Genomic DNA, 57,770 nt, shown 5'->3' on the forward strand with positions numbered 1-57,770 from the left:
AGAATGGAGTTTTTAGCGATTGTGTATCCTGTTTCGGCGAAACCTTTGCTCCCCAAGCACAAGCACAAGCGTTTCAAAATAAGTTCGCGGAGGTCACCTGGGTCCCAAAAGGTTCCTTCTCGATTTATTTAACTAACTCATCACACAAGTATTTGGCTGATATGAACACGATACATACATGAATGCATACATGCATACATACATACATACATACATACATACACACATATATACATACATGTTTTACTCGCGTTAGAAAACGAGTAACAACGATGATAGGAATATAAGCACACCATGTTCAGGTTGTCCAGATTGTCAAAAGTATAAAGGGATACCAAGAAAGCCACTCGTGACATTAGATATGATGCTTCATTTACTTCTTGTTTACCTCAGGTATGAAAAAACGTTAATGGAAATTACAAAAATTGTTTCAGAAATTAAGCGTCTTTTTGGTTAAATTTTGGAAGATGTTTGATATGGGTGAGATACCTGCCATAGAAGGGCGAAATTTCAGCATGAAGGCAAACAATATCAACTAATTTCACGATCAACATATCTACCTCTTTTTTAATAGTTCTTCGTGGAAGGTATCAGTAAAAACGTTTGCCTTAACAAAGAGCCATTCTTGATTGAGTGACGGCAAACAGTCAGTCCGAGGTGGTTATGATCTCGTCAAAGAGGTCATAATTGCACGTGACATTCACCAAGCACTTTAATGCGGGGGAATTCCACACACTCGAGTTTGCACGTTTATGATTGTGCGTATAGTTTTATGACAGTCGTCCCAATATTTCATGTTGTTAGAGACCTTCAAGGTAAACTCTTGCGTAAACAAGTTTTACTCTGTCAATGATGATATCTAAAGCACGGCATCATTGCTTATCAAAAAAGAATACAAATTCAGTAGTCGAGTACATAATTTCACACTCTGTTCAGACATCTCCATTGAATCTCCTCAATAAACAGTTGTTGGTTGGCCCAAATAACTCAGAAAACAGAAGCAAACTCTGCGAGCATGATATCATATCTCACTAGTCATTATCAGGGACAACTCTATGATACAGGTGATTATGACCTGTTCCGCCATTAGCGGCAGATACCCAGCAAATTGTTCATGCTGACAAAGCGTAGCCTCAACGATAAGCAAAGGAGCTCCGGCGTAAGCGGGATTACATTTTATTATGGTAGTAAAAGAATGTACTGCCGGGTGAGCTGCTTCCGGTTACTCCAACGGAGCATATGTATCATGCAAAACAATAATTTCCGATTGGTGCACCGACGTTAATTCCTTATGGAAAAAGACTCGCTGAAGACCGAAGTGCAGATTCCAACGATACAACTGTACTTTATAAAATTACTTAATTGCTTATTTAATGCACTGACAGTCTTATAAAATACATTTCGTATTATTAATGCAAGAAAACCTGTTTAAGTGACATACCGCAAAATGGACTTGGTGATGTCGCTCGGGGAATACTCATATGAGCTCCAAAGATTCTCCAATGCTGCCCAAACACGCAGGGCCTATCGCTAAACAAGCAGCAATGCGAGTCGTTCATATGATCAAAAGGGTTGAAAATTTGGGATTAAAACTGGTTCATTCAATTCGATATCGTTACGACATATAAAAAGTATGTTTCCGCAGGAAGCAAAGGTTCCAGTTATACTTCATTCGACAACAGTAATACTAACTCATGTCAGTAAAATAATAAAGAAGCATCGCAGAATCTAAATGACTTGGCATGCACAATACCAATTCGATCAATAATAATCTGTGAACAAAAGACTACGGCATAGGACGGTTCTGAAAAGTTATTGGACGAACCAATAATATAGAAGTAGAAATTACAATTTAAAAATATCTCGGTTTAAAGATGTATTAGATCCTGAATGATGGCATGAATGCACCTCCGTTGCAAGATCAATAATTTTGAGATAACGTCAGTATTAAATATATTAATCCAGGCGCCATCAATAACATGACCAAATATAATTATGTTTCACATACCACCATGATGTTTTCATTTAATAGGCTTACTGGCGGGTATCACAACCCCTACTCAGATAGTCACATAACATGCATCCCTATTTTCAAACTGCTTCTAGACTCTATGTTGAACCATCTTGTTTCTACTCAATAAATTCCATGATAAAAATAATTTAACTAATTAAATTATATATATATATATATATATATATATATATATATATATATATATATATATATATATATATATACATGACACTAGGAAAAACAAGCACATAATTTGGCAATGGAATAAACGGGGACTTATTTAAACAAACCTGAATTGCTCATCTACCTTCAGAACAACCAGAAACCAGATATAATTGGTATCAAATACATGTTACTACATCAAACCGCTAAATGCCTACCAAAAATCCCCTTTTTTAACCAGTAAATTCGTTATGAGAGATAACGAAAACAAAGAACTGGCTATCTTTGTCAGCGACTCACTCCCAAATGCATCCCTTGGACGACAGTCAAATTCTCAGACTGGTCCAGAATACACTACAACCCTTGAGTACCATTTTATTCTCATTCACAATGTCAAACTTACAATTGATAATTGCAATATTTATTACCCTGGAAAACCAGATAATGTTTCCCCTCTAAACTATACCCAGATAACCAGCTCTGCAAATGAGTATATAATCTGTGGTACGTCAATGCACATAGCAAACGATGGGAAGGAACTCACCTACGTAGGAGAGGCTCAGTAATTGACAAATGGTATATAATAATAACTTAGTTATACTAAATGACGGGAGCAAATCTAAGATTAGCCCAGAGTACAGTTCGCTATCAAAACAAGACCCGACTATCTGCATCCACAAATTAACAACCATGACAAATTGGGAAGTAGATATAGAAACCACATTAGGAAGCGAGCATTTTTCAATGCACAATACCATCAATCTTATCAACCCAATCGCCAACTCCTGCCAAAATACCCAAATTGAGACTGGATAAAAGCGACTGGCATAATTTCAACTCCTCGCTTCCCGGCATAACTATAGCAAATTTCCAAAACGAAGATAGCAACATATACAGCAATAACATCCTAGAAGCCATTAATGCGTATCGAATACAAATCATTCCTAAAATAGGAAAAGGTAACGACTCAATTGCAAAATCATCCATAACATGGTGGAACGATGGTTACAAAACTGTGATCAAAGAAAAGACAAAATCGCTTAACAAATTCCGGCACACAGGCCAATCAACAGATGACATGGAATATAAATCCCAGGAAACACTGACAGGACTTTTCATCCGAAGAGCAAAGGAAACATTATGGTAAACATACTGCTCTACCCTTGAGCTTAAGCAATGCAATTTCAAACTGGTATGGAAACAAATAAAAGCCATGAGAGGCAACAGCAACTAACAATTGTAAAGGTGAACAAATGGCAAAATATTTTACCGGAATGAGCAGCAATAACAATCATTCAGCACAATTCCGGACAGAGTGAGAAACGCAAGTAATTATCCTCACCTTCTCACTGACTTGGGTCCCAAATATTCCCTTCTTAATGCTTACTTTTACATGGAAGAATAGACAACAACTATGAGAGACAAAAAATCCACCTCACAAGGAGAAAAAAAATAAGGATATGAAATATATAAAATTAACCTACCCAATATCGAGAGAATCCTGCAAGACCTGAGAAATAGATCTTGGAAAACAAGACAAATACCTAAAACATGGAAAAAAGCTATAGTCACGCCAATGCCAAAAGCCAGTAAACAATTTACATAAGTATCATCATACAGGCCAATCTCACTCAATGACACTTTATGTAAGGTGATGGAGACAATGAATAAGACAACAAACACCATCTTGAAAGTAACAACCTTATCTCAAAAATGCAATCGACATCTCATAGCGATTTTTCTCGTCCATGAGAAAGCCTTAATCTGTTTTGGACCGATGGCCTTATCGCTAAGCTGAGCCATTATGGGATTAATGGTCACATGCACAAATGATCGAAAACTTTCTAAAAGGAAGACGTATTATAACCATAATACGTGACCAATATTCACAAAATCACGAATTAGAGAATGTTAGCCGTCAAGGAAGTGTGTTAAGCCTAGCCCTCATTAACATTATGATCAACGACCTAGAACACGCTGTCGACCTTAGAAAAATCAACGTATCGCAATTGTTTGACGACAGTGGCATAAGAAAAGCGGACAACCCATGCAGCCAATAACTGACCACTGATTTACAAACCAATCTAACAAACATTGGTAAATGGACTGACATAGGGGTTTAAACTATCAAAAGGGAAAACAGCTGGAATCTTATTCTCCACTAATGGCATATGCATGATTTAGCCACCCACCCTATACACATAAGGCAAACCCATTATCTTTGAGACAATGTATATATTCTTGGGCATGTATTTCGATGAACATCTCATACGAAAATCCACATTACTGAACTAGTTAGCAAATGTATTGTGACCAAAACCTCCTCAAAAACATAAAGGGATAAAATGGGGAGCCGACCACCACACGCTCGTAAAGGCCATACAGGGCCCTAACTAGGTCAGAACTGGAGTATTGGCACCAGATCTACGACTCAGCCAAATCAGCCCTCCCCAAACGACTTAACATAATCCAATCCAAGGCGTTACGTATGTGTACAGGTTTCCTTAACAACATTTCCAAAGAATAACTGCAGATCCTCACCGGTGAAATACCGCTCGCACTGAGAAGAGATGAACTGGCCCTAAGATATGCAGCCAGAATCTTAGTACACTACCATAACCATCCTGCAAGAGATATCATCAACATATGCCAAATCCCTAATGGAAAAAGATCCATACAGTAAGGAAAGAACTAAATATTAATAACCTTCAAGCGGAGCCCATTCAACACCCTATACCATGGAAATGCAAAAATCAAAACATAAACTATCTAGCAACAGACCGATCAGGAGGCCTAGTGGTTAAATGCTTTATAAACAAATGTGGTACTAACAGCTGCCTCGCTTGACGCTCAGCATTGAGAGGTTAGTCTTAGGACTGGTCGGCCTGGTGTCAAGATGATGAGACTGGGTGGGATATCATGCTACATACCTGCGTCATGATGCCCCAGCGCTATAAATCACTATAAACTCTCACACTACAGACATCATAGCGATATGACTGAAAAAGTGTCAAAGCTCCGTTAAATTCCAAATCACACAAACACATACGCAGATTGCTATACTTATGAACCATATGAACTGGGACTGGGTTATTGACACCTACTTATATACTCACTGAAAAAATGGAAAAACACTCTTTACAAGGTTAGAACATACTCTAATCCTGCTTCTTATATCCTAATATTTTCTATACACACTAAACTGATAGAGTTATTGAGTTTCAAAATAGTGAAATTATGGACACTAAATTGTATTTCTGGACACCGTGCCCATAATGCTGTGTTTATATTATTCTGTAGCTAGTTGTGAACCATGTGTAAACAAACCTGATGATATCACAGTGTATAATAATAAATGTCATTGGCATAGCGTACTTTTTCGAGGCGAATATTCTTCATGAAAACGTTAGATCTCGGGACGAAAAAATTATTCTGTTAAAAACATATTATTTTATTTCATTAGGAAAGATACTTCAATTGCGAAAAATATTCAGCATATAAATTGGACCAGCGAGTGTAAGAGATAAAAGAACACATTTCTTTTTTGTGATGAAAATAACATTTTTTTCCTACTAAAATAAGCAACTCCAATTTCATTTTACTATTAACGTACATTTATTGTCAGATGTATAAAGTAATTAAAAAATACATTGCCGAGCGGATAATACAGTAGTGGTGAAGTTGTAGCGTTTTAATGGCCTCAGAGAGAGAGAGAGAGAGAGAGAGGGAGAAATGTATCGCCCTCTTCACTGCATCCTCCTTATATTTGTAATCACTAAAGTGCAACTAGTTTAAATTGGAATACCCTATTATTTCCTTCGCATAAACCCACTGTTCTGTATATTAAAATTTTATTACTATTACGAATATTAGTTTAGTACATGCTGGAAAATACTAGAGATGGCTAATAATTTACTATGAATTTCATCATGGCTATTAAAAGACAAAGTAGAACAAAGTCAATCTCTTGGGCTTGCAAAGACATCAACGGTAAAATGTAGCCACCATCTTCAGTTAAATTAAAACAATGAATAAACTATTTAGTTTCTTTTAATTAGAATATTTTCTTCGTGACCTTGTTTTTAAGCACAATGATGCGTTCCTGCCGATCTACAATAAATCATTAGGAAACAATTGATTACGAGACATTTCTCGAGTTTTCTGATGTCAGTTGTGTGAGCTAGTGTATATTTTTCTTATATCATTGATAAAAACTGCCCTTTGCTCAGTTTCATGTATCGACACCTAATATCACTAGATAAAATCAGCATTATTTCTTACGAAAAGAAATCAATAATTCTGAATCTAATTTATTTAGCATGTAAATACAGAAATAAAAATCACCAGAGGTTTTAGAAAAATGTGTCTAATGCTTAACTTAAAGAAATTATGAAATAATAATGGATCACATTAGATCGACCGTGTTCTGAAGTTAATTTGTTTAAATTTACAGACATTGCAGAACTATTAATGTGAATATGTGTAGAAATATTCCCAGTGTACTAATAAATATTTATTTTTTATTCGATAATTAGATCAATAAATATATTCTGAAGGGTACGTAGGTATGCGTTACGAAAAATCCATAACAGATGGCGGTTATGCAATTCATAAAAACGAGTGCTAGTTGATGATCAGAAAATATTGAGGTTAGATATTTCAAACAAAAACGAGAGGTAGCTGATAACTGAAAAAAATATTGGTATGTAACTGATACAAACACAAGGGCTAGCTGGTAATTGGAAAAGATCGATGTTATGTAATTCATGGAAATGCGACCGCTAGCTGATAACAGGAAAAGGTGTGAAACGTAATTCATAGACAGATGAGCCTAATTGATAATGGGAAAAGATGTTTGCCAAGTCATTTATCGAAACACTTGCTTAGCTGATGAACAGAAACGACGGCTGTCAGGGAATTCATAGAAAAACGTGGGCTAACTGACAATCTGAAAGGATGACTCGTCAAACTGGGTTAAAATGACGAACATAGCCCGCGAACGTAATTTCGTCAAGTGGGTTGGTGTATGTAATTTCTGTTAATCACAGTTCAAACCATTCAAAATCAATTTTCATTTTATTCAGGAGTCCTCTCACGATTCCTCAATTGTGTCAATATACTGTTCACTAGAATCAAGATCGTCACTTTATTCTCATTTGTCCGTTTGCAGTTTAATCATAAATGGGGTATTTTGCAAATGGAATTACAACATTAGGAAATGTAAACCTTTCAAAACAAGCTTAATAGAAGAAATGCGTGACTGTGAAATGACCCGAAATTCAAAGAGGTTAGAGGGAGTGTTTATTTGATATTGAACTCGACCCAATGTACAATAGGCAAGTGTTCTTGTAAGCGCATTATTTAGCTTAGCTTCAAGCTGATCCATCTTAAGGATAATGACATTATTAAAAGGTTTAGAAAACATGTGCAAATGTACAACATAAAGACCTGAAATATGTATATTCGTTTCGTACAAGAGGAGATTCGCAACAAAATAATAAAGAATCCTCAACACTAGGACGAACCGTTCTGCAAAATGCACAGGTGTATTGGCGAGAATAGACAACGCAACGAAACATCTATGTCATGATAGTCATCCAGGGCTGAATGGAATATTCGATATGGGTCGTATTTTAGGAACAAACATATCCTATGGCGAAACCGAAGATCAAAATCTAATAAGGTAATCTGAGTCTGGTTTTAAAAAAACCATACACAAGATAAACGAAGTTTCTTTTTTAATTGCCAAACCTTGGGAAAGGATGATTGCAGGTAACTAGATAGGGTTGTTAACGTTGCGAGCATTCCGTGTCGTGCTTGTGTGATTATAGACAGTACAAGCCCATAGAGGCAAATACGCGAAATGAATAATTTTCCCTTTATCAAGAGTGCAAACTTATATTCTAAGCCAAATATGTAATCTCCATTTTATGTACCATTTAAAACATACTCTCAAAGTTCACAATTATTCACCATAACACCCCCCCCCCCGTACTTGTGCCATCTTACTATATTGCCATTGTAACATTTTATATTACATCAGTTTAAGTCTGAATACTATCATGTTAGTTTAAAGTTGGATACTATAATGTCAGTTTAACTCCATGTGCTAAATGACAGTTTAACTCTATGTACTATAATGACAGTTTAACTCCATGTACTATAATGACAGTTTAACTATATGCACTATAATGACAGTTTAACTCTATGTACTATAATGACAGTTTAACTCTATGTACTATAATGACAGTTTAACTCCATGTACTATAATGACAGTTTAACTATATGTACTATAATGACAGTTTAACTCCATGTACTATAATGACAGTTTAACTCTGTGTACTATAATGACAGTTTAACTATATGTAATATAATGACAGTTTAACTCTATGTACTATAATGACAGTTTAACTCTATGTACTATAATGACAGTTTAACTCCATGTACTATAATGACAGTTTAACTCCATGTACTATAATGACAGTTTAACTCCATGTACTATAATGACAGTTTAACTCCACGTACTATAATGACAGTTTATCTCTATGTACTATAATGACAGTTTAATATATATATATATATATATATATATATATATATATATATATATATATATATATATATATATATATATATATTAAACTAATCAAATCATGGGAAAACTGACGAAAATTTGGACACTATAGCCAATGCATATACAGGACATAGGAGACCCATGACAGCGGTCACTTGAAAACAAAAAGCGTGCAGGGAAAATCGGATGAACAACCTTTCAGGATACAATATACCAACAATACCCCATCAAAAATGTGTATTTAAATACTTTTTAAATCAAACTTCTATTAAAAAGAGAAATACATACACACTCACCGTAGGTTGATACAGGAAAACATGAAAACACTTTTATTTTTAGGGAAAATTGGAGGATATGTCTGGTGCCTCCCTCCCAAAAAATTAAACTTAGAACAAATTCTACTGAAAAACAAAGCTTAGAAAATGTCAGAGAGTTATTTTCTCAATTTATTTGTAGAATAGTACGGCATCGTGGCTGTAATTATTTGTTGTAAGTATAATTAATTTCAAGCATCGTTTAGTATGTAGAATTACCCTTGTAGTGTTTTATTTACATACGTATTTGAGAAATTGGTTTAACCTTACATAGGGAATTATGTGGAGTGTTACCTTGTGGTCAGAATTAATTTTGTAATTCGTTATTAGGTTACTTCTTAGCAAACTAGTGCCTTGATTAAAGTATTATGTTAGAATTGACTCATACTAGAATTGTGAGTTTGGAAAATTGTTGAAGTAAGTACGATTAGTAACTATGGACGTATGTATATCGGAGCATCGATAATTGAATAGTTGTGATTTATACCGTGATTTTATTACGATGTTGTTTTACCATACAAGAACTTATGAGTATTTCGATGTGAATGAATGCGTGAGAGAAGAAATATAATAGCCGTTATACGACGGTACACAGGATGTAGCGTGAGATGAGAGGGATAAAGGAAAATATTGTACAGTCCTTGTATTTTCACAGGAAGCTTTTTGAGGGACAGAGCTTCCGGTTCAGTTGAGTCCCAAGTCCCCAAGAGGTGGATACGGAACAGCCGCAGTCGACCAACGTCTAGTCGGTGGAGAGAAAGTGTATAAAAGGTGGTGGAGGAGGAGGAAAAGACGTCGAGGAAGAAAATAAATTTGTAGAAAGTCGGGAGGAAGAGGATAATGAATTGTGAGGAATAGGAGAGAAGAATACACAGATGAGCAGAATACAAGGGCAGATATAAATCTATCTCACACTACTACCCAAGTGATGTAATAGTCTGTTTCAGGGTCGAACTGAAGGAGAATACATAGGAAAATTTGAATCACGTGAATATTGAATTGTTATTAGATTGTTAGTCATTGAATTTCACTTTATATTCAAACATTTAACCGTCGGTATTGCTGACTGGGGGCTCTGAGCTTTACATCAATTTTTCACTAATTTAACTTCCAACCAAAATCGATAAAATATAGAGAGCACCACACCCCAACCATAACAACCCCCATAGGCTAAATCTTGACATGTAAACCCATATTACAGATCATGGGATAAATGTTGGTAGCTAAACAAACATCATGAACGACATACTCAATATCATAAAAGCAGCAACTTGATGACACGTTTTAACTCGTAATCAGATATAACCTGGTGAATTTGAAACATGCATCTGTCACAATTGGCCTGGTGATTTTGTAACATATATCTATCAGAATCGGCCTGGGGAATGTGTAACATATATATATCAGAATCGGCCTGGGGAATGTGAAACCTGGATTCAGAATCGGCCTGGGGAATGTGAAACCTGGATTCAGAATCTGCCTGTTGAATTCGAAACAACAGGCACACAACTAATTCTCATCTATCTATAGAGTCACTCCGGATTGCTACAAAACCTTTTTATCAAATCAAGGTATATAGACTAATTTTAGAGAAGTAAAAATGTAAACCAGATAGAATGGAAAGTCCTATCACTTGATTATATAGGAGAATCTTTGAGTTCTTACTAATGTGTATCAATGTATTCAATGACCAGAATCTGCGATCGCTGTCACTATGATACATTATAGGCATATGCGGTAAGACACATTCATAATTTTCCTTAAGTTGAATTCACTAATCAGTATAGGGTTACCTATATAAAAGGACAGTTACTGTATGTAAGCATATATTAATTTTATCGACATTTTAAGCCTAAAGAGAAAAATAAATTTTATTACTTTTAACTTTGTATACCCTTTAAGATGAGGTACACCTGCCTCAATATCGTGATGTCTAGACATGAATCATAAAGTTAGGACGGAGTTTCAGAAAAGATATAACAAACTATACTAAACCTGATATTTAAGGACATAAAAGGTCGCCCAAACATGTGTTTTGCTCGAGAAATATGATGAAGATTTGCATTCGTGACATTGTTACACAACGGTTTCAAGTTTTACCGAGTCATGGTGATACGCAAAATATCCAACTAACTTTCTAACTCTTTACCAGTAGCATGCATTTTATGAATAATGTAAAGTACAAAATGTTTCTGTGCTGAAACTTTAAGTGACCATCATTTGAACGCAGCATTTAGTGTTATCATTTTATAAATGAACTCACACTACATTTTCTTTAAATCCACGATTGTCCTCGCGAATAAGGGACCAACAAATCATTTTCGGGTCGATAGGCATGTGACATTTAGAAAAAAGTTCCTACTCCCGAATAACTTGAAAATTCGTTCTCGTTTTGATTTCAGTTAGATATTAATTTCGTAAAAAAAGTCCATGCACACAAATAGTGTAATGTTTACAAGCCACATACCAGTCTTCCTATTTTATCTAGTAGTGTCTTGGAATCTGCTGTGTAAATTGCAAGTGAAAATTGACCAGAGGTCTTCAAAATGCATGCGCAAATGTAATATATAGGACCATTACATAACAATAATTAGCAATAGGTTTTATTACCAAAAATCAAAAGCACGTCTGTTAGTCTGGCTTGATGTCACTGTTTCCGTTATTTCCATGCTGTAGGGTTCATAGCCGCACAAGTGCAGCATACAAATTTCTCCAATCAGCCAACATCCAAACACTCATTTGATCCTCACTTTAAGTGACCATCATTTGAACACAGCATTAGTGTTATCATTTTATAAATGAACTGACACAAGATTTTCTTTACATCCACGATTGTCCCTGCGAATAAGGGACCAACAAATCATTTTCTGGTCGATAGGCATGGTACATGTAGAAAAAACTTCCTACCCTCGAATAACTTGAAAATCTGTTTTTGTTTTCATTTCAGTAAGATATTAATTTCGTAAAAAAGCAAATGCACACAAATAGTGTAATGTTTAGAAGATACATACCAGAGTTCCTATTTTATCTAGTAGTGTCTTGGAATCTGCTGTGTAAATTGCAAGTGAAAACTGACCAGAGTTTTTATTTAAATGCATGCGCAAATGTAATATATACGATCATTACATAACAATAACTAGCAGTGTGTCTCACTACCGAGTGATTCAAGCAACACTTCTGTTAGTCTGGCTTGATGTAACTGTTTCCGTTATTTCCATCTTTTAGGGTTCTTAACCGCACACCTGCAGCATACAAATTTATCCAATAAACCAACATCCAAACACTCACTAGACCCTAATTTCATATTGGTTTGGTCTCTCTTGCTTTACAAATTGCATGAACCGTCAGTCAGCTTTACCATACCGAATATTAATAAATACCGGTACCTGAAAATATCAAGGGACTTCCTTATGCTAAGAAATTAGGGAGAGTTCATTTTATGAAATCAGTCTATGCTACCATCAAGTTTTGCCACGAATATACATTATAAAGTCTGCTCCTAACAAAAATGAAAAGCTACTAGTTTTGAGAAATATTTTCACCCCACCGATAATCTGTAATCAAAGTAATAATCGTTAAGATCTAAGAAGACCATAAATAGAGATATATTTACAAATTACCCCACTAAAATGAACTCTTATTCATTGTTAGGTCAGGGTCATAGATAGAGGCCATACCTTCGGGCGTAAATTTATATGTAATGTTAATTCTAACTCTTGGCAGAGGTTGTGGTTGAACTTCAGGTGGTGGTTGAGGAGGTTGTTGGGGTGGTGGTTGAGCTGCCTGAAGATTGCCAACAATATCAACAGGTAATATCTCTAGAGCTTTTTGAGCTGCCTCAGTTGCTGTACAAAGAAAAATGTTGGTTCGACAGTTGCTTTAAATAACAATGCTGTACCTTCTGCAAATTCCACCTGAGACTCTTGAAGATCTCGTTGTTTTTCTTTTACAGCATCACGAACAGGGATATATTTCTTAATTGCCTCAAGTCTAGCTTTGCGAGATTCCATTATTGGCGTACAATGATTTAATTACTCATACATTGATAGCAGCAGGGAGGGTGCGAACGAAATTGAGTATCCGAAAAGTAAAAACAAAAGCACACATACAAATCTGAAAACATACCACAATGATAAAGTAACAAATAAACTCATCCAATTAGAGAAACTCTCGGTCTGTTAGAAGCTTCGCTTTGACGTTATTGACCTTATAATTTTCATTTTGGTAGGAAGCTTTATTATTCGAAAATGGATCATCCAGCTGCCTGGGGGAGAAAATGTCCTTTCACATGGAGAAATGGTGCGTCCCATGGACGTTTGCACATGGGGGAGGAAGGAGGGAAATAGTCGCCTCCCCATATTTCACCTTTAAACATGTTTTGTTTGCTGATCACTACGTGTCCTTACCCCAAAACCGAAACGGTTCTGCGGGCGCCTCTGAAACGTCCATTGAAAATTTCACCTTTTTTGGACCTGGACGGTCAGTCAACATTAATGAAACCGGCACTTAGAAAATGCCGCGTAAAAACCTCCCCATTTTAGGTCAAAATCTAGATATTTTATTTGATATTCTCCCTATTAGGCTTTTAAAAGGTTGACAGGTATGCCGCAACACAATTTCCACAAGCCAAACATTTCCCCATTTTTAATAATGTCACACAACGTTGCTACAGATAGAAGACGAATACAAATGTGCACACGAAATGTATTGCACTTTAACAAAGCTACGATAACTGAAATGATCAAGCTTTTCATTCTCTCTCTCTCTCTCTCTCTCTCTCTCTCTCTCTCTCTCTATATATATTCATATATATATATATATATATATATATATATGCTCTACAATCCGACTTCAAGGAAACGTTGCCTCTGTTCACAAACTTGTAAATATATAATAGATAGCTTCCTAAACATTCTTATTCATGGTAATAATATGTAATAATTTTGTGTACTTTCTTACGCATCAACCATTTCTTTCATCTACCTATAATGGTTTGTTTCACTTCCTGATCCTACCTATGCAAAATTGCATAATGGATTCACCCACTAAAACCTTCAACACATCTCCCTAGTTATTGTGAGCCAGTTAATCTGAAACTTTGATTTTATACCTGACGCATTGTGCTTTAATTGCCGATATTTAAACTGCCAGCGGTATAGTTTGATATCGGTTCCAGTCATTATACATTACCGTTTATACATAAAACACGTGACAGGTATGTTTTTTGTTTCTTTACGATTACTGAAAATTGTGTTTCCTTAAAACATCAATATGTCGGGGTTTGGGAATATAAACATATCTGAATTTCACGTACGACAGTGATAATATGATTTAGGTTATTGAATGTATGCCAACATCTTGAATGTACATCAACTCATTTCATTACCGCGATCAAAGTTTCATGAGGCAATATTTTTTTTTATCTTTTGAAAAGCCCGACGGGCACCTCACTTTGAAAACAGGATTGACTCGAACTAAAATTAAGAGGGACCCCGGACGTCTGATTATCGGAGTTTTTAAGTAATGAATACAGTGAAGAATGTTGTAAAACAATTATGCAGAGTAAGATTAATTAAAGACATGAATTGTTTGCAACCTATAGAGTACCAGAAGGAAACCTGGAACTTTTAATACGAGAATGTGAGTAAATATATCATACAATGGCAATTTGAATAATTGCTTTAAATGTAAAATAATCGTGTATCTAAGCTAATTTGATGATGAATATACTTACTCTCAGAAGAAAGTTACCAAAATATCGTGAAATTATTACGTATCAAATGCCGTTTTTGTTTGTGTCTTTTGTAGTCCTATAGTTGGAGAACTTTATGCAGCTTGTATGTCATTTATCATACTAATTTGCCCGAACCAGACAGTACCTTAAACGTGTTTATCATCTGCTCTGACTTGTACCACTATACTCATATTAAAATAAAACCCATATGCAAGTGTTTATTTATACGAAACACGATATATGGTATAACGGTACCAATTGCGCAAGTCCAGGTGGGCGGAGCTTAAGGTGTATGGAACATTGTATTCAGAATTAAAGAACAACACTAGCTGTGATTGGTGCATTATGTAAGAGTTGTACTTTCTGTTTGGCTTAAAAAAATGTTGAGCCTCTTGGCAACATGTGAGTTTGTGTTAATTTCTATCTAGATCATATTTTGTATTTTTTATGATTTTTTTAAAATATGGTACACATGGCTGAAAATGTGCTTGTTGTGACTAGATAACTCTTACCCCTGTCTAGTTCCAGTAGAGTTATCTCTCTTAAATGCAATGGAGTACCTGGTTATGTCATTGTCAAATTGACAATCTAGCATTGTTCTATATGACAGTGTGTGACATGCATGCCCAAGTAGGACAGAAAGTATATTTATTTCACAAAACATTAGCATTGAGGTATATGGAAAAACAATTGGTACCGTGATACCTAAAGGAAAGAATAGCCTCACAGTGTATCCATAGAAACGCATACATGTGGGCGGCATTTATGAACTATACTAGTTTGATGTAGGAAAACAAATGTGTACTGAACAGTTTTGGCCAAATATTGAAAGTTCTTTAAGAATAAAATGTATGAAATCTTCAGAAAATAGCACAAGTTGGCTTTGGATGGGGACTTTTGATAACTATAGCTATGATAGATATAGGCTTGTGTTACCTGATGCCTTTATGTATGTGCTGTTACCTCCTAGATTGGAATGCATGCAACAAAATAAGTTATGTAAACATAATATAATTGATTTTGGCCAAATATTGGCTATTTTACCTGCAAAAGATGAAAAATCATGTGTACAAAAACAGCTATCTTGTTCTTGTAAGGCATGCCATAAACCAGGATAGAGAACACTCTAAGTACACTTGTAGATAGATCACTTGTACCATGTGGGATGTTCTGGCATGAGTAATTTTTAGGTAATTTATTAAGGATATGGTATTTCTTCCCACTTTGATTTGAATTGTCCTGCTCTAATTGTCCTTTTTTTTACACTTTCCTGCTTTGAAATTGTTCATGTAGTTAGTTCAGTTCTCTTGCATTCCCTTTTGTTGAAGTAGCAGTGAATACCAACAAACAAGAACAGTTTCCTTAAGTCAGCATTTCCCATTGGCACTTGTATAAGCCCAATTATAATCTACTATTGACTTTCAATTAATCCTATTTCTTTGTGTCAAGCTGCTCTTGTGGAATTTCCATGTTTGGTCCAACATTACAGAATGATAACCATTTTAGTCACACAGTGCATATTCATTCCATTCAAATCTACACTGTTCTTGAAACTTTGCATCTCATCGCAAGAATCCAAATTGGCATAAGATGATATCTGCATGGTTATGGAAGGCTGCACTCTACATGCTGGCATTGTAGAAAATATGAACTATGTGATATGAAAGAGCTGCGTCATCTTAGAAATTAAAATTACATGACTCTTGAGGTCTCCACTAAATATAGGAGTCTAAATGTTAGGTTCTCACTTTATCAGTAATGTGTTTTGAGATAATTTAATTGCAATGAAGTTAATACAGGTTGTTGATGAACTCATCTATATTACATGGATACTGTATTAGAGGTTACCACACCTTATGTATATCATTCAGTTATCTCCCTTACACCAGTCATAACATTTTAAGGAAATAAAATCTCACATTTTCAGTAACTGGTTATGAAAATAAAGTGAAGATTTGTGAAGTATTATATTAGCCCTCTATCTTGATGCAAATGTAAGTAGAAGCAATTTAATAATTTCTCACAGTAAAGTTTACAAGTTTGAAAACTGATAAGATATCTTCTGTTTGGATCTGAGATAAGTTTCTCTCTATCTTATGCCAATTATTATTAAATTCTCATGTAGAAGAAATATACTTTATATGTATCTATATTATCTAAATTGTTCGCCCTTTCATATTAGATGGAAATGAACACAACTTCACTTGAAATTTGGGTACCTGTAAGGGATGTTATAGCACAGTTGCCATTGGGCTGTCCTTGGACCTGTTGGGCCCTGCCCCATATATTTGTCCAAGGTAAGGTCATCAAACTTTCACTTCTCATTTTCAGCATTGCTGACTTTGCCTCCTTTAATTCTTTTATCATAAGCTACCTCTCCCTTTTAGATAAACACTTTCCTCCTGTTTTTAACTCCATTTGATGTGCTATACTTAGTGTTTATATTTGGCATTTTTCTGTATTTTATTCCCCTAAGTTCACCCCCCAATCCAACATAACCACTTAGAGGCTGTGATTTACTATATTTGGTGACTGATTGGCTTATTGAAACAATTTTGTTCACATTACAAAGGAGGAAAGCTTACTATTTGTGTTACAAAGAGGATGGGTAGGTGGACCTTTGTGTGAGGACTGGTTGTTAGTGACTTCTTGTATCTGCAGATAGTGTAATGTGGTCAAAGCTTATACTTTATAATAAGATTGGGTCATGTCCACCTGTCTCTGATGTTAAGTTCTGCACCTACCAAACAAATATAAATCCCTTTCTTTTAGGTGAATTGTACATTTTGAAATAGGACAGGTACATACTATTTGGTACATTGACCTTTGACCTAGTTATTACATAATATGACATAATGTGATTTATCCCATATCACCTATGTGAAGTTCAATAAGTGCTGATAGGAATAAGATACAAGTCATAGTTGAAAGAATTCATTTTATTTCAAAAGATGATTTTGATGGTGAAGCAAAAGTATGAAAACAATAGTTCAAACAGCTCAATGACATTTCTATACACATTCATATAAGACATAGGCTAGTACCTCATCAAATTGTTTTTCACAAGTGAGACTAAGTATATTTGTTACTTATACAGTCCCAAACTATTTCACAGATTATTGGAAAAATTAAGGTTTGCTATAGGTATAACGGTACCAATTGCGCAAGTCCAGGTGGGCGGAGCTTAAGGTGTATGGAACATTGTATTCAGAATTAAAGAACAACACTAGCTGTGATTGGTGCATTATGTAAGAGTTGTACTTTCTGTTTGGCTTAAAAAAATGTTGAGCCTCTTGGCAACATGTGAGTTTGTGTTAATTTCTATCTAGATCATATTTTGTATTTTTTATGATTTTTTTAAAATATGGTACACATGGCTGAAAATGTGCTTGTTGTGACTAGATAACTCTTACCCCTGTCTAGTTCCAGTAGAGTTATCTCTCTTAAATGCAATGGAGTACCTGGTTATGTCATTGTCAAATTGACAATCTAGCATTGTTCTATATGACAGTGTGTGACATGCATGCCCAAGTAGGACAGAAAGTATATTTATTTCACAAAACATTAGCATTGAGGTATATGGAAAAACAATTGGTACCGTGATACCATATAGGAGACGTTGAGCCTAAAAAGCTTCTGTGTAAGGCTACAGAGAAGGCAATACGTCACGTCTAGACCATGATCAAAGTATATTAATATCACCTTTAGAGGCAAATTGCAACGATCAATAATATTTCCTTTATTTTTCACATGGTGTCATTTAAGCGTTTATTGTTGCGCAGTATGACATGATCATAAGTAACATATACACAAAAAAGTTTATTTTGTCGTTCAGGCTGAAACTACGTTTAAACTAGATGCCAAGCATTTTGGAATATTCAGCGTTCCATTTTATTTACAGGAACTTCAAAATACTTTTCATAAACATTATTTATCATTTTTAGAAGTGATAAACATGTTTACAAGTCATTGTTCTGAAATGGAAGAACGTATTATCAACATTTTTTGGTTCCTTTTTATGTTAGAAGACTTACCAAAAACATCGGACAGCGTTGTTAGTTATTCCCTTTATTAGCGCTAAATTTACACTCAACATTAAACACTGAACGAAATAGGAGACTATTGCATCTAATTCCATAAAAGTTAAAAAGCTGATTCTTACCTTTTGACATTTCTCTCCAGCTGCTACTGCAGATATAATATGTGATATCTTGCTAACGCGCTAGGCGAGAATAACCAGTAGGAAGAGAGCTATCGCAGTATCCAATGGCACTGATATGCGAGTACCACACTATGTTTACATGCGGTGAGTTCACACACACTGGCTGCTGAATGGGAACGTGGAAATATACACACTAATGGCGGGAAATAGCTCATAACATCGGTTTGTACGTTTGCTACTACCATCATTTACATGAACGAGTGTAATAATTTATCGGTGTGTGAACCTAATGGACACCACCTTTTGCTGTCCACAATGTAAATTGTGGCCATAACGACACTTCACTTTACAATACTTTGGATCGGTGACCACAACGCATTTAATCTGGGTGCACACACACACACACACACACACACACACATAGCAACAACCTTTGGCTACAAACAAGACCAGCCACTGGAGATAATATCCAAAATTCTAGCAATGATTGCCAACTACTATAAGGAATTTGTCAAAATCTACACAATGGATAGAAAGAAAATACCCAGACAGAAACTGCTGCAGCCATAGTTCTCCCGTAGTTAGATAAGGAATTATAAAATAGACTCCCGGATAATTGTTCTATATACGCAGAAGAATTTTGGGCATATGTGAGGCTACAAAAGTGGCAAAAAACCAAAAATTTCACAACATCCCTAGAAACCTGAAACTCAAAGCTGCGAGAAAACCTCCTAAAAGAAACAAAGTTGCTTCTTAAAACACGAAGAAATAGGATCAAATTATGGAATTCATGTGGGGGAAATTCCATATTAACAGACCCGGCAATGACAAAACCGACTTGGCGGCAAAAACCAAGCTTAATGACCCAAATCCCCATGATACTCAGTACAGGATCCCTGAGATATAGAGAATGATATACAAAACAATCATTTCACAATGGCCAACTGAGTGGGATTCGTGCTGCAAAGGACGTACGCTGAATTCAATACAAAAAATACTAAGACTCAAAACCAACGTGCCAACAAGATTCAAAAGGCACGATAAACGAGTCATTAATATGATTTAAACTGGAAACACGTTGCTAGGTGGCAATATGGGGAAGTACATTGAACTTAATATAGAGAGAGGAACCTACTGTCCCTATTGCCCCAATACTGAGGATATGCAACACGTATTCAATATTTGCCCTAGATACAAAACACCAAGGGAAAAAAACTAATCAGTCCTCTTAAGAACATAGGCTCTTCCTACTTCTATCCTGAATTGTTATATCAGAACAACCCAAACCCAAAGCTAACTAACGAATCTATACTAATTTTGCTCACAGGGATAGATAGAGTAGGAAAAAGCTAATGCCATCTCAATAAGCTATGCAATATAATAATTGATACCACTGTATAGATGTATACATTTTATAATTTACTTACCCGTATCACCTTCAAAACCAAACTCAAAATTGAGACGAAAAGCCCTCCCACAATGAATCATATAATTGATGCCGCTTCCATACAGGCTGCTATGAATTTACTGGACCCCTTTATGAACTTTTGTCAGGGTGGGGAAGTGGCTGCTTAGTTGGCATATATAATAACACCTATGTTGTGGTAGTTCCAGCCTGTGCGCTTGCCGATGCTACACATGCAACTTTTACCTACTACAACATTGCAGGCGCAGTTAAGATTGTGTTTTGTTAGACAATGCAATGCGACTGCAAGTATGCCTAGAATGTCGGCAGCCAATGCATCCCAACACCTCCGAAGTACAATAACTAACAATTCCTTCCTTCTTTCTTCTACATATCGTGATATAGTGGATAGTTAAAACATAAGCAAACAAAACTGGCCCTCTAAACATAGTTATTATAAGGTGGCTTAAACCCCAGCCTTCAGGACCAGCTCCACAATTCGACTAACTAACTTACTTTGCATAGTGTTAGACCCCAGATTAGCTTTGTAAGGTGGCTAAAAACCCATTGCCATCAGGTTTAGCCACGGAATGTGGTACCCAAGCTAATTAATCAATATATAGAACACAATGCGGAAAACATTACATTTTCAATAGGTTTCCCTAATTATTAATTCATTAAATAAACTCTCAATAAAATATATTAGGTATATCAAGCATGCCACTACAAACAGCACATATATTTTTCGAAATTATAAATACGGCTAGAAACAATTTACCTTTTGAAAAAGCAGTTAAATAATAAGAGATCTCTGATGTACAGTACCTTCCTAATAAAAAGTCCTACCCACCTTTCCACTGCTGGACATCTTGTACCTGTGTGAGCGATTGAGGTCTATTCCCACTCACCACATGTCCCGTGGGACATTAATGTCTCGAAAACGGACAAATCAATTAATTAGCACACGGTGTGTGTGCATTAGAGCGTTGGGGGACGCGACACTATTCCACCCCTATCTAAAATATTAATCAGCCCTATTTGGTGGAATTAACAGGTCTCACATACCATAGTGGGCGAATGTGACCTAAATCCAACTTACGTAACAGTATAGCTAATCGTCGGTGACCTGTCAACAGTGACAAAATGAGCAAAATTTCAAAAAATACAAGAACTTCAGATACACATGGAGTATCCAGGTGCCTCCTGGACGAGCTAGCCGTGGAGGCTATTCCAGAAAGTGCAATAATAGGAGAAGAAGAAGAGGAATAGAAGAAGGAAGATGAGAGGGAGATGAAAAGAACGATTCTGCCTCACGTCATACTGTAGCCTCTGTGTGCGACCAAGCCTGAGGTCAGGACATCTCTACAGTCACTACTAGTACCACATCCGCAACAGCAACACAGTCAACAACAACCACATTCACTACTACCAGTACCAGCACCATGAGCCGCTGTCTCCCAAACAGAAACCTGGGATGAGGAGCTGGAGAGATAGCGAGAGACACGACATGAACAGTACCCCCGGGTGTGGCATAGAAGTAGAAGAAACAGGGGACAAATCTTCAGAATCCCAGAAACTGAAGATTGGGGTTCTGAAGCCACTCGAGAGGCCTCTGTGCTCCTAACCACAATTGTGAATTAGGAACAGGACTGGAGTCATCGTCGTTTCTGTGGTACCAGACTTGGAAGATGCAATCATTAACTGGGTGCATCTGAAGTTACAAAAAGCCAGCCCTTCTTAGGACTAACCAGATCTGCAGAAAAGAGACACTATGCAAGTTACCACTTTGTATGAGTATAGAGCAGTGTGACTATAAATCTCAACTCCTTTACTGATATTTAAGTGTGAGTGAGTCTGTATGTGTGTGTCTGCCCTCGTACATTTGTGTGTTTGTGTGTATGTGTTTGTCTACCCTCGTACGTTTGTGTGTATGTGTGTTTCTGTGCTTATGTTCTCCTTAACAGAAAAATTATCCCTAAAGAAAAAAAAAAAAAAGATATGACTATGTTCTTTACAAGTTTATGTTAGGTTAGCACCCTCGTCCTTGAGGATTTTTGGGTAGGTAATATGGATAGCTCGTAATAGGGGATGTTTTCAATCATGTCCGTGCTTGAGACATAAAGTGCAGCTTTCATCATTTGCACCATTCAACATTGAATAGATAATGGCAAACAACCATTTGGAGGATATGATCAATTGCAATATGTGGTAGATATCCTTGGTATAGTGGAGGAAATGTTGGTCGCAATGCAATTTGTGGCTTATAGACCTCATAGTTTCTGTATGTAGATCATCAAAGACTTATAAAAATGGTACTAACAGCTCCTAGCTTGGCGTTCACCATTAAGAGGTCAGTGTTAGGACTGGTCGGCCTGGTGTCAGGATAATGTGACTGGGTGGGACATCATGCTACATGCCTGCGGCATGATGCACCAGTGCTAGACATCACTAAAAACTGCCACATTGTAGACATCGTAGCAATATGACTGAAAACTTGTTAAGGTTACGTTAAAAATCCAAATCACACAACACAAATCACATGTATGTAGATCAATAATTTGAAGAGAGGAAAAGTCATTGAAACCAAATAATAAAAGAAGAGAATGAAGCTGAAACAGATTGAATACAAGTGAGAACCTGGAACGAAAAGATAGAAAAGGAAGAGGAGAATGAGTAGTGGAATAAAGAAAGAGGAGAAGGAGAAGAAGGAGAAATAGGAGAAGGAAAATAATGAGAAGAAGAAATCAATAAAATGTTGTGGAAAAATTGAGAAGCTGGTGCAGGAAGGGAAGAAAATGAAAACTGGAAGAAACTCAAAAGGCCGTTTTCAGGGCCACTCCACTGTCTCGAAATGATTTTTACTTTTTTGCCGTATTTGTGTTTATTTATTTGTGTTTTTGTTTGTGTTATGTTTGTGCCTTTGTCATGTTTGTGTGATATACCCCTGTCTATCCAGTGTTATGTTCCGCTCCGCCAGGCGATGTTTGTTTTTTATATAAACGATTGAGGTCAGCCATTTGCATCATTGTCGCCAATGTCCAGTACTATGACGTCACTGCACCTGTTCCATTCATATTGTGCCTAAACAAACCTAACTTTCCCTTGTCCGTATACGGACTCAATATTCCTCATTTTAAATTCATGTTGTTGCTAAACAGCCCCAGGGGTTTTAGCCATGTTAAATTCCCACTGTCGCTAAACAGCCCCACGACCTTTTTGATTCGAATTTCCATTGTCGCTAAATAGGCCCCATTAAATACTTACGATCAAGATCATTGGGATATATGCTAGCACAGATTTCTTTTCTAACTGCTCATGCATTTTGGCTATTATCCTGGCAAGAGTAGCAGAGAGATATATGCCCGACTTGGGCGTCTTGATTAAATAGCATCATCCTATTAAAATAAATAGTATTCTGTTGCGTTTTGTTGACACGTGTTAAAATGATTCATTCCGAAAATATGAGCACAATTTATTTTACGTTATTAAAATTTGCCATTTTTTAATGTCTTCTGGAAATTCAAAGAAGGCTTCTTCGCCAAAAAAAAAAAGCCACTATAAACAAGAAAATTACGCATTAATGTTTTTCTCTGCAAATTTTTATTTCTTAATTCAAACGTCAGTATTGGATTGCTTGTTAATACCAGTAGCGTTATTACGGCCATTAATGTTATTTTGCTGTCCTGTTGTTGGATGTGCACAAAACGACAGCGTCTATATTTCTAAACATTTTCACAGGTGGCAAAAAAATATGATAATATAGATCAAGACTGAGATTCCCACATTAACATTTTACCTTAAAGTGAGGAATAAATGCCTAGTCGTTGCGTACCCAGCATAGTGCAAATTTTGTTTCACTCTGGTGGCTGCGAATGGGTGTGTCAGTCATGTTCTTGGTCACTCATTTTAACTTTCAAATAAATCATTTCGCAGTGTGCCTTTGGCTCAACGCCAAGATTGAAAAATGAGTTAATAATGCTTAGGATTTAAAGAAATTTGATAAGATACCTTTATTCCCATTAGTATTTTGTACCTGATATTATATTCCTACTGCTAATAATATAAGCCTAGTTACAGGCAGGCCTAATCAGAGAGGCGCAGGAGACCCCAAATGGGCCTTGGTTTTCACCAGTTGTGTACTTAGATGCCTTTAAAATATTTTTTATATACTAAATTAGATTGCCTTGGTTTGGTATTCGATTAATTTCCAAATTTAAATACAGCTAGGGACTAGGGGCCTAAAATCTCGGAGTGGCTTTGACCTTTCAACCTTTATAGCGGTCTACTAATGAGAGGTACATTTAACTGCAGCCTCAGTGCCTTTTGAGTTATATCCCATGAATGATGTAGAACGAGGTTGTCTTAACATGCGACTTTAAACATGGCTTCAAGTTTGTTTTTTGCTTTTTCGGAACTGGTAAACGATTGTACCTAAATATATCTCTCCTGCCAATGTTATTCCTAGTTTATTTTAAGGTATTTTCCTATGTGTTAGTGTACTGGAGGAAGCTCTTCCTGATTTGAACGAATCTTGTCATGTTGTTAATAATTGCTGCAGGATAATCCGGGTTCGGTGTGATTATAGTGAAGATACGAAGAGCGATTATTTGAGAAAGACGTCCATTTATATGTAATGAAGATAGTAAATTATGATATCAAACTCGTGCGCATAAATCCCAACAATGGATCTAATACGATTGTGCGCACCGTGTTAAACATCTGATATAAAAAGTTACAGTGTTCCTAACTGAAATAATTATAACGCGTAATAGAAACCGAAAAATGAACAAGAGTGCATGAATATAATTGACGTATCTTTAACAACATATGATCAATGATTAGACATTAAATCAGGAATGAAACACAAAAATACAGAATGATTACTCACTCAGATAATGATATGATCAGGTTTTCGCTCAAACAATAATGTTGATTTTCACATAAATGATAATGTTGAATTTCCCTCAAATAGCGATAGATGATTTTCAAACAAATAATGAATGGTGATTTTCAATCAAATATTGATAGATGATTTTCACTCCAATAGTGACAATGATACCTTAGAAAATTGAAACATATAATTTGTGGCACACTTTTGACTACAACAAGATATCTTCCGTCCTACCCTCTTTTGGATGGTCAGGGAGACACCATGAATGTTTCGCCCATCTCAGTGTGCTTAAGGCTCTATAAAACCCCTTTAATCGCTGTAGACTGGTTGGTGTCGAAGGTTTGGTCCCTCAACTCGAGATAATCAATATCTTCCTATGCACCAGATCGCTCAAAATACATCTGTTTTCTCATCTTACGAACATGTATCGTGCAGCACGGAGTGAACCGATTCATAACATTGAAATAATGTACGATGTACATAAACCACTATCTGTAACGCTATGCGCATAAAAGAAACCCGAATATATTTTATTCCTGATATAATATATCAACATTAAATATACACAGTTCCGTGACAATAATTCGTACAGATTGGATAACGAATATTCACATAATAATAAAGGATTAAATATGTGTAACAAATAATAGCTATAAATGGATTAAGTATGACATACGTGAGGAAAATTAAAGATATTATTATGTTATATGTATTATGAAGATGTTTTTAGTAAATGTCAATTTACGAATTCCAGCAGTATTGTTGGATTACATGCTAACACCAAAAGTCTTCTTCCTGCAATTACCTTTATTTTTCAAACCGCGGGGCTGCAAAAGCTTAAGAATTACTATTTTATGATAAGATAAAAAAAAAAAAAGCCTTTCAATATTGCTGAATGTAGAATGTTCAACTTTCTTTACAAATGGCGCATCCATTTCCGTGGATAATAATGACAATGTAGATTTTATAATCGAATTTGTTGATACCACGAATTAATACGTTATCATTGCGATCCTAGACTAACGAAGATTACGAGACCTGAGTAAATTATTTGTTTCATAGTGGGAGTTGGGGTGGGTTGATCAGTTATGATATTGATTGTACATAATGTAAGATAGATGTAGGTCAGAATTACATAAATCAACACGCAACCGGAAAAAAACGTTTAGTTGATTTTGCTTTCAAAAAATGTATCGAGAAGTGTGATTTTCCTTTCTTGAATAGAAAAGTAGAACAAAGAACTAATAATGTTTAGGAATTAAAGCAAAAGTAAAAGCAGACTTGTGTTTGTTTTAACGCTGTATGTTTGTTTCTCAAATTACACTTGCAGTATAAACAAAGAGCGACAAACCAGTACTACACATTTCTTTGCAAGCTGAAACATTACATTTGATAGATTCATGGCATCGGGAGTTATTTATCTTTACCAGTATAGAGCTTGAGCACCTTAACGTGCAAAGCTGCCCAAGGTCTGGAAAACTGTTTTCCTGACTTGTAAAAATGATATCACCGTGCATGTGATTCTCCCTCTCTCTCTCTCTCTCTCTCTGTAAGCGTGTGTCTATTTGTTTGAATCATCCATTTGCTAGACAGAGTAAGTAACCAAATTGGATTATAATTATGAAATTAAATAAATTATGTAAAGTGACGTATTATAAATCATCACGATTTGTAAGCACGAGTTCACGTCAAAATATACATTGTTCAATGAAGTGCACTTATGTATGACACAACGTAGTAAAGGCTAGTTCAGATTACATAAAGCCCCCAGTATTTTCCCTATATGTGTGACGGGATAAATTTACGTCGGTAATTTGTAGTGGGTTGTATTTGGGAGAATGTAATGTGAGATCGAAACAGGAGAATCTACCACCTGCTGGTCTCGTCTCTGATAAATGACGTTCTTTCGGAGGTAGTCGGAGAAAGAGAGAGAGAGAGAGAGAGAGAGAGAGAGGGAGTACGGGTCCGATACATGGATGGAATGAATTGTATGTTAAATTGTTTAAAAGATTTCACTGTTGTTTATTTTAACCGGAAATGAAGAAATATTATTCTAGATGTACGAGTGGAATTTGTCTTGAACATGTGTCGGAAAGACTTGTTTATGTTGATGCCAGATATTACTGACAGACAGATGCAAGTTACTGATATTCAATAAGAACAAAATATTCGAGTAGCATGACAGACCCCCAATAATCCTAACTCATTAATGTTTTCTTAATGATATAGCAACAATAAAATATTGACCATCTTCCAATCAAACCGTCTAAAGACTGTGCATACTCATGATACCATCATATAATCAAACAACAAAGGACATACTAAGGGACCAGGTCATCAGTACAATATAGTATGTACGCTGTATCAATGATATACCACGAGATGTATACATTTTTCATTAAAAGGAAACGAGGCTTGCCCGAGTTTCCTTTTAATGAAAAATGTATACAACGAGTGGTATATCATTGATACAGCGTACATACTATAAATATATTTTATTTATACAACATCAAAGTTTTCATTTTATATGGGAGATAAAACTGACGGCCATAAACAGCGCACTTTAGGGGAGTGAACTCTTCACAACCCCTCGCATGTATGTACGCTCTAAAAAAAATAAGTTCTGTAGTTATTCATAATTTCCTGTACACTTCATTCATATTAATTTATATATGTTTCCTTTAGCAATATCAATAAAATGAAAACACAAGGCTGATAGTTAACATTCAAAATATTTTTAATACTGTGCATGCACACATTGAATTTGCAGCGTTCGTTGTCATGAACAGTAACAGGGCGGCAATTTGCATCGATAGCAACCGTACCATTCGAGCCAGAAACGTCACAATAATGAAATAGGTAATTAAACAATTTAACCTTAACCACATTCCATTGATATGGTTTATGTCCATATTTCGCTATTCCTACTGACTGTCAGTGTCACTTTCAATAATTCTACGTTTCCGCTGTGTGGGCCCTGTTTGAGAATTCGCCTGTTGAAAGTTGACCCAGTTAGGGATCTCGTTCATGTTTTCCGCTAGGTTCATAACAAACAAATTTTGTACGGTGATGTTTGATCCGTAGAATGGGCTGTTGAGAATCTTATTCTGCTGAATATCACATGTTTGGGAACTTGATATACTGCAGTCTGCAGCTGTGCAGTTGGAAATTTCTTTGTTGTGGGGGTGGGGGTTAACATCATCATTACTTTGGTGGCAGGTGTTGCTCAGGTAATTGGAGTACGTCTGTTGTTGTTTTTCACTAATGTTTGAGTAGCTGTTTATAGACTGCACGTTTTTGTGGCTCTATCAAACTCTCCAATTAACTCACAGTTTAGTAGATTAAATGTTGCTTCTTGATCTTGCTTCTTATCTGATGCCATTGTTTTCTTTTTTCCACAGAGTTGCAGTGTTTGATTTTTGCCAGAGGGAGAGACTTGAAATAGCAGTGTTGACAGAGATGACAGCAGACGACACAGGGTGGAGCTCAATAATATTTATTTCCTGAATTGAGTATTGTTGGTTTTTTGTATAAAAATGTTAGTTTCTATAAAATATTTTACAAGAAAATCATTATTTTGTTATTTTTTCCTTTTTAAATGTAATATTATTAGAAATTCATATCCATGGTTAGAGAGTATAATAGCTATAAAAACATCTTCATTATGCGTATTCATACGCCATGGGCAAATCACAATTTGATATACCAATACTATTGGTATATCGAGTTGCTTTATACCAACACTTCAAAGGCCATGTTATTTTTAATGGATGTGGTATATATATATATATATATATATATATATATATATATATATATATATATATATATATATATCTGTTTTGACAATATGGTGTCTTATTTATATGATACTTTTGCATGCATCAACCACAGAAACTATTGCAGTGCTGACACATTAATTGTTTAAGACAACTTTAAATTGGATCAAGATCAAGACGTAGTCAGACATTTGCATACATAATATGCACATCTATTCAAGATGCAAAATCAAAACAAAATATACACGATTTAAAAAATATAGAAGAATAAATCGAATAATCGCTAATCATCTAGATTCAAGGAAATACTTCACATTGTTGGAGATGCGAACTTTAACTTTGGGCCCGACCATCGGGTACGTTTTATTGTATGGTCGATTTTTATGCTTGCTGGCTGCAACTGTAGAACAGGGAACAATTTCGCAACATGCATGTGTATGGGTGACGTGAGTACGTCTTAATTTATCGGACTGTGTGGATGGGAAAATCATAATGAGAAGATTTCCTTTATTCGAATAACTGACAACCTAAGGCAGAGGACGCCTTGATTGCTTGACATTCTTGCAGGTAGGTATAATCGGAGTAACAAGGATTGATATAGATCAGAGGAGACAACATATCTTTTGAATGTTTCTAATACAGAAAAGAATAATGTCCCTTGTTAGTCGTCTTAAATCACTACTACTTGAAGCGATATTTGAAGGAAAATAAGTTTTTCCCCAAATAACACATAAAAGTTGGCCAGATTGAGTGTGATAGTCTAAGAATGTGTGATATTTGAAGAAAACTATATAAATTCAATGATCAGACATACATTTATAGAATGGAATAGGGGTGAAACAGGCGGATAATTATTCTCATCATGTGACCAAAATCTGTGTATTAGTACAAACGTTATCAAAGAGAAAATATATTCTTTCAATAAACATAAAAGAATTTAGATTAGTAAAAGCGTGGCATCTGAAGAGAAAATATATTCATTCAATGACCACACGCAAATTAATAAAAAGGATGAAAAAAGTGATATTTGTGTAATTGTAGTGGCACGTATATGTTATTACTTTCCTTGGTACTCTCGAGGTATTGCATTATTAAACTAAACTATATTTGAGAAAAGGTAAATAAACTGCATACGAACATTATACTACGGTTAAATTGCTTAAACAATTGAAACTTGAACCGCTGATCAATGTTTCCAATACAATTTGTCTTTTCCTGATTTTTATATTAAAGTAAATGAAAGAAAAATAAAACAAACATTTTATTAAATTATCCATATTATCTTTTATTTTCCCTATATAATGTTTCTTGAAACAAAGTGTTAATGTTTATTCATGTTACTTATTTACTTGTGTATGCTTTAAGAAAAAGCCGACTGAATAGTTACACCTTTAGACCCTAATGTCTGCTGTAAAACTGTGCCATATCACAATCTTCAATACCACTCACCTAATAAAATTGAATAGTACTTTCATATATCCCCAGGATTCAAACTGGTTTAAAAACAGAAATTGCGTTAAATTATGACCATAAGTAAAACTTGAATAGTTAGAGCAAAAAGCCAAGGTAGCCACATTAATGACATACCATTTGTTTCCACGTGTTTGTTTTCAACTTTTAATCAGTGTACATATTACTAGATTAACGTATCTTTAAAACAACAATTGAAATTTGAAAATGTTATCTTTGCAAAAGTGAATCTCCTCTTTAAGATAATATTAAGACGCATTGTCTGTATCCTTCAATTTTATGCAAGTGATATTTCTGGTATTTGTTTCTTCTTTGCCGATTTCGGGATTAAATAATTGCCTAATTGTTATAATTATTACATAAATGTATGTCTGTGCCTTTTTAGCATGCAGTGGGTGGAAATTATAAACGTCTACGTTTATTTCAATGACCTGTCAATATGTGTGAGCGAACTGTCATACAGCGGCTGTATGAAATAGGATGTAATAACCTTGTATCCCACGGATTGTCAGCCTACGAAAGCCTACGAAAGGCTGACAGCAAATAAACAGTTATAACAAAGTCTTCCGCTAATGGTCAAACGTGATATTTATTACTTTTGACCGTCGATTAGGTACATGAGTGGCACTTTAGTAATTCCATCCAGCAATTTATTTTCCATTTTGAAGTAAAATCGTCCATGTAAGTGTGGAAATAATATGCTTAGCATACTCGAATAATACAATACGAGCGAATCCGGTTAGATCAAAATCAGGTAATGGTCCATTTATCGATACTCCTGTCATCTCGTGTGTGGGGTGTCCAAATCTTTTAAAATATCCAGTACACTCCCCCAATCCAAGAAAATTTCTTGGATAACACGCAGCTATATGAACGGAAATAACATTGTTGTAATTATAGTTAGTATCTCGCAATCTGCGTGTCCGTATTCACAACAACTTAATTGTACGTCTTCGAGAAGTTCAAATCGAGTTGGCTTCCACGAATTTTTCTCTCTTGCAAAGTGAGCTACAACTGACGGAACGGTGAAGTAATTATTTGGTAATTGGTCGCTATTCTCTGTTGAAAATTTCTGCTCAAGATCTTTCATTTCTTCTTGGAGAGATTCTTTACGATATATTTCGCTGTTAGGTCGTACAAATTTATCATATTTTTCATCATCTGAACTTTTAAATATCCACAATGATGACACAGGATCGTTTTTACTTATTACATTAATACAATCAAACATACCTCCTTGGTAAAGTCTTACAGGTCGATCTCGTGGAAACACTGTGACTACGCTGGTCTAAGCGTAGTCATTATGATCAACGATATTTATCGGAGCTCCTTTCGATTTATACTTCGATGCGTATAATACTTCTCATATTATTGTTTTGATAGTTATTGTGAACTTTAGTGGTTTTTTTTTTTCTAACTCAGCAACATCGTTTATTGTAGCTCCTTTATTCTTGACTGAATCAGCCCATTTGTTGTTTTTTTCATTTCGTAGATCCGCCAGACCGTTTCCACGCATCACATTTGTAAAATGCTCTGTTACTCGTTCGGCTTAACAATTTATTTCTGAACCTTTCATTTTCTTCAGATTATTAGCACTTGGTTTTTTATTTATCGGATATATTATATAAATAACTGCTGTTACATGATACGTTCGCTCTTAATACGGTTTGTAATACCAGTCGACATTCCTGGTTTGGAACTTTTACTCAGTTTGGCAATTTTTTCAATCTGATAGACAGGATCATATTTGTCACGGATAATCCAATTATCCGTTTCTGTTAGCACAAGAAATGTGATGTTGGAGTTAGATTGAAAACACAGTTGTGTGCACAATATTGTGGTAAAAGATACAGGGAGATCAAAAGATATTATGAAAAAAGGAAATAATGACAGTGACAGAGCTATAAAGTGTGTAGAGGATTATCTAAGTTTTCAAAGTAATCATTTAGGCAAATTATGATTTAAATAAATGAAATTATTATATAAAAAAGGAGAACCCCTCAGACCAAGAGTTTGTGAAGCATCCTATAATAACTAACTACGAAGCATCTCATGATGGTATGATTAGACACTGTCGACTAAAAAGACCAGTCGGTTTTGTCATTAATACTGGTTATCTCATGTTTAAAAATGTTTCAACGGATTGATTGAAGACGGTCTTGTGATCGATTACATCAACGATATAAAAACCGATAATATTTTATCCAATTTTCGAGGTATCACACAAAGACAGAATTGTAGATTTCGAAACAATGGCTGTAACGGTAAAAGCGCAAAAGTAGTTGTATCTACAAATTTAGAGACTGGCGAAGAAATAATATTTTGATCGACATATGCAGCTGGCAAATCTTTTGATATTAACTGTTTCTCAATGCATTCTGTCGCAGAAAATATAACCATATTTACTCTCTATAAAAATATAAACAAAACATCATTTTCCATTATTTGTTAGAGATAACTGTTAAACTACACTCCAGTAGTTTTGTCATTATATTCATCAATCATATTAATTAATTTCTATTTTGTTTATATTCTACATCGTTAAAATCTGCAGTTTTTATACATTTGATCCTTTTTGAAGGGAGATAACTTCTTTGAGGATACGTAATTTGGTTAGAGTTACCTCCCTTGACTCTGTCAGAAATCAACGGATGACTGGCAAATAAATATCTTGTGTTGTTAATTCTATTTTCTCGTATACTTCTTAACTCAGTTGACAAAAAAATTAATCCGTATGTGGCGCAGGAAACTGTCCTATGAAAGCAGTGTGTGAAATAGAAGGTAAATTTAATAATGATTTATAAAACATATATATGTCAGATGCTTCCGTAGCTCATTGCTAAAGCATAGAACTGTGATACTCGAGGTCTGGCGATCGAGACATTTGACTGACAACTGTCGGTGGTTGCGCATGTTTCGCGATTTATATATAAATAATTGGTGTGTGCTCATTTAGCATTACCAACGGGTTGATTATGGGTGAGGGTGTGTAAAAATCTGTTGAGCGTAGAGAATGGCTCCCGTGTATGTTGTGCTGTCCATTATTAAAAATGTATATACTATATGTACCGTCCTTAAATGAAGATTTGTGTATTGTGCCGTCCTAAAAATTAAACCGTAGCGTGATGTGTAAAGGGCACCCCACAAGGACATTCAGAAAGAATGACGGATAAAAGAAACGGATATAGGTTGCCGAGAAGACCAAGAAAGGTCTCTAAAAGACAAATGTCTCAAAAAATGACCCTATGAAAGACACAAAGGCTAATGAAGGGACCCTATGAATACGTTTTTTTATGTTTCTTATATATATATATATATATATATATATATATATATATATATATATATATATATATATATATATATACTGTATAAAGGAATCACGAAAATATTAATGATATTATTTCAGCTATTAAAAATTAGAAATAAATGGAATTAATATATCTGATGAACTGAATCATGAGAAAAAATATATCTGATTGTGAAAGAGCATAAACATGAAGGTGGATACACGCTACCATCTAAATACAAGTTCGTAAAACGAATTTAAACGGTGATTTCTTAATTACTAGCTGCAGTTAAAGATAACGAGGTGTGAGAATTCTACCGCAGTTGAAAAAAATTAGATCAGAATTATCCCTTGAATCCGAAGCAAAGAAAACAATTAATACTCGTATAAGACAATTAAGAAAAAGTATCTATGTTACTGGTGATACGATGCAAAGTAACTTCGTTAGAGAGTGAAAGAGAAAAAAATATTAATTGTCGCTGAGTACGTGTAATCTTTGATTTTTTCGAAATATTTTATTATCATCAGAAATATTTTATTATTATTCTGAAATGTATTTTATTATTCCAAATTATTTATCATCAGAAATATTGTATCATTATTCCGAATAATTTATTATCAGAAATATTTTATTATTATTTTATTATTATCAGCAATATTTTATTATCATCAGAAATATCATCATAAGAAATATTTTATTGTCATAAGAAATATGATCATAAGAAATATTTTATTATCACCAGAAAGAGCATCAAAATAAATATTTTATGATCTTCAGAAATATTTTTTATTATTCTGAATTATTTCTTGTCATTCTGAAATAACTTTTTATTATTCTGAAATATGTTATTGTTATTCAGAAAAATTTTATTATTATTCCGAATTATTTATCATCAAATATATTTTTTTGTTCTGAAATATTTATCATCGGAAATATTTGTTTTAATTCTGAGTTATCTTATTATGATTCTGATATATTTATTATCATAAGAAACTTTATAATTATTATTCTGAAATATTTGGCATCAGAACTATCTTATCATTATTCCGAATTATTTATCATCAGTAATATTTTATTATTATTCAGAAATATTCATTATCATAAGAAAATATCTTATTATTATTCAGAAATATTTATCATCATAAATATCTTATTATTATTATGAAATATGTATCATCAGAAATATTTTATTATTATTCCGAATCAATTATCATCAAACTTATCATCATAAGTAATATTTTATTATCATCATTAATATCTATTTTATTATTCATAAATATTGTATTATTATTCTGAATTATTATTGTTCTGATTTATTTTATTATTATTCTGAATTACTTCACCTTTATTCTGAATTATTTATCATCAGAAATATTTTATTATTATTCCGAATTATTTATCATCAATTTATTATTATTATTCTGAAATATTTATCATCAGAATTTTTTTATTATTATTCTGAGATATATTATTATGATTCTGAAATATTTATTATCATAAAAAATATCTTATAATTATTCTCAAATATATATCATCAGAAATGTCTTATTATCATTGTGAATAATTTATCACCAGAAATATCTTATTATTATTCTGAAATATTATTATCATAAGAAAATATCTTACTAATATTCTGAAATATTTATTATCAGAAATATCTGACTATTATTCTGAAATATTTATCATCATAAATATTTATTATTTTTCCGAATTATTCATCGTCCGAACTTTTATTATTATTCCGAATTATTTATCATCGGAAGTATTTTATTATTATTCTGATATATTTATTATCAAAAATATTGTGTTATTATTCTGAAATATTTATCATTAGAAATATCTGATTATTATTCTGAAATATTGATCAGAAGAAAATATCTTATTATTATTCTGAAATATTTATTATCAGAAATACTTTGTTATTTTTCTGAAATATTAATCATCAGAAATATCACATTATTATTCCGAAATATTTATCACAATAAACTATCATATTATTATTCTAAAATATTTATTATCTAAGAAAATGCCCTATGATTATTATTAAAGATATATATTCAGAAATATCTTATTATTATTCTGAAATATTTATTTACATAAGAAAATATCTTATTATTATTCTGAAATATTTATCTTCAGAAATATATTATTATTATTCCGAATCATTTATCATCAAAATTATCACCATAATAAATATTTTATTATCATGAGAAATATCTTTTTTATTATTCAGAAGTATTTTATTATTATTCTGGAACATTTTATTATTATAATGAAATATTATATTATTGTCCTGAATTATTGTATTATTATTCTGAATTACTGCATTATCATTCTGAATTATTTATCATCAGAAATATTTTATTATTATTCCGAATTATTTATCATCAAAAATAGATTTTTATTATTCTGAAATATTTATCGTCAGAAATATATTTTTCTTTATTATTCTGAGATATCTTATTATGATTCTGATATATTTATTATTATAAGAAAATATGTTGTTATTATTCTGAAATATTTATCATTATAAATATTAATTATTATTCCAAAATATTTATCGTCAGAACAATTATTATTATTATTCCAGATTATTTATCATCTGAAATATTTTATTATTATTCCGAAATATTTATTATCAAAAATATTTTATTACTATTCTGAAATATTTATCATCAAAAATAATTGATTATTATTCTGAAATATTTATCATTAAAAATATTTGATTATTATTCTGAAATATTTATCATCAGAAATATTTTATAATTATTCTTAAATATTTATTAAACATAAGAAAAATCTTATTATTATAGTGAAATATGTATAACAGAAATATCTTATTATTATTCCGAATTATTTATCATCAGAAATAGCTTATTATTATTACGAAATACTTTTATCATAAGAAAATATCTTATTATTATTCTGAAATATTTATTATCATAGGAAAATATCTTATTATTATTCTGAAATATCTATTATCATAAGAAAATATCTTACTAATATTCTAAAATATTTATTATCAGAAATATCTGATTATTATTCTGAAATATTTATCATCTGAAATATCTTATTATTATTCTTAAATATTTATTAAACATAAGAAAAATCTTATTATTATAGTGAAATATGTATAACAGAAATATCTTATTATTATTCCGAATTATTTATCATCAGAAATAGCTTATTATTATTACGAAATATTTTTATCATAAGAAAATATCTTATTATTATTCTGAAATATTTATTATCATAGGAAAATATCTTATTATTATTCTGAAATACTTATCATCAGAAATGTCTTACTATTATTCTAAAATATTTATCATCATAAATATCTTATTATTATTCTGAAATATGTGTTATCATTAGAAAATATCTTACTATTATTCTGAAATATTTATTATCAGAAATATCTGATTAATATTCTGAAAAAAATATCATCAGAAATATCTTATTGTTATTCTGAAGTATTTATCATCATAAATATTTATTGTTATTCCGAATTATTTATCGTCAGAACTTTTATTATTATTCCGAATTATTTACCATCGGAAATATTTTAATATTATTCTGAAATATTTATTATCAAAAATATTTTATTATTATTCTGAAATATTTATCATTAGAAATATCTGATTATTATTCTGAAATATTGACCATAAGAAATTATCTTATTATTATTCTGAAATATTTATTGTCAGAAATACTTAGTTATTATTCTGAAATATTAATCATCAGAAATATCATATTATTATTCCGAAATATTTATCACAATAAAATATCTTATTATTATTCTAAAATAATTATTCTAAAATATTTATTATCAAAGAAAATGTCCTATGATTATTATTAAAGATTTATCATTAGAACTATCTTATTATTAATCTGAAATATTTATTAGCATAAGAAAATATCTTGTTATTATTCTGACATATTTATCTTCAGAAATATATTATTATTATTCAGAATAATTTAACATCGGAAATATTTTATTATTATTATGAAATATTTATTATCAAAAATATTGCATTATTATTCTGAAATATTTATCATTAGAAATATCTTATTATTATTCTGAAATATTTATCATTATACATATCTTATTATTATTCTGAAATATTTATCAGAAGAACATATCTTATTATTATTCTGAAAGATTTATTATCAGAAATACTTTGTTATTATTCTGAAATATTAATCGTCAGAAATATCATATTATTATTTCGAAATATTTATCACAATAAAATATCTTATTATTATTCTAAAATAATTATTCTAAAATATTTATTATCAAAGAAAATGTCCTATGATTATTATTAAAGATTTATCATTAGAAATATCTTATTATTATTCTGAAATATTTATTAGCATAAGAAAATATCTTATTATTATTCTGACATATTTATCTTCAGAAATATATTATTATTATTCCGAATAATTTATCATCAAATTTGTGACCACAAGAAATATTTTATTATCATGAGAAATATCTTTTTTATTATTCAGAAGTATTTTATTATTATTCTGAAATATTTTATTATCATTCTGAAATACTGTATTAATTTTCTGAATTACTGTATTATTATTCTGAATTACTTTACCATTATTCTGAATTATTTATCATCAGAAATATTTTATTATTATTACGAATTATTTATCATCAAAAATACTTTTTTATTATTCTGAAAAATTTATCAGCAGAAATATTTTTTTATTATTCTGAAATATCTTATTATGATTCTGAAATATTTGTTATCATAAGAAAATATATGATTATTATTATTTTGAAATATTTATCATCAGAAATATCATATTATTATTCCTATTTATTTATCATCAGAAATATTTTATTATTATTATGAAATATATATATTATCATAGGAAAATATCTTATTATGATTCTGAAATATTTATTATCATAAAAAATCTTATTATTATTCTGAAATATTTATCTTCAGAAATGTCTTATTATTATTATTCTGAAATGTTTATCATCAGAAATAACTTATTATTATTCTGAAATATTATTATCATAAGAAAATATCTTACTAATATTCTGAAATATTTATTATCAGAAATGTCAGGTTATTATTCTGAAACATTTATCATCAGAAATATCTTCTTATTATTTCATCATAAATATTTATTATTATTCCGAATTTTTTATCGTCAGAATTATTATTATTATTCCGAATTATTTATTATCAAAAATATTTTATTATTATTCTGAAATATTTATCATCAGAAATAACTTATTATTATTCTGAAATATTTATCATAAGAAAGTATCTTATTATTATTCTGGAATATTTATTATCAGAAATACTTTGTTATTATTCTGAAATATTTATCATCAGAAATATCTTATCATTATTCTGAAATATATATTATCATTAGAAAATATCTCATTATTATTCTGAAATATTTATCATCAGAATTATCTTAGTATTATTCCGATATATTATTATCATAAGAAAATATCTTACTAATATTCTGAAATATTTATTATCAGAAAGAGCTGATTGTTATTCTTAAATATTTATCATCATAAATATATTATTATTATTCTGAAATATTTTTCATCATAAATAATTATTATTATTCCGAATTTTTTATCGTCAGAATTATTATTATTATTCCAAAATATTTATTATCAAAAATATTTTATTATTATTCTGAAATATTTATCATCAGAAATATCTTATTATTATTCTGAAATATTTATCATCAGAAATAGCTTATTATTATTCTGAAATATTTATCATAAGAAAATATTTTATTATTATTCTGGAATATTTATTATCAGAAATACTTTGTTATTATTCTGAAATAATTATCATCAGAAATATCTTATTCTTATTCTGAAATATCTATTATCATTAGAAAATATCTCATTATTATTCTGAAATATTTATCATCAGAATTACCTTATCATTATTTCGAAATATTTATCACAATAAAATATCTTATTATGATTCAAAAATATTTATTATCAAAGAAAATATCCTATTATCATCATTAAATATTTATCATCAGAAATATCTTATTATTATTCTGAAATATTTAGTATCATAAGAAAACATCTTGTTATTATTCTGAAATATTTATCTTCAGAAATAAATTATTATTATTCCGAAATATTTATCATATGAAAATATCTTAGTATTGTTCTGAAATATTTATGATCGTAAGAACATATCTTGTTATTATTCTGAAATATATAGTGTCAGAAATATTTATTAATTTTTCTGAATATTTTATTTCTGATGTTCACACTGAACACTAAGATAAGATAACTTAGATCTTACATTCGAATTTATAATCATTTCTCCTCCATGCAGGTCAATTAACTTTCCCAAATGATCAGTGAGTTTGAAATTTATTCGTGATAATATATTATTATGACGCCATAGATAAACAGGATTGATTTGTTCTTGCAGTATCAAATCCCCAGGAGGTACTTGCGGAGTGAATGTGCATAAAATGTATCCTTGTTGAGCCTGATTTGATTTTCCCAGATCTATTTGATAGCTGCCATCTATTATATCACACAATAGATTAACCGCGATCGTTGATGTTATATTGACGATTCCTGGTGAGATATGACGCCCTCCTTCGCATGGACCATTGTTATGTTTGATAATACCTGCTGAAGGATTTATTTTTATCCACGCATCGAGTATTTTGGGAAAGTTATCTTTGATAATATGATTTAGTGATTTTTTATGTTCGTCGGTGGTAAATCTTGGTAATATAAAATTTAATAAATCTGCTTCAGTTATTTTATAATGATCAATATATAGTTGCCAGATACTTTTATTCTTCTTCTCTTGTATCTATATAAGTACTAGCATTTATTACCTCAACAATAACATGAATAGCATAGTTAAGGTCTGACACAATTTGATTTAAATGTTGAATTGTTTCAATGATTTTCCTTTTTAGATCGTTATAAGGATACTCCAGGATATAATTTTTAAATGACTGCACTAACGTTGTGAATGTTGTTATATATTCAATTTTAATTTATCAGCCAGTGATCTGAAATTTATTTCATGAACAATTCTAGTTGAAGTTTTACTATCATAATCAAGACTAGAAAATGGTGTTAGAATAAATCTTTTACCATCACGTAGAATATAAATATCCGTACCAGTCCATGGACACAAATTTCGATATTTAGGAGTTGTTATAAAGTTCTTTTCATCTGTGATAAAATCATCTAACTTTGGTTCCGGTGGTTTTTCATATCCTGATGGAACATCGGGCCATCCTTGTACGGATCTTATTGAAGATTGATAACTATCAACTATGTAATCTTGCGCATGTATTTCAATCGCGGCAGATAAAGTCTGCTCATGAACGTTAATTGATATTTTTGATTTTTTTTCAGTTATTGATTTTATTCTGCGTTGAAATTCGTCGTTGATTTGATCAATCTCATAATTGCCAGTGAGTATCTCAATAACGTGCCAGTCAGGCGTTCCATCCGGTTTGTTCTTATTAGCAAATACAAGCGAATTATTTACGGTCAATCCATTAATTGATTTCGATCTGACGTTTGGCCAACTGTAATATGCTCGTAATTGTGCTACTGCGATTTCTTTTACTGGAACCGCACTTGGAAAGTTGTCGTTAAATTAAGGATTAGTCGAACTTACTGAGATCATCGTGGTTTTCAAAGGAGTTGTGTTCGTTACAATTTGTTGAAGTAGGTCTTGCGATGTCATTATTGAATATATTTGTACCTTTAATGCCAACGCCATCGTGATATATTTTAATCATTTCTGAAAACTCAAAATCAGAAATCATTCCATCACTAAGACTTGTTGATAACAACGAAGATAGCTTGGAGTCACTGTATGTAACTTAATCATGTAATCATTTAATTTTTCATTCGTGCACATACATATTTTTTTCAACGATATTAAGAACACCGGCAATTGTTGTTGTAGCTGAAATACAGATTGTTACAGCTATTAGTGCCAGCATTGTTATTGTTGATAATATCACGCCGGTTCCAGTAACAACAGCGGATGCTGAATAAACGCTTACGTCGACCATAACTAATCGTCTAAGATATTTCTCTGTTTCTATTGTGTATTGTTCAACGGTATCTTTTAATTTGTTTGCCATTGGCGTGCTTGATTGTACCGAAACGTTTTAACGTCGATTGAGGTACTCATTATATTTTATACAGTAACCAATTGTGGTGTTTCAGCTACAAATTCTAGACAACACCAACAAGATGTTGCGGTTAATTTCTTATCAGCTGCCTCCAGGATAAATATTTCTTCGTTTCCTTTAATATGATAGACACAACTCCATAAAACGTGTCGGTTGAATGCCGCCATGGATACGTTGTAAATATCTCGAATTTTGCAGCACTGAACACAGACAGCTTGTACACACCAGTAACCTCTGCGATATGCTTGATAATTTTGTTTTGCTGTGACCAGATGATACTGTGTATACTATGCTTATAATCTGCTTGTGCGGGATTTAATCAGATTAGCTGTGTTAACGATCTCAGGAATCCCACTTACGATGTCTTCTTGTGGCTTTTTAATCGTGTCAATGTTCGTCTTGATATGAGAGAGTTTTATGTCAACGGTCAACGGATCACCAAAGAATCCATCAGCGATTTCATTAAGTTTTCTAAAATTTCTATGAAGATTTTTAAACGCTCTTACGTGAACATGGTACTCGCCCCGCGACGTGGATAATTTACCATCTACGGTGCTGTAGTTCACTCTAACGTATTTATTTTGTTGTTGCGGCATCTTCGTCGATTATTGCATCTCTCAAAACCACTATCTTATTCCCGTTCATGCTGAGTGTCGCCAGTGTTTCTCAAACGGTTTGCAATGCTTCTTGCTATTTTATCTCTGAAGGTTGCAACGATATACTTGAGTCTTTGATTCTACCACTGTCGGGAAATTCTGGAATGTTATCCGTGACCGCACTGAGTACTCGTCGAATTATATCATTCCATTTGATGTTGCTCGTTTTTAAAACACCGCATTTATCCTGAAAAACAACAACTTTATCTCGGTCAACCCCAGTAAGATTCATTATATCTGCAAGTTCATCTTTAGTCGCGTACTTCTACAGATCAATATCATCTTTTTTTCTTTCTTAGCACTGGTAGAAGATCTTCAGTAAATATCAACCATTATATTTAAGATCTGTTATAAACGAAGCGGTTACTTGTATAATCATGCGTGACTTTATGATATGCATTGGAAGACTTTGATATAACGTTAAATACATTAATTAATTCACGGTCGTATATTGGCGGATCTGTCATTGTTTGTTTTGGTAGCGTTGAATACCAAACCTTTGCTTAAAGTGGCCCGACATATTTGATAAACTCACGTAGTGTCACTAACCCGTACGAATCGAAATAAACGATTACACGTGGATCAATTGCATGTGAAACCCAATGTGAACCAGGTCCTGAATTATCATCAAGATTAATAATACCCGTTTCAATATTGTTTGGTCGTTGTGGTAAATGATCTCAATGAAAATGCCTACGAAGTTTTTTTTATTATTTTTTGTTGTTTAGCAGCATCAAGTAAATCAAAATTTGATGCTGGAATAATTAAAGAAGTGTTCCTGGAAGCCTCAGACCTCTTCTTCGATGAGATCCTGTTAATCGTAGACCCAGTCCACGAGTGGACCGCACTCTTGTTTTAATCCTTTTCCTGTTGCTTTCTTTAATGACATTCGAGCAGCGGTTCCAACAGCACCTAATGCGGCTGCTTTCGCTACGACTAGAGCGACGGCGGCTATCAACGCTGGTATAGCGGCAAGAAGTGGAAAAATACCACCTGTTTTAATTGAGGCTTTAATCGCACCGTCAGAGAGATTATGTTTGACTCCTGTTTTTGATTTCTTAGCACTGTTGAAATGTTTAAGTCGACGTTCTGATAAGGATAATTTATTTTGATCACCCGTGACTTGATCTCGCTTTAATGATATTTTCATTCTGCAGTTCTTTACTGAATTTGATTGAAGTGTTGTAATATGACCATGAGTCAGACTAACTCTAACGTGATGATATTACATTTTATGATGATGTTTTTAAGTAACGTTAATTAAATATTTTCCAATGGTACATCATCGACTCTCATTCGACCACTACCACCTTCAAGTAACATTGCTTCGTCACTGAGTATGACCGCGATTGCTCTGTAATTAGCACCACCACCTGTATTCACGCTGGCTCTGACGTGTATATCAATGACAGATTGTTTTGATAAATCAAGATTCTCCAGCGAAAAGTAATAGATCGGATACAGAGTTTTAAAATCATGTTGTGAGCTCTGTAAACCGGTATCTACATTTTGATCACGTCCCATAAACGTCATTAACCGATTGTACACACGTTCTATACGATTTTGTTCATAATTTAGTAGTATATTTTCTGTTGATTCCTGTTGTCTGTGTATCCGTAAAGAAACATCGGTAATCCCCAGTCTGTACAATATCATATGTGAGTGAGTTTGTGAGTTTACTCGATTATAACTCTGAAAAGCAACAAATATGTGTCGTGGTGCAGAAACACTTTGTTGTGATGATATGTGCCATGTAAATTGACCGTTAATATCAGTTTGAACACTGTCCGTACTTGTTGTCAACCATGGCAGCAGCGACTTACCACCTGTATCTATGAAAGATAATAGTTGCTGTTCTTCTCCGATCGTTGGAGTCATTACCGGCATCCACAACGACAGTTTTGTTAGTATTACTTTACCAGGATCACCAATATGTCTCCAGATAGCGTCGTCGTCGGTAACCTTTCTCACAAGAGCAACTGTATGTTTAGCTCCAAAGATAACTTTTCTAACATTTCTGCAAAATCCAAAGATTTGTGATAGTGGAATCGTGCATGAAACATTTCTACGAGGATTTTCTAACATTGATCTTGTGTTATCTTCAGAGTATCCTGCCAATTCCAGTTTTGTTGTAGCAATGTCGACATCTTTCTGAATTGTCTCGATATTTTTCCATCAATTATATAGGTGACGCTATCAAACAGTGATAAAACCAACTCGTACTTCATTAGCTTATACAATAATATCTGTTTTTTATCATTTCACCTTCTACCTCAGTAAAAGCCTCAGCATGTAGAAAGTATCTACTTGTATCACGGACTTGCATTTCAATTCTTCCACGTTGGTCTGGTAATCGTGCGTCATAAGAATAAAACTGATGATCACGCACGGACTCATCTTTAAGGACCGGTGCTTCGATGTCACATGCTGTATCGGATAGGCACTTAAACATTTGATTATAATTATTTTCGTCTAACACGTTGATTACCGCTTCGAAAAAACAGCTTCCTGTCATTAAACTTGAAATACTATCCCTCGATCCTCCGAGTCCTTGAATTGCTAGCGCTGCCTGTTTCTGATTTGCAGCTTGATTTAATGTTTTACTGACATTTGAAGACATAACCTCAGTGCTTAGTAATTTCACTGGCTGTGATTTTCGTCGTATTAATCGTGCTAGTCTTTCTTTGATTGCCATGAACGCCTAACCAGTGACATTGACGATTGCACCAGGAGCTTTTTCACGAACAACATCAATAACCTTCATTGATAATTGTTTTACAACAGGTGCTACTTTTGGAGCTAACCTTCTGAATAATCCCTGAACAACATCACCAAGTCCATCTCTGTAAATCGCTCTGTAGGTTGGTAATCGTGAGTTTACTGCTCTGACTATTACAGGTCCATAATGACTATTGTGTACGATCATCTTATTTTGCTTACTATTTATCTAATCATGGTGACGAGTCACTATGATAGTCATTAACGAGTTCATCAATAAGTTCTCGTTAAGCGCCAATATCCATGAAACCACCTTGAAGTAATCGCCGAGAAATATCAGCTGCTTCATTAATTATTACTGGTGAGTTATTACCCGCTCGTTTTACTCATATGAGAACTTCTAACCGTTGTACGTCATTAAGGATAGTGTTAGGGCATGGAGTAGCACGAACACTTTAAGTAAAACCACTTCTGGCTGCTCCTTCTTCCTCACTTGTTGTTTCCGCCTTTTTCTCAAAGAGTCTTAAGGGTGATCTATCCACCTTTGTTTTTTTAAGTAGCTCTTCATATCTTTTAAGTTCCGACATCAACTTTTGCTGCGGTGAAGATTGTTGTTGTTCTTTTTGTTCCAGTCTCTCTTTATAAATTTTCGTACTTCTTCACCGAGACTTCTGTATTTTAAATCATCATCTCTGGCTTCTTTTCTTATTTCTATATATGCGGTATATACATTTAAAAAGATTAGTTTTATTTGCGTTTCCATGGCCAGGTTATACAATTCTAGATTTATTAGATATACTATTTAATATTTATTCAGGTAGTTCTTAACGTTTAGTATTTAAAATATCTTTGATAAAATCGTCCTTAAATTTTGTAATCAATTCAGTGATTTCTCGTACTGGTTTAGGTGCAAGTTTTTTTTTTTAACGTCGGCGACCTCAGTACGAATATTTCCAATACCTTCAAGTATTTCTTCATCGACAGATGGAATTTGAGCGGCAGCTATTTCAGTTGGAAGTTCTCGTAAAATCTTTTTTGTTTTCTTGGTTCTTCTTGCTATTTTTTAAGTCTGTTCAGCGGTCTGTTTTGATACTGGAAGAAGATCATCCGTAATCGCTGTAACGACATTTTCAGCAGCCGTTGTGACGGGTTTAAATAACTATTCTGTACCTTCTGCGTATTCAACTTGAGCCTCTTGCCGCGCATATAGGTTTTTTTTCGGAATGAATCTCTAACAGGAAGAAATTCTTTGATTGCTTCTAGTCGTTCTCGTGATAACCTAGCTGTGTGAGATTCTGGATGAACCATATTATGACATGACATAATGATTTAATTACAGCATCAGAGAGAGCGCGACCTCAAGTTGGTTCAATTTCGTAATATATTCGCGACTATCATGGTGAGTTTTCAGTCAGAGAAAAAAACAACAACAACAAAATCAAATAACCCAACCTCTTACAGGGAATCCTCAACGTTGTTAGTTATTCTGATTTTTAAGGTCATTTACGTCATTTTAATTTTTGTAGGAAGGATTATTCCGCCATTTAGTCAAGTTTTTTCTTGGTCCCTTTGCCCTCTCTGCTGCAACTATTAAATATTCTTTCTCTTAGGGAAATATTTATTGATAGAGGCACGGCAAAATTTTTTTAATAATAATAAAAAAATATATAACACAAAGGGCTCAAAGATTGCTTTAAATTTAAAACTAGTCAATGGACTGATAGCAATATCCCTTTGAATAAATTGAGAAAGAACTAAGCGCCAGAAAGTGTCATCAGACTTAATAAAACGGCACTTGTTTTCGAGAGTGTCGTGTCATTTTCAAAACAAAATGGCGTCAAAGAACAGTATTATGGCTACTGCATATGGACCTGTAATGTGGGAGTCAGATTGGATATGTCTTCTTTCTGTTCTTGACACTCTGGAACGTTCTGTCAGATGGGGGGTGGGGGTGGGGAGGATCAAATCTTCTAATGTGGATGAGGGCCCTTCCATCCCGGGAAAGTTAAACAAGGCAATATTGTCAGGTATGTTATTACTGCTATCAGAAAGCAGACGAACATCGATGGGAGTTAGCGTCCCAAAGTACTGTCGACTTTCGCAAACTGTTTCAAAATTGTTGATTGAGAGAAAGGACCTACAACATAAGAATAATTGAAGGAGAATAAAATGTATGTAAGAATGTAGTGCACACAAAATATTTAGAAAGGAGAAAATACCTTATTGATGTGGTGAAGGCTTAAAATAGAAAGTCAGAATGGTATAGACTGTTTTAAGTGCTGGCAAACTTATCTCTCCTAATCTCGAATTCGGGAATGTTGATGGGTAAAAAACGTAATATAGGATCATGATTTCAATTCTTTTATTTCTTCAGTTGATGTAATTTTGTCGAGAATATTCAAAAAAGCAAGACTAAATCCTAATGTCAATTATGATTTAAGCATCAGAGGTTATGCAGGTAATCATTCTTATGGTGAAAATTATGCCGACAAACTATAGGATAGATTTCATAAATAGATTTCAGTAAAAAAATAAATAGCATTTAAAAGAAAAAAGTTAAATAAAGGTTTGTGTGGTTTAAATTTCATCATTCTAGGCTAGGTTGTAACGAAGATATTGTATTCATTTGGAGTAAGCGCATTTGGTTATAGTGCCCCGTTGTAAGGAATTTACAGAATTTTGTGATTGCTTGCCTAATTTTGGGAATTCGGTGTAATAGAGATATTCCTTTGCCCAAAATAATTATACGATTACAAACGTCACGGAGTAAAGTATTAGTTACTTTCCATGATGGCATAGTTAAGTTTAGTAGTGGATTCAGGTCTAAACCGAATGAGAGTTCATGGAATAATAAAGTCCCTACTAAAACCTAGTGTTGTACGTTGGTGGTGTTACTGCAATGTCACACAGATGCCGTTCAGGTGGCCATGATGGCAAATGTAGTGCAGTTATACTGTCGGAAAGTGTCTGGAAACCATAGTTTGACTGGTCTAAGGTGGCGTAGTTAAAATAGCTCCCTGTGTTAAGGGACGGTTGCATAATTTCTTCGGCGAGAACTGCTGGCGGTAAGGAAAACTAACGAAAAGAGGCCGTTCGGGTGTGCGGTTGGTGGATATTTGATAGGTTCTGAAATATGTGGTCTTGAATTGATTAGATTAAAACTTATGTATAGAGTGGACTCGTCGGGCTTTTTAATTTACAACTAAAGTTGTATGGATGTCTTTCTAAACTCGGGGTAAACCTATGACTTCTAGCGGGAATCGCGCCAGGGTTTGACACCACCCAGTCAAGTAAAGTCCCCAGGCTTGTAAAAACATTTTTGATTGGTATGATTTACTATAATCCTTACATATATTAATACTTTGAAACAAGAGTTGCAAATTCACCAGCTAATATTTTATTAATTTATTTTAAGTGAAGCATATGCTTTTCATCCTCCAGTATTCCTTCACATCTCTAGAAGTTTGTTTTCGTTTCTTTATCACCGAATCGAACTCTGCACTGCGGTATAGGTTTTTAAAGCTGCACGCACTTCTGACATGATGTTTTGATGTGATTGTGTCTTATGATTTCTCTAAATAGTTCAGCATCGACTAATTTGTGTTGTATTATAGCTTAAGATTCGCTTGAAATCAAGGAGAAGTTTGGTGTGACTAATAATGGCTGAGGGGGTGGGTATTGGGGCTTGGGGGTTGGTGACGTTTGGATACTTGACACTGCATAAGCAAAAGCAATCCTGCCGAAGAAACATATTCAGTAAACTTCACAGTATTATGGTGAACGGTAAAAATGACATGGACAAAATATGATGGATAATTATATCATGGATTTCAGTAAAATACGACTAGTTTTAAAACGAAATATCGATGTTATTGGTAAGTTTAATGAAGGTGTTGTGTGGATGTTAGTTTAGAATGAATGTATTGTTTGGTTTTGTTTAACACAGTTCTTGTGCATATTATGATTTTGAAACAAGATCTGCAGATTCACCAACTGATATGTCCTTAATATATTGTTAGTAACGCATCAGTTTCTCATCTCCCATTATTCATTCACATCCTAAACACACATTTGGCAGTTTGTTTGGATTTTGCATCATTGAAGTGAACTTTACACTGCAATATATGTTTTTAAAGACTGCATATGCTTATGCCTTGATTGTATCGTAGGATTTATGTAAATAGTTCAGCACCGAATAAAATATGGTTTATGTTAGTTTTACATTCTGCCTCAAACCAAGGAGAATTTTGGTGTGAATAATATTGGCTGTGGGGTGGTGGGGGTGGCGGGTTGGTGATGTTTTGGTACTTGACGTTGTAAAAGCAAGGATTCTACTGCCGAAAATACAGTTTCAGTACACTTCATAATCTTTGTTTTAATTGTGTCAAATATGCTTCACAAAACTTCATCAACTTTCGCAGGAAACAAATTTAACTTCGTGATACACTTATCGGCCTATTCGGACTCCCGTATATATTTAGATGTTAGAGAATGACAACTTGTATAAACATAAAAATTGGTTTTCTTTCCCTCATATTGCATCTTGAGATCTCCATGTCTAATGATACACTTTCTGCACAATGACCAGGATCAAGGCTATGTGAACACATATAAAAGTATTTAGAAATGATTGATATATTAAATGTAATATAATCTACCAGATATCTACTCCAATTATGTATAAAAGTGAATTCACCAATGACAATACAGTAGCTATTCTATCCATATACAATTCTGGGAGACCTTCCTCTCAATGGTCAAGTAGCGCATTATCATACTCATTAACATGCCCGGTATCATTTTGCTTGAACGAGGCATGAAATACTGTATATTTTAATCGCTGAGCACTGTTATACTGACATCATTATTATCACCTGCCACAAAATCTGGGACCAGTTAATCACGCATGGAAACGTTAAAATCATAACGTACTAACAATATGCATGGAACATTGCCTTCAGTATCGGTATGGGGGTGGGGGATGGTGGAGAAGCTGTGATGTGATGTGATGTGAGTTGGACTTTTAACGTAGCTTTAACAATTTTTCAGTCATATCGCTACGATGTCTGCAATTTGGCAGTTTATAGTGATGTCTAGCACTGGGGCATCATGCCGCAGACATGTAGCATGATGTCCCACCCAGTCACATTATCCTGACACCGGGCCGACCAGTCCTAACACTAACCTCTTAATGCTGAGCGCCAAGCGAGGCAGCTGTTAGCACCATTTTTGTGTAAGTCTTTGGTATGACTCGGCTGGGGATCGAACCCACGACCTCCCGCATCCGAGACGGACGCTCTAACCACTAGGCCACCGGAGCGGTTAGGTGGAGAAGCTAACAGTGTTTTGAAAAGTGTATTCATGAATGCGGCTTACCAGGAATTACAAAGGAGAAAGAAAACTTGCCACTTATAGCAGAACAATATGTTTCAGCAGGAAATGAAGGACGGCGTGTCGTATTGCATGTGTGTTTCACTAAAACCCAGAAACTCAAATTATGTTTGTATTTGGATGTAAACGTAAATATTCTCGTCTGTGGTTTTCCTGAATTGTACTAAGTGTAATTTAATGATATATGTATGATAATTGTTTGTTTATGTTTGCTTTTTACGTTTGTTTGAGGATAATGACATGTAATTTGTTTCATTTTAAGAAATTTCTTAAAAGCCTAGGCTAGCATTTGTCAATGTCACTAGATTCAATATTGAGACGTATCTACATATATCTTCAATATATGCACTTTACAATGGTATCAACTACTATGTTAATTGTGCGTCCTATGGCGCGAATAAAAGACTTTTAAAAAAATACAATCTGTGATTGGCCAGTTTAAAAGAAATTTTGAAATTAAAAATACAAAACAAGGAATATAAAATTTTGAGTGCGCCCACGAGTTTCGAACTCGCTACCTATTGTTTGGCGGCCGCTACACATATAATTACTACCGTGGGTGCTTTTATGCAAAATAATGCAACTAACTGTCACATATTTATATTTCCTGGACCACTGCTTGAAAATGGCCTAATGTTCGTGTAGATTCGTTTAAGATTTCGCTAAATTTCGTTGTTAAATTGTATTAAAAATGCATCATTCTACTACGGTTTAAGTGCATACAGTCTATTCTGGCTGATGAAAAAAAGAATGCTTACGTGCGAAAATAGAGAGTGTATATATATATATATATATATATATATATATATATATATATATATATATATATATATATATATATAATATATATATATATACAGAGAGAGAGAGAGAGAGAGAGAGAAATTACTTTGCATTAACTCCGTACGTTCTTTCAAAATCCTTCTCTTTTAGCAATTCGATTTTTGTGGTCCTTATCATAAAGATGCGGTTTGAATTATCGATCAATGTTTAAAGCTGACATATTACAAAACCGGCATTCTTTACTTCACAATAGCACTTGAAAACTGCATGACCGCTTTACGTTTTTTTCGGCACGTGTAGTGGAGGATAGATGAGAACCTAACTGAGTTTATGTATTTTAAATATATGAATGCTTCCCACGGTAAGTCATATGAAGGAAATCTTATTTTGAAAGTCAATTTTGTTTTGTAAGTATATGACGCTTTCTGTCAATATTTAAATTATACCTATTTACACAAACTTGTGAACCTTCACATCATTTGTTATAAGGGTATACATGATTAATATTCGTGGGATAGGGCATAGGTAAATTGTGCTACTAGACAAAGAAAGGCAATGATCGCATTTGCTTGATCAAGTGGAGTTTTGTTTTAGATTACAGGTTAGCATATATTTGCTGAATTGGTATATCCTCTGAACAACCGGTTAGTTCACATTTCGTCGGCATGATATAACCAGTAAAGTATTAAAAGTTCCATTTAAAAACCAGCAAATCAAACCAAGCCATTATGGATATGTTTAGAATTAATATATGTGATTTATACAAAATTTGACGTATCTATCTATCTATATATCCATCCTTCCATCGATCTATCTTTCTATCTATAGATCTAAATATCTATATATCTCTATCTATATATCTATCTATCTATCTATCTATCTATCTATCTATCTATATATATCTATCCATATATATATATCTCCTTCTTAAATTTATCATTCCTATTGTTTATCAGATTAAGTAGACATTTTACAATTGTACAATGCAAACATATCCAACGTTAGAAGAGGTTTTGAAAATGCTCAGTAAGAAGATTTCTTGAAGTTGTGTGATTGTTGTTAACATATATTTATAGTGTGAAATATAAATGAAAATGAATATTTCTCATAAATAATATCACTTATTTCGAAGAAAATCCAAATTAACACTATCATGAAACTATTTATATTAAGTCTCATATTTCATTTAAAGTATTTTATTTAAAATTGATATTAAATCATATTGGCTACCTTACAATTTCAGGTTTTATATGAACTCGATTTGTGAATGAGCTCCATGAAAAGTATAGTGGCATTAATCGATTCTAAATAAATTGATAAACTGAATAGTACACATCACTGACAGAGTCACAACATTTCGTGCAAGTAATAGTAGTTACTATGTTGAACACTTGGTCTGATTTCTTATTTTCTACTTTATAATGCATTCCTGGATAGAACATATGGAACAGTTGATTAATTTGGGTACATTTCAAGTCAATACATGACATGATCTTTACAGGCAAAGATACTGTTGTTTATATGCGCATTGATCTAATTAATTCGATTTCTCATTTGGTTAACTTTTTCTATTTTTTTCCACAAGATTGGCATAATTTCCTTTTCTTATTTATTCTCCATAATGTAATAACCATCTGTTTAAGGAACAAACGTATTATGCTTGATGTAGCAGAATACGATTTCCATCCAACTGCATTTTTCTCAACATGCATCAAAGCGGTTATTGACATATCTAATGTCTGATAGGAAGTTATGCACCATCTCGTTCGTGTATTTAAAATCATAGGAAACCAAAACGAAACTTCTGTGCATATTTGTGTCTCTAAATTCTTGCTTAACACATCATGTTTTATTTGCCAATATGATGTATTGTTCTAGACATGTAAATATGATCAAGTCTTTATTGTTTGTTTTTCTTTAGATTTGTTTATTACCGAAACCCCAGCCCACAGTTTGGGAGCCACTGCTTTATAGGCATGTCTGTTAAATAATCGTGACAGTTCGTCACAGCCCTGTTTTCTGTTTGCACACACCTTCAATGGACCTTCTTGCAGAACTCAGCTGTGCCCTCAATATACCTGTGAGAGTAGAGAACCCTAAAACAGAAAACGACGATCACATTTATACAACAGAGACCTAAAGCCCTAAGGAGTTAAGTTCTTCATATGAATGAACGCTAAAGAGAACTTCGGATATGGTTACCATAGACCGGTAGATTGTTGATCAACGAATAATAAAAAATCCATGAGAACAGTTTCATGACAATGTTGGAAAACTGAGGACAAAGGGAAATTAGAGTTATCAAAGAAGAAAAAAACGGGCATTAGTCCATTCACTTTCGCTAGTCAATATCTGCATATTGTGCGTCCTAGTAATAATGGTATAAATCATTTTTCGTCTTGACTACAATCCAAAACACGAGTCTTGGGGACAAATAAAAAAGTACATAGCAAAAAGAAGTACATCATTTGTGCTTTTCTTAAAACTTTTTTTCAGCAAAGCGAAAACTGTTTTAAGTTTTCCCAATCGCTAGATCATTTTGGGACCTTTTCTGCATCACTCATATTTAGAACGTGTTGCAAAAAGTCAGTTTTGTACTGTACTGCAGTTTGCATTGTACCGATGAAATAATTCAGTTATTTTACGGTTTTTACTGCGTATGATATTACAGTGAAATATATATTAATCAGTTATATAATTTTAATATACATCTACGGTATTAATTATATCTACATTAGTGTTAATGATTTGCAAAGCCTTGTGAGCCGTATCAGCCAGGGTCATTTATATTGCAATACAATTTTGAAGTGAAGTTTGGCTTGGTTTATTCTGTCTGAAAGTTAAAAATAAATGGATACATATTATTTGCATATTCTCAAAAGTCTACACTGTATGGTGGATATCTAAATATGTACTGTAGAGGTGCGAAGTTTTAATATCGATGCTAAAATATATATTGAAGATGTCAGAAAATCGAATAAGTATTGTTCTTTCGTGTATTTTCATTTTATGATCTCTGACATAGTCTTAATGCTTGAACTTTAACCTTTGACTGTATTTAAAGGTTTTGATAAAGCCCACATGCTGACTCTGGATTATCAGACCCCAAGGACAGGCAATCTCAGAATTGCGGTGTACTTGACCTTTCTATTGGACATAGTGTCTTTTCTCTTTACACCAAAATGGCCATAAAGTTACGCACTTGACTCTAATCAAGCTAAGATGATGCATTTTAGCTGCATGTGTACCAGACGTTGAAATCACTAGAAATTGAAACTGATTCCAATTTGATTATATACTTGCAACAAGCTGACATTAGTGAACAGGTAGACACACTTTATAAGGACATGTTATGCTCGCGGCGAGTTCCGAACACATATTAGCAACAGTTTTGTGAGTCAAATATAATCGGAATTGCATTTTCGAGACCGATCTCACTTAAAAAAAAGTAATATTCAGCTTCGATGATACGTAGTGTAAGTAGTCAACGTACATAGCAACGAAGCCTGATGGAGAGTCATAATTGTAGATTCTGCCACAATGACGTCGTTTTTAAATAATGTTAATTTTAGGTAGATGTCTTTGGTAACGTTGTCTGCATATTGTACTAACAACCAGTGCGACAAGTCGATTTGAACTATTATTAATCATTTATTTTATATGAGATCAATATTTTAATTACTAATAAATACAAACATTCATGAATGGCACAAGTACTGTCAAATTAAGTGTACTGATTTACCGTTTATCATGCTCTGAGGGTCCTACCACACGCTATAAGCTGTATCACAAACCTTTATACAAATACCGTATGTGCTTGATTACTTGAAACGAAATACATTTACCGAAGTAGGTTATTAATTTACATAAATTGGCATTACTAGTAGTTGCACTGACACATGTCTAACTGGAGAGCCTAACAGAGATTCGTGTTTAAAAACAGACGCGAAACCCGCAGCGTCATGGAGTAGTGGTTGTAGGTCTTACGGTACTGCTGGTAGGCGGCTGTTGGTTTTGAAGTTACGGGGTCTGTTACATAGAATATATAAAAATATCCGCAAGGTCTTCACAATAATTCGGATCTCGTAAACTTCAACATTTAATTTTTTTTCAAAACCAAAGTGAAACTATCTAATTCTGAATGTTGGTTATACTTGTCAGGGTGATCGATATCTGATTTTGGGTGTTGGTAACATGTGACAGGGTGTTCAATATCTGATTCGGGGTGTTGGCCATCTGTGTCAGAGTATTCGAAATCTGATTATGGGCGTAGATTATATGTGCCTGTTGACTATTCGAGTTGGATGTTTCTATCACAGCCTTGGAGATGTCGTTTGAAATTATTACCTTCATTTTAATAAAGTTACTTGGGTGATGTGGCTAATTGACTGGAAAAAATAAACATTAACTACGTAACGTTAGGACCGCAAATTCATGAATTGTCTACGAAACAAGTTATAACGTTGAACAATACACTATGTCATTTTGTTCCTTACCTTGCGTGGCATAGTTAGATGGTTTATGAAAGGTTTGAGAGTTGATGGTAGGGTTTTTAACAAAATGATTTGGTTTGGTCGCAGGCTCTTTCATTGTTTTACTTTGAAGGCTGGTCTTCTAGTGATTTTCATGTGGTCTTGATTTGTTCTAATGCAAATGTTTAAGATTGATAACCTATAGTTTTTGTGAAAATTCTCTGAATTGTTTTCCTAGCAAGGATGTGAAACATATGACAGATATGAATGTCAGTGGCATGGGGTCTTAGCGTAAAAGTAAAATTTTCTCGTTTGGTAGACTGAGTGCTGGTGCTTGAAAAAAGGGAATATGAGGGTGTGTGTCAAGAATTGCATATTTACCTAACTACATACCTTAGTGGTCCTTATGGCATAATGTATGTAACACTTGCTAAGACTACGTGATAGTTTATGCTCAGACAACGCCGGCATTGGACGACAGTCTTCCTTTACAAAATTTTACTGTCCATTTGGAGTAAATTCGTTACTTTCGACTTACGGTTCCTATACGAAATGAAAATGTTTATCCTTTTTATTAATCCAAAGATTGTCTCGTAAGGTCTCATTTTGTAGCACGTTTCCGGACGGAGAATTTATTTCGATAGGAATATTAAAAAGTCACACTCCATTACATTTACCTCATGATTCTTCAGACGCATTGTGAAACTTGGGTATACCGGGTCAAAACGGAATAACTTTCCTTCCATTAACCCAAATTAACTGCTCTGGATTAAGATATCAAAAGATTAACATTGTTGAATTTGTTTTTTTCTTTGCGATAATAACACACAAGGTCTGAACAATAGAAACAAATAGTTCACTACGAATGTACTGATATAGGGGTTGGCTTCATAACTATTTCATGCATTGTTCTCGAAACGTATGATTGGAACCTTCGTTGTTATTGTTGGAATAAGTGTTACCGATCGCAGCCACGATTGCACTCTACATAACAAGTACGGCTGCTCATGTAGGTATCTTCTCGAGTTAATAACCAGTGTTTATAGTAGAGAAAAGTCTAACCGGGCATTCAGTTATCTGTATTCAATTCTAGAATATTACAATTATTTACTTTTGAACTCACCAATATTCGACCTCCGATGTTTTTAAATGGGCAATATTTAATTGTCATCCTCTGCTATCGTTAATCTTTACTCAAAGTGGATTTGATCAAGGCTAATATTAATGCTACTATCAAAATTGCTTTGAAAATTATTGTTAAAGAGACTGAATCTGTCGACGTGGAAATGCTTTTCAATTTAACAGTAACATTGTCATTGTAATCTATAGAGTAAATTATATCTAAACGCTCATATTCCATAGTGTGCAGTTCACACAAGTCAGTGACTAACGGCGTGGACCTTTGACATTAAGAAGGGTTTTCTGAAAGTAGCATGACCTTTCATACAATTGAGCGCCTTTAATCGGTTTCGTCTTGAACTGTTTAGAAAGAGAAACAAGTTTACATTTTAGAAAATGATAATGCGTTAATATATGTTATCAGTCATGACAGGGATACGTAGATAAGTTGTTTCTATCCTAAAAGTATGGTTCAATGTATACGTTTGGTTTATGACTATTTCATAATGAGAAACAAATTAAATCCATTTTATGATATAGGAAAATGAGATGAAACTTGTGAATTACTATTTCATAGTTATTTTCTTGGAGGACAAACAACAACAAGTGTTAGATACATGGAGAGAGAGAGAGAGAGAGAGAGAGA

At 33.4% G+C, this 57,770-nt stretch overlaps 1 long non-coding RNA gene across 1 annotated transcript; it reads left to right on the forward strand.

Annotated features, from left to right (window-relative positions):
* The first annotated feature begins 14,148 nt into the window (after positions 1-14,148).
* LOC149771478 (uncharacterized) lies at positions 14,149-28,825 on the forward strand. Its single transcript, XR_016418273.1, has 3 exons — positions 14,149-14,279; positions 16,981-17,095; positions 28,658-28,825. It is a non-coding gene; the product is annotated as an uncharacterized LOC149771478 (long non-coding RNA).
* The last annotated feature ends 28,945 nt before the right edge of the window (positions 28,826-57,770 follow it).

The sequence above is a fragment of the Sinohyriopsis cumingii genome, unplaced genomic scaffold (genome assembly GCF_028554795.1).
Source record: "Sinohyriopsis cumingii isolate HCF-2022 unplaced genomic scaffold, ASM2855479v2 utg001825l, whole genome shotgun sequence".
NCBI classification, from domain to species: Eukaryota; Metazoa; Mollusca; class Bivalvia; order Unionida; family Unionidae; genus Sinohyriopsis; species Sinohyriopsis cumingii.